Source organism: Bufo bufo, chromosome 4 (genome assembly GCF_905171765.1).
Source record: "Bufo bufo chromosome 4, aBufBuf1.1, whole genome shotgun sequence".
Lineage (NCBI taxonomy): Eukaryota > Metazoa > Chordata > Amphibia > Anura > Bufonidae > Bufo > Bufo bufo.
Window position 1 is genome coordinate 220,011,165 of NC_053392.1, and position 72,089 is coordinate 220,083,253.

Consider the following 72,089-nt stretch of genomic DNA (forward strand, 5'->3'; position numbering starts at 1 on the left):
CTGTAGATTGTATTATTTTCCCTTATAACATGGTTATAAGGGAAAATAATAGCATTCTGAATACAGAATGCATAGTTAAATAGCGCTGGAGTGGTTAAAAAAATTAAAAAATTATTTAACTCACCATAATCCACTTACTTGCGCAGCCCGGCTTCTCTTCTGTCTTCTTTTTTGCTGTGTGCAGGAAAAGGACCTGTGGTGACGTCACTCCGGTCATCACATGGTCCATCACATGATCTTTTACCATGGTGATGGATCATGTGATGACCGGAGTGACGTCACCACAGGTCCTTTTCCTACACACAGCAAAGAAGAAGACAGAAGAGATGCCTGGCTGCGCGAGCAAGTGGATTAAGGTGAGTTAATTTTTTATTTTTTATTTTTTATTTTTTTACCCCTATTGTACTATGCATTCTGTATTCAGAATGCTATTATTTTCCCTTATAACCATGTTATAAGGGAAAATAATAATGATCGGGTCTCCATCCCGATCGTCACCTAGCAACCGTGCGCGAAAATCGCACCGCATCCGCACTTGTTTGCGGATGCTTGCGATTTTAACGCAGCCCCATTCATTTCTCTGGGGCCTGCGTTGCGTGAAAAACGCACAAAGAGGAGCATGCTGCGATTTTCACGCAACGCACAAGTGATGCGTGAAAATCACTGCTCGTGTGCACAGCCCCATAAAAATGAATGGGTCAGGATTCAGTGCGGGTGCAATGCGTTCAACTCACGCATCGCATCCACGCGGAATACTCGCCCTTGTGAAAGGGGCCTAAGGCTCTGTTAATTCCCAAACGGCCTGGAATTTTGGGCAGAGGAGAAAGAATTGGCTTCGACACCACACAACATGAAACACTGTTGGTATTTCACACAGGCAGACCTCGACCTAGGGCCTCCACCATTTAGCCTCTAATGCCATGTCTTCACCATGTGTGGACCTTGGAGGCATAGACATTCAGGAGGCTTACAGGCTGCTCTAGATTACTGAACACAATTAAAACAATAAAGCCTGGAGGAAGATTCTGGCAAAGTCCAGATCTCACCAGATCAGGCAGTGTAGCGCTGTTAGATGTTCCTAGTAAGCCGGATTGTAGCCAAGGCAGTCGGCTATTAGGTGCAGGTCAGAGCGTCCCTCTTTCTTTCTCCAAGGTGGTTCAGTCACAGACACTGCAGTTACATATCGCTGTGGCTGTTATTTGCTTCATGGAGTAAGGGAGTTTACTGCACAGAATTGGAAAACAAATGAGCGCACCCTGGGTGGGATGAGAGTAAATGAGAGCCATGCTGAGGGCCAATAATGAGAGTGGGGACCATGCTGAGGACTTAGAATGAAAACTTCCATTAGTCCTCAGCCTGGTTTTCTGTGATATGCTGATGTAATGCCAAGCATAAACAACATGATTTTGAGGTCCATCATTAACCCATAGGATACCAGCGGCGTAGCTGTACAGTGCTGGGAACTGTGTCTTAAATCCCAGCGCCGTACAGCTACAGCACGCTTATCAACGGCAGGGGCTCGGCAGTCACTGATAGCCAGGCCCCTACTGTATGCGCCAGTATTGGTGAAAAGACTGATGCTAGCGCATTAACCCTCGCAATGTATGGTATCTCTGTCGGGTCCCCGTGTCCATCAGGTCCCCGTCCTGCGGTAATGGGGACCCGATGGCTGGGAAGGTAGCCCGATGCCTTCCATAAGCATTGTGCTGCCTTCCATGTAAGCTGGTGAGATCCACCTCCCTGGATCTCACAGCCAATGCATTACAATACAGATGTATTGTAATGCATTGTACAGGGGATCAGACCCTCAAAAAGTTGAAGTCCCATAGTGGGACAAAAAAGAAGTTAAAAGAAAAAGCTAAAAATATGTTTTACATAAAAATTTTTTTAAAGTTTCAAGTAAAAAAACAAAAGCGTCCTTTTCCCAAAATTAAAGGGAACCTGTCACCTCCCCAAACCATCCCAAATAGCAGTACCTGCGTGTAGCCAGCAGTGTGTTTCTGATGATGCCTTTCTTCCTGAAGGCAGATGCAGCAAAAGTACTGAAAACTTTGTTTTATACGCTGCCCGGCGCGCTTCTCCACACATGCTTGAAGTGAAGGAGGCAGTGGCCTCCTTGCTTCAAGTCATGGTAACCAAGCCCCTTTCCCTGCCCCTTCGCTGTGACTGACAGCTGGCATTTCAGATGGCTTAGCCGAACTCTCTGCATAAGCGCTGTCAGTCACAGCGAAGGGGCAGGGAAGGGGGCGTCATTACCATTACTTGAAGCAAGGAGGCCACTGCCTCCTTCACTTCAAACATGTCTGGTGAAGCGCGCCGGGCAGCGGATAAAATAACGTTTTCAGTACTTTGCTGCATCTGCCTTCAGGAAAAAAGGCATCATCAGAAACACACTGCTGGCTACACGCAGGTCACCTCCATTTTCCTTTAATTCTTTTGAAACACCTCAAGGGTTAACAAAGTTTGTAACATCAGTTTTAAATAATTTGAGGGGTGTAGTTTCTAAAATGAGGGCATTTATGGGTGGTTTCCATTATGTAAGCCCCTCAAAATCACTTTATAACTGAATTGGTGCTTAAAAAAATAGTTTTGAAAATTTTGTTGAAAATCTGAAAAATTGCTTCTTAAATTCTAAGCCCTCTAACTTCCTAAAAATTTTTTATGACATTTATAAAATGATGCCAACATAAAGCAGACATATGGGGAATGTTGATTGATAACTATTTTATGAGGTATTACTATCTGTCTTAAAAGTAGAGAAATAAAAATTTAGAAAATTGTGCATTTTCCACTGTCATGAAGTACAATGTGCCATGAGAAAACAATCTCTGAATGACTTGGATAAGTACAAGCGTTCCAAAGTTTTTACCAAATAAAGTGACACATGTCAGATTTGCAAAAATTGGCCTGGGATTTAAGGTGAAACGTGGCTCAATACTGAAGGGGTTAATTGTGTTTATTTGTGTGCTGTACATGTCACCTGACTCCATTAAAGAGGACCTTTCACCGATTATGACAATGTGATCTAAGTATACAGACATGGAGAGCGGCGCCCGTGGATCTCACTGCACTTACTATTATCCCTGGGCGCCGCTCCGTTCTCCCGCTATGTCCTCCGGTATCTCCATTCACCAAGTTATGGTAGGCGGAGTCTGCCCTTGTTCTGCTGTAGTGCTGGTCAATCGAAAAGAACCTCCCAGGCTGTGAGCTCTGCAATGCGATTGGCCAGCGCTACAGCAGAACAAGGGCAGACTCCGCCTACCATAACTTTGTGACCGAAGATACCAGGGGACATAACGGGAGAACGGAGCGGCGCCCAGGATAATAGTAAGTGCAGTGAGATCCCCGGGCGCGGCTCTACATGTCTGTATACTTAGATCACAATGTCATAATAGGTGAAAGGTCATCTTTAAATATGCTAACCTTCTTTCTGTATACTTTTTACTTTGACAATACTATCCCCCATAAAATACAAATCTGTTCCAATTTGGTTGGTCAGCTCAAGGAGGGTTAGGTGTTCTACATTATATTTGAATGGTCACCAATGATTCTGCAGCAACGTCAGCTGATCATCTGGGTAGCATGCTTGTGATCATCTGGGTAGCATGCTTGTGAGAAGGATTTTAGCTTTTTGGAAATAATTCTCTTGCATTTCAAAATGTAGCTGTGAAAGGGTGATTTTTTTCGGCATGGATTTTGGCACATATTCTGTGCAGAATCTGCATGGAAACCCCTTCCCATTGTTTTAAATGGGAGTCCAAATTGACGTTTATGAGGCTGTTGTTTCTATCTGAGCGGCATTTCAGGCTGCAGTACATGTCCTTTCTTTGTGTGGTTTCCTCACAGACTCTGCCAGAAATATGGCGGGTGTCCATCCACAGATAAGCCCCAAGCAGCAAGCTGCATTCAAATGGCAAAAACAGCGGCCGCAGATTCCACATGGTTTTTAGCTCAGAAATCCAAACTGAATAAACTCTGTTTGAACTCGCCCTAAGGCCCCTGTCACAGGGTCAGTAATTGGTCAGTATTTTTAAGCCAAAACCACAAGGGATCCAAAAGGCACAACTTTTCTCTGTAATGTCCACTCTTGGTTTTGGTTTATAAATACTGATGCAAAACTCTGACCAAATACTGACCATGTGAAAGTGGCCCTAGGGTATTTTTAGATGGGGAACAGTTAAAGTTCATCAGAACTGTGAAACCAGGCAAATTAATAATAAAATTGTATGTTTTATTGCCATGTTGCAGAAAGCACAAAACAACCACACAATCTGAATAGGCCCTTAAAGGGTGTCTGTCATATCATATTCACCAATATAACTAACAGCACTGGATATAAAAAGTCTGCACACCCCTGTTAAAATGTCAGGTTTCTGTGATGTAAAAAAATGAGACAAACATAAATCATTTCAGAACTTTTCCACCTTTAATGTGACCTATAAACTGTACCACTCAATTGAAAAGCAAACTGAAATCTTTTAGGTGGAGGGAAGAAAAAAATATAAAAATAAAATAATATGGTCGCATAAGGCTACTTTCACACTAGCGTTCGGGTGTCCGCTTGTGAGCTCCGTTTGAAGGCTCTCACAAGCGGCCCCGAAACGCATCCGTACTGCCCTAATGCATTCTCAGTGGACGCGGATTCGCTCAGAATGCATCAGTCTGGCAGCGTTCAGCCTCCGCTCCGCTCAGCAAGCGGACACCTGAACGCTGCTTGCAGCAGTCGGGTGTCCGCCTGGCCGTGCGGAGGCAAGCAAATCCGTCCAGACTTACAATGTAAGTCAATGGGGACGGATCCGTTTGAAGATGACACAATATGGCTCAATCTTCAAACGGATCCGTCCCCCATTGACTTTCAATGTAAAGTCTGGACGGATCCGTTCAGGCTACTTTCACACTTAGAATTTTTTTTAAACTATAATGCAGACGGATCCGTTCTGAACGGATCCAAACGTCTGCATTATAGGAGCGGATCCGTCTGAGCAGACATCATACGGACCCGCTCTGAACGCTAGTGTGAAAGTAGCCTAAGTGTGGACACCCTTAAACTAATACTTTGTTGAAGCACCTTTTGATTTTATTACAGAACTCAGTCTTTTTGGGTATGAGTCTATCAGCATGGCACATTTTGCTTTGCCAAGATTTGCCCACTCTTCTTTGCAAAAACACTTCAAATCTGTCAGATTGCGAGGGCATCTCCTGTGCACAGCCCTCTTCAGATCACCCCACAGATTTTCAATTGGATTCAGGTCTGGGCTCTGGCTGGGCCATTCCAAAACTTTAATCTTCTTCTGGTGAAGCCATTCCTTTGTTGATTTGGATGTATGCTTTGGGTCGTTGTCATGCTGAAAGATGAAGTTCCTCCTCATGTTCAGCTTTCTAGCAGAAGCCGGAAGGTTTTGTGCCAATATTGACTGGTATTTGGAACTGTTCATAATTCCCTCTAGCTTAACTAAGGCGCCAGTTCCAGCTGAAGAAAAACAGCCCAAAAGCATAATGCTGCCACCACCATGCTTCACTGTGGGTATGGTGTTCTTTTGGTGATGTGCAGTGTTGTTTTTGCGACAAACATATCTTTTGGAATTATGGGCAAAAAGTTCAACCTTGGTTTCATCAGACCATAACACCTTTTCCCACATGCTTTTGGGAGACTTCAGATGTGTTTTTGCAAAATGTAGCCTGGCTTGGATGTTTTTCTTCATAAGAAAATACTTTTGTCTTGCCACTCTACCCTATAGCCCAGACATATGAAGAATACAGGAGATTGTTGACACATGTACCACACAGCCAGTACTTACCAGATGTTCCTGCAGCTCCTTTAATGTTGCTGTAGGCCTCTTGGTAGCCTCTCAGACCAGTTTTCTTCTCATCTTTTCATCAATTTTGGAGGGACGTCCAGTTCTTGGTAATGTCACTGTTGTGCCATATTTTCTCCACTTGATGACTGTCTTCACTGTGTTCCATGGTATATCTAATGCCTTGGAAATTCTTTTGTACCCTTCTCCTGACTGATACCTTTTAACAATGAGATCCCTCTGATGCTTTGGAAGATCTCTGTGGACCATGGCTTTTGCTGTGGGATGCGACTAAGAAAGTTTCAGGAAAGACCAACTAGAGCGGCTGAACTTTATTTGGGGTTAATCAGAGGCACTTTAAATTATGGCAGGTGTATGCTGATTCCTATTTAGCTGTCTGACACTAGCGGTCTGCTAGTGTCTGCTGTACCTAACCGTGTTCTTGTATTACCTTTGTCTGCTGTAGTTAACCTTAAAAACGTACTTTTATTGATATGCAAATGAGCCTCTAGGTTCTATGTGGGCGTCTTTTCAGCACCTAGAGGCTCTGTCTACTCACCATGTCTGCCGCCCATCTTGTCCCTCCAGCCCCCCCCCCTCTCGTCTAGATTGACAGCCTACTTCGCTCCATCTCGGCCAAATTCTCGCGCCTGCGCCGTGCGCTTCTGTATTCGCCGAAGGGAGAGGTCCGACAGTCACTGCGCCTGCGCCAAATACAGAAGCGCACGGCGCAGGTGCGAGAATTTGGCCGAGATGGAGCGAAGTAGGCTGTCAATCTAGACGAGAGGGGCGGGCTGGAGGGAAGAGATGGGCGGCAGACATGGTGAGTAGACGGAGCATCTAGGTGCTGAAAAGACGCCCACATAGCACCTAGAGGCTCATTTGCATATCAATAAAAGTATGTTTTTAAGGTTACCTGCAGCAGACAAAGGTAATACAAGAACACGGTTAGGTACAGCAGACACTAGCAGATCGCTAGTGTCAGACAGCTAAATAGGTCAAAATCTGGTGGTAGAAACCCTTAACCCTTGCTTAATTCTGAACACAGCTACATCCCCAGTTATAAGAGGGTGTGCACACTTATGCAACCACATTATTGTAGTTTTTTTTGTGTTTTTCCCTCCACCTAAAAGATTTCAGTTTGTTTTTCAATTGAGTTGTACAGTTTATAGGTCACATTAAAGGTGGAAAAGGTTCTGAAATAATTTATTCTTTGTCTCATTTTTTTTACATCACAGAAACCTGACATTTTAACGGGTGTGTGGACTTTTTATATCCACTGTCAGGGCCGGGCTGACACAGAGGCTGGGGAGGCTCCAGCCTCAGGGCGCAGGCCAGCTCCCCAGCCTCTGGGCGGCAGGCAGGCCACTGACCACGTCGCTGCTGCTGCCGCGCCTGCAGGGCTGCCGGCCGCGCTGGAGGGCGGAGGGAGTAGTGAGCACTTGGCACTGACTTACGTGCTCCCTCCCCGCTCCGCCTCCTGGCTCGGCCGCTCCGCTGCTCTGGTCTCTGCTCAGTCGCTTGCCTGACTGGCTGCGTACAGCGCGCATTTTCACCTGACGCGCTGTACACAGGGGGGGGGGGGGGGCGGGGGGTGTTGGGTGCCTTGGGGTGGATGATGATTAATAACAAACATACATATCTAAATGGCGGGGGGGGGGGGGGAAGGGCTTGACTTGAGTCATCTACTGATCAGTGATCATCAGAGCATTAGAGCTGCAGGAATAAATAACATCTAAATGTCTGGTGGGGTAGATGGAGGGGGTCGGGGGCTGATGGGTGGAGGGGGGTTAGATGATCTAACCCAGCCCCCCTTCCCCCATCAGCCCTTGTCCTACCACCCCATCTACCCGTACCCCCCCATCTACCCCACCAGACATTTAGATGTTATTTATTCCTGCAATTCTAATGCTCTGATCTGTAGATGACTCAAGTCAAGCCCTCACCCCCCCCCCCCCAGCCATTTAGATATGTATGTTATCAATCATCATCCCCCACCCCCCACCGCTGCCTTCCCCTGTCCACTGTACCTGTGTGTATTTAGGTCTTTATTCCATTAGCACTTTTATTCTGCTGAAAACCAGCTCCCAGTGCCCAGCTGGAAGGCCTTTGCTGTTCCAAGTGCCCAAAGAAAAGTCCACCCAGCTGGCATTTGAGAGCTGTTCTTCAGCAGAATAAAAGTGCTTTTCTTGGACATGGAATAAAGATACAAAGCGCACACAGGTATGTCTGGAATGGGTTTGAAATCTTCTGTAATGTAATGCTGTATGTGGTGAAAATGATGTGGCAGACTCCCTTTAATGTCCTAGGGTACAACTGGATTTAATGGTCTAGTTGGCAATGAATGCATATAAACTATGTAGTTAGTCCTTGGTTTTGTAGCTTAATATTAATTAAGCCTTGCACTATAGAATGAATTAATTCTGCATATAAGTATATATGAGCTCTATTACAGTATTCTTAGGTTCAGATGTCATTCTCATATGCGGCCTAGTATCCATCAATCACGTCCTCTCAGGAAGGACACAGACATCTGAAAAGAATTAGGCCCAAATGTTCACACAATGTAAATCTCCACATTTAATGAGCAGAACTCAGTGTCCACACACACTTATCCTATCCATCCTAACCCCTGAAATAGCATGTCGCATTCTTGCAAATGATTAATCACGCCAATTAAAGGAGGTCTATGTGCAGAGCTGATAGATATATCCCTTTAATCATGAATTTGACATTTATCTTGAGGGCACGGCCAGACAGTGTGATGCGGATGCCATGTGGCTTAGAACCATACGGCCAGGCAAGCATTTGCGGTATCTTTTTAGCTCATTACAAATGGATTGGCTATTCAGTCGTTTTTGTCTACATATGATCTGCATTTTTTGCAGGTCGGATGTGGACCCTTTCATTTAATGGGGTCGCACACTGTGTGCTGTCCGCATCCTTATGTCCGTTCTGCAAAAAAGATAATCGAACATGTCCATTCTTGTCCGTTTTGTGGACAAGTATAGGCATTTGTAACATACTACGGGACTTGCGGAAAGGAAAATGCAGGATGCACACAGCCGTATGCGTGTTTTGTGGATCCCAAAAATGGATACAGTCGTGTGCCTTATTTTGCAGATGATGTGTTTGCATATGATACTACAAGCAACACATACTTGATTCTCCTGGAGATTATTCAGATTGTCATATTGAGAATTTGGAAGGAATTCAAAATTGTATTTTTCCAGATTAAAGTGAGATAATAGGTTCAACTTTTATGGACTGTTATTAACCTTACTGATTTATTATCTGTGATCAGACAACACTGAAAATACTATTATTACTGCTACCTTGTACTTAATAGTTATGTTAAAAATATTCATTACTTATTTTTATTTTTTTCAAAGTAAGATTCTATTAATATCCATTAAGCAAATTTGGAAAATAAATCACTTTTTCTATTAGGAAATACCTGGTACAATTATGAGGAAATCACTAATGGTATGTAGCAAATTGAAATGGCTGACATTTACCAGGCACCGTTAGCTTAAATGGTGAGTTAAAAATGCCATGTCTATGCATTAAATTATGATGAGTTTCTGGTGGTTTTATGTTGCCCGATTTCACAAAATGACCATGGAACATCCGGCAACAAATAGTTAACGTCCATTACAAGTGTTACCAGAGTGAACTTAGTAACCTCAGATGTATTTAAGATGTCAGGGATCAAGACACCTTGTCTATTAACTGCTATTAAAATGCTGTTAGTCAGTATGGTGTTTGATGGTGTGAATCTGCTACTTGATGTTTTCCAGGAGAGGACAGCTCCTTTTTTGTGGGTAAGAGATATTAATCACATATGATAATGTTTGGGATGAGGGCCAGTTAAAAAGGTCACTGGTTCATGAGCAGGACTACGGAGACAATCCTCTGTTGTGCCTCAGCTCTGGGGTGTGCTAGGAAATCTCCATCTATCTCTCTTCCATGAACAGATCAAAAAAGGGTGAAAATTCTTACAAATTATCTGTTTTTTTCCGCTTTGTGTCCTCCATGATCTATCTGTTGCGGAACTAATAAACTGAAATGACAGCCAGGAAAGAAGAAACAGGTGATAGTAGTAAGTGTCTTATGTTAATGGATATACAACATAGTAAAGGGTGAGCCAGAAATTCAAAGCCAATAAAATATAGAGGAATGCAAAAGACTACTCAGTGGTCAAGGAACCCATACTCTCTTGATAGTTGGTGGTTCCAGAGGTGGGTCTTTGCTGTATTCTGTATTTTAGAAAAAAAAACTAAACACTGGGGCACATTTTTAAATAAGAACTTTACAAAGAAAGAGTGAGACATGCCCGTTAGATGCGTTCTCAGAGGCGCAAGCAAAGCAGTGTAAGGATTTTACTTTTTATGAGCCGCTATAGAGCTAACCCACCTCTCCTAGGATCACACACTCGCACAGTGCACTTCTGTCGCCTCTTTTCACTGCTTGGTGGGATACTATTGCCAATCAAAAGTTCTGACATGTCACTATGACATGTCAAAAGTTTTCTGAAATTGGAGATACACTTTAATTTGCTCTAAATTTATCAAGAGGGTGCATATCACATAGGACATTTAGTACAACTGATTAGTGATGAGCGGCAGGGGCTATATTCGAATTCACAATATTTCACGAATATTTTGTAGAATATTCGTCATATATTCGCAAATTTTAAATTATTTTATTGAATGCGAAAAATCAGCAATGTAAAAATTGAGTAATGCAAATTCGTAACGTGAAATACAGGCGTGGGTCACTTTGGCTGCATTTTTCAAGCTGCTAGAAGTTTCATGAGTTTCTCCTGAGACTGGAGAAAGTGGTTGGCACGGCAGAACATTACAATAGCTTTATATAAAGTGCTCCAATATATTTGCGATTGCGCTAATCGGCAGTGATTAGAATTTTTTTTTTTTACAAATTACTAATGGGTCAACTAAGTATTATTGTGAACTTGACATTGCTTCCTTCTCATTGGCCCACAAGCAAGAAGCAGAGAGAAATCATTTGTTCAGATGGAAAAAAGTTCTGAGAACAGCCCGATGAAGGCCCCCGGCGGCTGATCTCGGAACTGCCTGCTCCCGGTGACCGCATTTGATTTCAGACCGTCTCGCGGCACATGTAAGGGCTTACCTGTGCATTGCCGGACTTGTGAGTCAAGATGGCAGCCCGCATGTGTTCACTGGCGAACACTGCAAACTGGCCATTACTGATCATAAACTAATCATAAACTAGAGCTACAGTTCTAAAAAATGCAAAAATCACTTTAATAGCAGACCTTTTTTTAAGTTCTAGAACAGCACAAGCATAAAAAAGCTGAAAAGCAACTGGTCGTTAAGGGCAAAAATATACGCAATATCTATTTTTCTAATGTTTGATAAATATGTCCATGCGCTTCAACATCTAGCGATATAAGATAACACCAAAAAGTGAATAAATACAAAGCAAAAAAAAAATATTCAAAGATCACATTTTTTTTAAATTAAATTGTGACTCTTTGTATGTCCTCTCAATCCAGCCACAAAGACAAGACTTCAAGTTTTAAGTGCATTACATGTCGGCCACTTATATGACCTCTCCTGGCATAACCACTTTGTAAGACAAAGCAATGTAACAGGAGAAATGCTCTGTCACCTCGTCTGACATCATGCAATGCAGATCCCACATGTAGCAATCACAGATCAGCAGGGGATACATCTCAAATTCTGCACTGTAGATCATGGTGGGGTCTTGTTTGAAGTTGGGGGAGACTTCCTGGGGGGAGTGTCCTTTTGGCAAGGATCACCCTCTCAGAAACATTGCTTGCAGAATAATACAAACGCAGAATAGCACTGGGAAGGAGTTGAATTCACCTCTGACCATGGCCAAGAATTTACTCAACAGTAACTTTGTACTGTTCCTGCTTTCTGGCATTATGGTTGCAGCTGCAGGCAAGAAAGTGGAGAAGAATGGAGGAGACACTGATAAGAAAATAATACTGGCCAGATGCACCTCACGATGCCTGACACTGCATGCCACACAGATGTCTGCCACCTTCACCAGCCTACAGGTAACTGGATCAAGTGCTTTATGATTGTTTCACACACAGAATTTTGTTTTTTACATGCCACTGCAAGTTTGATGGAGTTCCTTCAGCCAAATACAGAAGTGGATCCATCAGGAAGAAGTCTATGTCCTTCCTTTATATTTCCTATTACTTTTGAATAATTGCAGTGGCATTCTCCTCTCCCAGTTTAGAAATGTTGTGGTTGTAAAACCACTATATATCCTAGTTTGTCTCACCGAGATATGCCCCATTCCATTCATAATTCTGTTAGTTGCTCCTCAGGTCCTTCTCAGCAAAGATCTTTAAAGGGGTTTTGCAGTGGCATAATATTGATGCCTATCCTCAGCATAGATTATCAATATCAGATCAGCAGGAGTCCGATTCCCAGATGATCAACTGTATGAAACGTTTGCGGTGCTTGTGCTTGTCCTATCTGATATTGATGACATATCCTGAGGATAAGTAATAAATATTATGCCATTGCACAACCCCTTTAATTTTGCCAGTTCTGACAGTTACATAAAATGTGACACTTTTTAATTTACTTCTAAGCAGGAACCAAGCAGCAACTGACAGAATTGTAAATGGTATACAAAAAATCTTATGTGCCCCATGGTATCATGGGAGGGACAAGCAAAAACAAGATGCAATATACCCTACTGCTGTGGTAGGCCTGCACCCTGCCTATGCTTCAGTTTCTGTGCTGTCAACTGACCTCAATCCAATTGACATCTGGAAAATTTGGAGGTCAAGTCAACACCTTGAACTCTTGTTAAAGGGATTGTCTCATCTTAGACATTGGTCGCATGTAGCTAGGGTATGCCACCAATGTCAGATAGGTGTGGGTCCCACCTCTGGAACCTGCACTTATATCTAGAAAAGAGCTCTCAAAGTGATTAAGAGCTTGCCGCGCATGCGCAGCCGCCTTCCATTCATTTCTATGGGCGAGCTGAAAATAGCTAAGTGCTGGCTCAGCTATTTCCAGCAGTTATAGAAGTGAATGGAGCACTGGCTGTGCTTGCGCGTTATGCTCTCCATTCATTTCTGTGGTACTTCTGAAGATAGCCAAGCACGCCGCTCAGTTATTATTGGCGCCCCCATAGAAATTAAAGGAGGGCGGCTGCACATGTGCACTTTAGGAGCTCAGTTCTAGAGATAAGTGTGGGTCTCATGTCTGACATTGATGGCATATCCTAGTGATATGTGACCAATGTCTCAGGTGAGACAACTCCTTTAAGTTCCTTAGACCATTCCTGAACAATGTTTGCAGAGTGCCAAGCCGCGATATCTTGCTGAAAGAGGCCACTGCCATTAGAGAATATAGTTGCCAAAAGGGGTGTACTTGGTCTGCAACAATCTTCAGGTAGTATTCAGGTAGTTGGTATGAGTCAAAGTAAAATCCATACTAAGGCCTCATGCACACGACCGTTGTGTGCATCCGTGTCCGTTGTTTCGTTTTCCGTGATTTTCTGCGGACCCATTGACTTTCAATGGGTCAGTTGAAAACTCTGAAAATGCACCGTTGATCATCCGCGTCCGTAATCCGTGTTTCCTGTCCGTCAGAAAAATAGGACCTGTCCTATTTTTTTTGACGGACAACGGTTCACGGACCCATTCAAGTCAATGGGTCCGTGAAAAACACGGATGCAGACAAGATTGTCATCCGCGTCCGTGATCCGTGTCCGTAGGCTACTTTCACACAGACGGATCCGCAGATCCATCTGCATAAAAGCTTTTTCAGATCTAAGTGACAGGTCTGTGCTATAAGCAATGCGCCGCACAGACCTTTCACTTACCAGTAGGGAGGAGCGCCCGGCCGGTCACAGACAGCGCAGGTAAGTATAATGCTTCTAAAATTGCTAAGTAACCATGGCAGCCAGGACTGCAGTAGCGTCCTGGTTGCCATGGTTACCGATCGGAGTCCCAGCGATTAAACTGGGACTCCGATCGGAACTCTCCGCTGCCACCAATGATGGGGGGGATTTTAATTAGGAGGGGGGTGAGAGGGGAGGCCGCACTGGCCACCAATGAATGTAATACAGGGGAGGGAGGGAGGGGGAGCCGCACTGGCCACCAATGAATGTAATACAGGGGAGGGAGGAAGGGGGGGCCGCACTGGCCACCAATGAATGTAATACAGGGGAGGGAGGGAGGGTGGGCCGCACTGGCCACCAATGAATGTAATACAGGGGAGGGAGGGGGGCTGCACTGGCCACCAATGAATGTAATACAGGGGAGGGAGGGAGGGAGGGGGGCCGCACTGGCCACCAATGAATTTAAAACTGGGGACGGAGGGGGGTCTGCCCCTCCTGCCTGGCAGCACCTGATCTCTTACAGGGGGCTATGATACGCACAATTAACCCCTCAGGTGCGGCACCTGAGGGGTTAATTGTGCTGATCACAGCCCCCTGTAAGAGATCGGGTGCTGCCAGGCAGCAGGGGGCAGTCATGTATACAGTTCTTAGTATATTCTAACTTGAAGCGTCCCCATCACTATGGGAACGCCTCTGTGTTAGAATATACTGTCGGATCTGAGTTTTGACGATCTAACTCAAATCCGATGGTATATTCTAACATAGAGGCGTTCCCATGGTGATGGGGACACTTCAAGTTAAAATATACCATCTGATTGGAGAAAACTCCGATCCGATGGTATATTAATAGGGACTCCTGACTTTACATTGAAAGTCAATGGGGGACGGATCCGTTTGCAATTGCACCATATTGTGTCAACGTCAAACTGATCCGTCCCCATTGACTTGCATTGTAAGTCAGGACGGATCTGTTTGGCTCCGCACGGCCAGGCGGACACCAAAACGACTTTTTCCTTCATGTCCGTGGATCCTCCAAAAATCAAGGAAGACCCACGGAAGAAAAAACGGACACGGATCACGGAACTACGGAACCCATTTTTGCGGACGGCAAAAAAAAAACGGTTGTGTGCATGAAGCCTAAAGGAAATGTGTCACCATGAAAATGCAGAGTAATCTTCAGGCAGCATGTTATAGAGCAGGGGCACGTTACTGAGCAGTTTTATGGGAAGAGATTCAATATAACTTGCATTATATTCCAGAGTCATGTGGGCGGTCCTACTCAGTGATTGATAGCCAGCTCTGCATGACTAAGCATACATTGAAGGCTGTCAATCAGTGCGTAGTACTGCCCACATGACTCCTAAGCATGGAGACAGCACAGGTCTAAATGTATAAATTACAAGTTTTACTGAATCTTTTCCAATAAAACTATATATCAATCTGCTCAGCTCCTCCTGCTTTATAATATGTTTTCTGCATACTAAATTGCACTTCCATGATGATGAATTCTCTTTAACTGTCTGGATCCAAGCTTTTCTAGCAGAACATTGTCCGAGTATCATATTGCCTTTGTCAGCTTGTCTTCTACCAATGCATCCTGTACCAGCTCTTCCTCAAGTATGTGACCCAGACGTCCAAATGGAGTAAAAGAAAGTGTTATTCATCAGGCCAGGTTCCTCCCTACAAGACCTGACATTTTGGAGATTCTCTAACCCAATCATCTCTCTCTCCGTCACATCTTGGCCTTATCTGTCACTCAGATGCTTGAAGCTTCAAAAACCGACTGCTCGCTGACCAATAATTCCCATCCCTTGACAGGTGGCATTGTGAAATCCATGCTAGCCACTTTCTCTGCTGATGGCTTTAATGTTATGGCTGATTACTGCAAATGTTTAGAAATAATGTGGCATTCATGTCACCTGCCTCTCACGAACTGATACACTTGCTAGGAAAGGGCAAAGAGCTATGAATAAAAGATATCTGGTCCTGCAAACTCAATGTGAACACTATAATGGTTATAGTCTTATTGTATGAAATGAAGCTCATATATGGTTATGTATCCTCTCTGCTCTTTTTTTTCTAGAATGATGACATCTTGACATGGTGTGGGAATAAGCGGCGGTGCTCACAAGTATGTAACTCCAACTATCTATACAATATTACACATTTTTAGATTAGTGGTCTGCAGTTTTATGCACAATGAAATGCTGGTGCACTCAGCTCTATGACGTTCTGTTTGCCAGGGCCAGCAATTATACACTGCCAGACAGGGGTCTAACAGAGGCCTCTAGATCTGTCCAGTAATCCTGCCGAAACATGCCAAAACAGACTACCTGACCACTATTTATGGATAGGCAGTAATGCAATGTCATAAAGCAGTAAGACATTAGATTACAGTTTAAAGGTCTTTTCTGAGTGTTTTATACTGATAACTGTCTTCAGAATAGGTAATCAGTATCTGATTGGTGTGGGTCCCAGTACCCCTGCCCATCAGCTGTTTTATGTGGCTATGGCGCTCCAGTGAGTGCCACGGCCTCCTCTCAGCTTACCCCGATCCAGTAAGGTCACATTCATTGGTCACATGACCCAGGCGCAGTTCAGTCCCATTGTCTGAGATAATCGGGGCATATCGCTAGGATATGCTCATATTGTCTGATAGGTGCAGTTCCCACCGATGGGACCTGCACCTATCTCCTAAACGGAGACCCGCAAAGTGGTGGCTGGAGGACTTCAGTCCAGCCATCACCAGACGCTCTCCCCATAGAAGTGAATGGGAATGCACCGCCCATGACCAGCCACAGCTCCCATTCACTTCTATGCGCTCGATGGAAGTAGCTGAGCCAGAGCTCGGCTATTTTCGGTGGCCCCATAGAAATGAATGGAGGACGGCTGCGCATGCACAGTGTGCCCTCCACCACATTCGGGGGTTCCGTTCTCCATGTAGGTGCTAGTCCCACCGCTGGCCCCATTGTCTGAGATGAGACAACCCCTTTAAAGGGGTAGTGTCACTTCAGAAAATAGCATTTATTATAGAGAAAGTAAATACAAGTCACTTACTAATGTATTGTGATTGTCCATATTGCTTCCTTTGCTGGCTGGATTCATTTTTCCATCACATGGCTCGTTTCCAATCCATCATCAGTGGTTGTGCTTGCACAATATAAGAAAAAGCACTAGCCTATGTGCGTTCTCATGGTCCCAGCCACCAGAGAGGCTGGCGCTTTTTCCTATAGTGTGCAAGCACGACCACCGCTGCTGGATTTCAGGGTGGTCATAACCATGGAAACAAGCAGTGTATAATGTGATGGAAAAATGAATCTAGCCGGCAAAGGAGGCAATATGGATAATAACAATACATTAGTAAGTGGCTTGTATTAACTTTCTCTACATGACAAATGCCAGTTGCTGAAGTGACACAACCCCTTTAAGTAAATGGGGCTGAACTGCAATACCAAGTACAGCTGCTATACAATGGATCATAGAATCTTTAAACAAGTGATTGGCAGGGGTACCAGGAGTCAGATCCCCACTAATCAGATATTGATGACCTATGATTAGGTAAACTAAATGTATAATTGCAACAGTGCAGGGTTCTGCAGCTTTTTCCAGTTTAAGTGAATATGTACTAAAAGTACAGCATTTAGTACTATGAACAATCTAGTACCAATGAAAAAAATTAACTCTGCGACCCCTTCAAACAGCTGATTGGCAGATATGCTAAAAGTTAGACCCCGACCAGTCTAATATTGATGGCCTATATTAAGTCTATATTATATTCTATGGTATATTATATAAACTATAGAAACTTTTTAAAGTGCAAAAAGGCAATAAATTAAAAATTTTAAAGCAATGTATCAAATTAAAAATCGTAAAAAGTAATATAGATACAGATAGGTATATAAAGATACTGTGAATGTGGGAGGCAAGAAAGAAACATTTTTGTGTTCCTGAAAAGAGGTGGTCTACATTGGAAATCCCTACTTGGGGACCCTCTTCCCCCGTGATCATCTCTAATGTATGGGTAAACCTTGTAGGAAGTATTTCATTTCCCTGCAGCACCACCACAAGAGAGATTAAGCATTAAGTCTCATGCACACAAATGTATTTTTTTCTGTGTCTGTTCCAGTTTTTTTTTGCAGCCCGTATGCAGAACCATTCTTTTCAATTGGGCCACAAAAACAATAGAAATGACTGTGCATTCTGTGTCTTTATGGCTATGCAGCATAAAAATAGAACATGTTCTATTATTGTCCGTATAACAGACAAGTGTAGGACTATTCTATGGGACAGCTGTTCCGTTCTGCAAAATGCGTAATGCACAACGGTCGTGTGCATGAACCCATACACAGAGTCCATTGAAATCATTGGGTTCTCTGTGTAATGCATGGTATGGCAGGTCTTTCAGAGTGAAAGACGCTCATTATAACCACTTCCTCTCTGGCCAAGAGATGAGGAACACAGAACTTGCAACCACCTCTATTAACTCACGAAGTTCTTTTTTTTAATAATGTTTGATTGGATGCCTGTCAACACTGGCCCTCAGACACTACATATACATCATGTATATTCTGGTACAAGCACTATTGGAGAGCCCTCAGAAAGCTTTATATTGTCACTACGTCCTCTGGCAAGATGTGCTGAATGTAAAGAAAGACACATGATGGACTGATTAATGGCTGTAATTGCTGCTCCTAGTGCAGACGTTACAAGTGTCTGACCAGATGTGTACTTATGAACATTAAAGTAGTTGTCCAAGAGCTTAATACTGATGAGCTATCCTCAGGGCAGGTCATCAATATCTGATTGTGGCAGTCTGACTCCTGGCACCCTCACCGATCAGCTGTTTGAATAGACTGAGGTGCTCTGGTTAGTGCTACCTAGGCCAGTGACGTCATGTTCATTGGTCACATGGTCTAGGTGCAGCTCAGTCCCATCGAAGTGAATGGGGCTGAGCTGCAATAACAAGCATAGCTGCTAGTCAATGTATGGTGCTGTGCTTGGCAAACTGCAAGGAGACCACTGTGCTCACCATAGCAGTGTGGCTTCTGCAACCAGTGGACCGGCAGGGGTGCTGGGAGTCAAACCCCCACCAATCAGATCCTGATGACCTATCCTGAGGACAGGTCATCGGTTTTAAACACTTGGAAACATCCTTTAATGTGAAAAAATCAGCTTTCAATCCCCAGATCATTTTTCGTTATGGGGGTAATGTATTCTGGATGAAAAAAGCATCTGCTCTAATGAGTATTAATGGACATTATATACAAAAGTCCACTGGAGGTTGACATGCTCAGAATTTTACCCAAGGTCTTCTTTTTAGCTTCAGTGACTACAGCTTTTCTTAGACCCCCAGTGACATGAAAAAGGGTTATCACAACAAAGTGAATCAAGGAGACTTGTCGTGGTGCATGAATTGAACAATGGGAGAATCCTATTTAAAAAAAATACTCTTCTATTTTAGGCTCTACTTCAGCTGAATCATTTTTGTGTTTAGCTATTTTTTATAATCTGAAATGCTAATTTATTAAAAAGGAAAATCTTGCATTGACATAAGTATTCAGAACCCTTACTCAGTACTTAGTTGAGGCATCTTTGTCAGTGATTACAGCCTCCAGTCTTCTTGGGTATGATGCTACAAGATTTACACACCTGGATTTGGCAATTTTATGCCATTCCTTGCAGATCCCTTAAGCTCTGTCAGGTTGGATGAGGCCCGTCGGTGTAAAGTTATTTTTAGGACTCTCCAGAGATGTTCGATTGGGTTCAAGTCAGGGATCTGGCTGGGCCATTCACGAACACTCACAAAGTTGTCCGTAAGCTACTCCTGTGTTGTCTTCGCTGTGTGCTTATCATTGTCTTGTTTGAAGGTAAACTTTCAACCTAGTCTGAGGTCTAGAGCACTCTGGATCAAGTTTTCATTAAGCTGGATGATAGCTATGACTGGGTGATGAACGTACAGGGTTATGGTCTGTTTTGAAATGATCGTCTAAACTGGGGAGGGGAGTGGGTTTGCCTTTATGTAAAGTAGTGTTTAAAGCCCACACTCTGGGAAGATATAAGTGAGGGACATGAACATGTGGAGTCACTGTGTGTACAAATACATGGAGGTAAAAACAATAATAAATTACTAATAGGAGTTTATTATAAGCCACCTAATATACCAGAGTCCACAGAAAATCTACTACTAAACGAGATAGACAAGGCGGCAAATCATAATGAGGTGGTTATTATGGGGGACTTCAACTACCCAGATATAGACTGGGAAACTGAAAGCTGTACATCTCATAAAGGAAACAGGTTCTTGGCAACAACCAAAGACAATTACCTTTCCCAACTGGTTCAGGACCCGACTAGAGGGACAGCCATATTGAACTTAGTACTAACCAATAGACCTGACAGAACAACAGATTCCAATTGTCATTTAAAAGAATGTTTCTTCAGGGAGGAACAAAAATACCAAACTTCAAAAAAGCCAAATTTAGCCAACTAAGAGAGGCTATTTATATCTTGACTTCTCCAAAGCATTTGACACTGTACCACATAAAAAGTTAGTATATAAAATGAGAATGCTTGGACGGGGAGAAAATGTCTGTATGTGGGTAAGTACCTGGCTCAGTGATAGAAAACAGAGGGTGGTTATTAACGGTACACACTCAAATTGGGTCATTGTTACTAGTGGGGTACCACAGGGGTCAGTATTGGGCCCTATTCTCTTCAATATATTTATTAATAAACTTGTAGAAGACTTGCACAGTAAAATAAAAATCTTTGCAGAGGACACTAAACTGTGTAAAGTAATTAACACGGAAGAGGACAGTATACTACTACAGAAGGATCTGGATATATTGGAGGCTTGGGCAGAGAAGTGGCAGATGAGGTTTAACACTGACAAATGTAAGGTTATGCACATGGGAAGGAATAATGCAAGTCACCAGTACATACTAAATGGTAAAACACTCGGTAACACTGACATGGAAAAGGACCTAGGAATTTTAGTGGACAGCAAAGCTGTAGAAACTGGTGTCAGGCAGCTGCTGCCAAGGCCAATGAGATAATGTGTTGCATCAAATGGGGCATAGATGCCCGTGACGAGAACATAGTCCTGCCACTTTACAAATCACTAGTCAGGCCACACATGGAGTACTGTGTACAATTCTGTGCTCCTGTGAACAAGGCAGACATAGCAGAGCTAGAGAGGGTTCAGAGGAGGGCAACTAAAGTAATAACTGGAAGTGGTAAACTACAGTACCCAGAAAGATTAAGGGGAGACCTAATAACTATGTATAAATATATCAGGGGTCACTACAGGGATCTCTCCCATCATCTATTCATCCATAGGACTGTGACTGTGACGAGGGGACATCCTCTGCATCTGGAGGAAAGAAGGTTTGTACACAAACATAGAAGAGCAGTGAGACTATGGAACTCTCTGCCTGAGGAGGTGGTGATGGTGAGTACAATAAAATAATTCAAGAGGGGCCTGGATGTATTTCTGGAGCGTAATAATATTACAGGCTATAGCTACTAGAGAGGGGTCGTTGATCCAGGGAGTTTTTTTATTGCCTGATTGGAGTCGGGAAGGAATTTTTTCCCCTAAAGTGAGGAAAATTGACTTCTACCTCATAGGGGTATTTTTGCCTTCCTCTGGATCAACTTGCAGGATAACAGGTTGAAGTAGATGGACAGATGTCTTTTTTCAGCCTTATAAACTATGTTACTATGTCACTATGTAATATCTCTGTACTTTGCTCCATTAAGCTTTCCCTAATATCAACTTTAAACTTTTTGTTAACAGATCCCTTCATAGTGGCAGACCCATGGTGGGGTTCGTACTTACCTGGTCCCCGCTGCTGGGTTCCATCTCCATCACTCCATGACTGGCTCTGGGGGTCCCAGGTCTCTGTGAATCAACATGTTGTTGACACATGGCACAGGTTAAACAGGCTAAACACACAGTACAGGCCATCCGTATAGGAGAAATTATATAAGACGGAAAAAAACTGTAGTACAGACTGAAGCTTTAAAATAGAGGCACACAAGATACATAACAGATTCAAAGTTAGAGGTTATCCATGGTGGATAATCACTAACATATATTCTAAGGCCTATACCTATAGGACAGGTCAACAATAGAAAAAGCCTGGAGAACCCCTTTAACCACCTCCGGACCGCCTAACGCAGGATCGCGTTCCAGAGGTGGCAGCCCTGCGCAGAGTCACGCATATATGCGTCATCTCGCGATGGCCGAGATTTCCTGTGAACGCGCGCACACAGGCGCGCGCGCTCACAGGAACGGAAGGTAAGAGAGTTGATCTCCAGCCTGCCAGCGGCGATCGTTCGCTGGCAGGCTGGAGATGTGTTTTTTTTAACCCCTAACAGGTATATTAGACGCTGTTTTGATAACAGCGTCTAATATACCTGCTACCTGGTCCTCTGGTGGTCCCCTTTGTTTGGATCGACCACCAGAGGACACAGGTAGCTCAGTAAAGTAGCACCAAGCACCACTACACTACACTACACCCCCCCCCCGTCACTTATTAACCCCTTATTAGCCCCTGATCACCCCTGATCACCCCATATAGACTCCCTGATCACCCCCTGTCATTGATTACCCCCCTGTCATTGATCAACCCCCTGTAAAGCTCCATTCAGATGTCCGCATGATTTTTACGGATCCACTGATAGATGGATCGCATCCGCAAAACGCATCCGGACGTCTGAATGAAGCCTTACAGGGGCGTGATCAATGACTGTGGTGATCACCCCATATAGACTCCCTGATCACCCCCTTGTCATTGATTACCCCCCTGTAAAGCTCCATTCAGACGTCCGCATGATTTTTACGGATCCACTGATAGATGGATCGGATCCGCAAAACGCATCCGGACGTCTGAATGAAGCCTTACAGGGGCATGATCAATGACTGTGGTGATCACCCCATATAGACTCCCTGATCACCCCCCTGTAAAGCTCCATTCAGATGTCCGCATGATTTTTACGGATGCACTGATAGATGGATCCGATCCGCAAAACGCATCCGGACGTCTGAATGAAGCCTTACAGGGGCATGATCAATGACTGTGGTGATCACCCCATATAGACTCCCTGATCACCCCCCTGTAAAGCTCCATTCAGATGTCCGCATGATTTTTACGGATGCACTGATAGATGGATCCGATCCGCAAAACGCATCCGGACGTCTGAATGAAGCCTTACAGGGGCATGATCAATGACTGTGGTAATCACCCCCCTGTCATTGATTACCCCCCTGTAAAGCTCCATTCAGATGTCCGCATGATTTTTACGGATGCACTGATAGATGGATCGGATCCGCAAAACGCATCCGGACATCTGAATGAAGCCTTACAGGGGCATGATCAATGACTGTGGTGATCACCCCATATTGACTCCCTGATCACCCCCCTGTAAAGCTCCATTCAGATGTCCGCATGATTTTTACGGATGCACTGATAGATGGATCCGATCCGCAAAACGCATCCGGACGTCTGAATGAAGCCTTACAGGGGCGTGATCAATGACTGTGGTGATCACCCCATATAGACTCCCTGATCACCCCCCTGTCATTGATCACCCCCCCTGTCATTGATCACCCCCCCTGTCATTGATCACCACCCCTGTCATTGATCACCCCCCCTGTCATTGATCACCCCTCTGTAAGGCTCCATTCAGACATTTTTTTGGCCCAAGTTAGTGGAATTTTTTTTTTTTTTTCTTACAAAGTCTCATATTCCACTAAGGAGTTTGAAATCAAATTCTGTAAAAAATGACCTGTGAAATCCGAAAGGTGCTCTTTGGAATATGGGCCCCTTTGCCCACCTAGGCTGCAAAAAAGTGTCACACATCTGGTATTGCTGTACTCAGGAGAAGGTGGGGAATGTGTTTTGGGGTGTCATTTTACATATACCCATGCTGGGTGAGAGAAATATCTTGGTCAAATGCCAACTTTGTATAAAAAAATGGGAAAAGTTGTCTTTTGCCAAGATATTTCTCTCACCCAGCAAGGGTATATGTAAAATGACACCCCAAAACACATTCCCCAACTTCTCCTGAATACGGTGATACCACATGTGTGACACTTTTTTGCAGCCTAGGTGGGCAAAGGGGCCCATATTCCAAAGAGCACCTTTAGGATTTCACAGGTCATTTACCTACTTACCACACATTAGGGCCCCTGGAAAATGCCAGGGCAGTATAACTACCCCACAAGTGACCCCATTTTGGAAAGAAGACACCCCAAGGTATTCCGTGAGGGGCATGGCGAGTTCCTAGAATTTTTTATTTTTTGTCACAAGTTAGTGGAAAATGATGATTTTTTTTTTTTTTTTTTCCATACAAAGTCTCATATTCCACTAACTTGTGACAAAAAATAAAAACTTCCATGAACTCACTATGCCCATTTTTTTATACAAAGTTGGCATTTGACCAAGATATTTATCTCACCCAGCATGGGTATATGTAAAATGACACCCCAAAACACATTCCCCACCTTCTCCTGAGTACGGGGATACCAGATGTGTGACACTTTTTTGCAGCCTAGGTGGGCAAAGGGGCCCATATTCCAAAGAGCACCTTTCGGATTTCACAGGTCATTTTTTACAGAATTTGATTTCAAACTCCTTACCACACATTTGGGCCCCTAGAATGCCAGGGCAGTATAACTACCCCACAAGTGACCCCATTTTGGAAAGAAGAGACCCCAAGGTATTTCGTGATGGGCATAGTGAGTTCATGGAAGTTTTTATTTTTTGTCACAAGTTAGTGGAATATGAGACTTTGTAAGAAAAAAAAAAATGATCATTTTCCGCTAACTTGTGACAAAAAATAAAAAGTTCTATGAACTCACTATGCCCATCAGCGAATACCTTAGGGTGTGTACTTTCCGAAATGGGGTCATTTGTGGGGTGTTTGTACTGTCTGGCCATTGTAGAACCTCAGCAAACATGACAGGTGCTCAGAAAGTCAGAGCTGCTTCAAAAAGCGGAAATTCACATTTTTGTACCATAGTTTGTAAACGCTATAACTTTTACCCAAACCATTTTTTTTTTACCCAAACATTTTTTTTTTATCAAAGACATGTAGAACTATAAATTTAGAGCAAAATTTCTATATGGATGTCGTTTTTTTTTGCAAAATTTTACAACTGAAAGTGAAAAATGTCATTTTTTTGCAAAAAAATCGTTAAATTTCGATTAATAACAAAAAATGTCAGCAGCAATGAAATACCACCAAATGAAAGCTCTATTAGTGAGAAGAAAAGGAGGTAAAATTCATTTGGGTGGTAAGTTGCATGACCGAGCAATAAACGGTGAAAGTAGTGTAGGTCAGAAGTGTAAAAAGTGGCCTGGTCTTTCAGGGTGTTTAAGCACTGGGGGCTGAAGTGGTTAATCTTGTTTGCTTTCTGCACCGGTTTTCAAGTCACGTGTTGTAATTTAATTGCTAAAGCCTGCACTGTACGTCATTCCATGCCATGAGTAAGACCACACAGTGCGGTTGAAACGTGTTGGAACTGGAGTGTTAATAGGAGTGGTATTGAACTTGAATTTCAATATATGGAAATAAGTTATGAAGATTTTATTGCACGCCGGATACAACACTTTTTTTTCTTCAGTATTGAGCGTTTGAACACATGATGAGATTCAGAGTGTCAAGTACAAAAAGGGTGAGCTGGCTATTTCGTACATTATTTTCTAGTGATGGTTGACCTTCTGATGGTTTCTCTCACCTGCACAGGGGATCTTTGGAGTTTAGCAGAGTGTCCATTATGTTCTTGGTCACCTTTCTTACCAAGGCCCTTTTTCCCTGATTAGTTTGGTGGGGCAGCCATCTCTAGGAAGAGTCCTGGTTGTTCCAAACTTCTTCCATTTAAGAATTATGGAGGCCACTGTGGGGAATTTCCAGTGAAGCTAAAAAATGTTGCACCTTTCTCCAGATCTGTGCCTCCACACAATCCTTTCTCTGATCTCTACAGGCAGCTCTTTCCTCCTCTTGGCTTCGTTTTTGATCTGATATGCATTGTCAGCTGTGAGACCTAATATAGATAGGGCCGTCTTTAACGCAGGGCAAAAGGAGCAGCTGTCCCGGGCCCAGTTGCTCCTGGGAGGCCCAAGGCAGCTGCCTCTTGAGCCACGCTGGCCACTGCCCACAAATAATTTTTTTCGTCCCTTGAGACACTTTTTCTCCCCCATAAGTGGGGGGAAAATGCCCCTGCGTCTTATGGGGTGAATACTAATCATCACTTCCATTATGGAAGCACTGATTAGTACCGGAGGACCTGGAAGCGGTGAAAGCTCTGTACTTACCGCTTCCTGGTCCTCGGCTGTGCAGTGGTTGCGCAAAGCATGACCTCACGCTGTGCGCAGCCTTCACAGCCGACAGCTGAGGACCAGGAATAAGAGAGAGAGGAGCAGCGGCGGCCAGGAGCAGGAGAGGTAAGTTGTTTATTTATTTTATATATGAGGCTGGGGGGCTGATACATGAGGCTGGGGGGGCTGATACATGAGGCTGGGGGGGCTGATACATGAGGCTGGGGGGGCTGATACATGAGGCTGGGGGGGCTGATACATGAGGCTGGGAAGCTAATATAGGAGGCTGGGGGGCTATGAGGCTGGGGATGATACATGAGGCTGGGGGCTGATATATGAGGCTGGGGGGCTTATACATGAGGCTGGGGGGCTGATACATGAGACTAGGTGGCTGATACATGAGACTGGGGGCTTATACATGGCATTGGGGGGCTGATACATGAGGCTGGTGGGCTGATATATGGCATTGGGGGCTAATATATGGCACTGGGGGGCTGATATGAGATCTGATTGAGGGTCTTATTAACATTGGGGGTCTGATTGGGGCTGTCAGCTGAGGTCTGATTAACATTGGGGGTCTAATTGCTGGTCTGACCTGAGGTGTAATGGAAAAAAAAAATTCTTATTGTCCTCCTCTAAAACTTAGGTGCGTCTTATGGGCCGGTGCGTCTTATAGGGTGAAAAATATGGCACTTGCTTGCTCCTCCTCCCAACCTCCCCTGCCCTTTGCGTATGCCGCACCGTGACGTCATGTGGAGGCACTGCAACTCTAGGGTGAGCCGAGCCCCGTCTCCTTCCTAAACTGCAGAGCGGTGCCCACTTCCAGCCCTGAGCACAGCTGCCCAGAGCACTGATTCTGAGCCTCCTGGAGTCTTCAGAACTGTAAGTATTTACAGTAATTCACTGTAAGCTATATTATATATATATTACTTTTTTTTTTTCTCTGTGTGTGTGGTGGTGGAGGGTGTGATTGCATGCTAGGGTCTGGGAAGGCGGGATCCAGGGGGCTCAAGTAAATTCTTGACCAGGGTCCAATCAATATTAAAGACGGCCCTGAATATAGACAGGGATATATCTTTCCAAAACATGTCCAATGAACTGAATTTACCACAGGTGGACTCCAATCAAGGTGTAGAAACATCTCAAAGATGAATATGAGAAATGGGAGGCCCCCGAGCTAAATTTCAAGTGTCAAAGCAAAGAGTCTGTCTACTTATGTCTATGCAAAGTTTTAGTTTTTGCTTTTTAATAAATTTGCAAACATTTCTAAAATTCTATTTAAAATTTTTCATTATGGGGTATTGAGTGCAGATTGATGGGGAAAACTTTGATCATACTCATTTACATTACATCTTTATTAAAATCATCTTATTCAATTGAAGATCTCATTCAGAGTCATTCAGCTACGGCTGGATATTAAGGAAGCGTAGGAAATAATCTGTCTCAGTTATAATAGTAACAGGGTAAAATATTGTTTTTCATCTTCTGACTACTGCAAATTTCTTTTTTTTTTCAGTGTATGCAACCATGTATGAGTGAGTGGGATGTTATGTCAAAACAATGCCTTAGGAAATGTGAGGTAAAAATACATTTTTTTGTGCAAAATGAACATTTATTGTGACAACTTATAACAGCTGTAGCTACATGAAGGTAGTTGTTGACAGTGGTGATGGATTAATGTTCCATGTTTTCTTAAAGGGGTTGTCTCACTTCAGCAAATGGCATTTATCACGTAGAGAAAGTTAATACAAGGCACTTACTAATGTATTATTATTATCTATATTGCCTCCTTTGCTGGCTTCATTTTACCATCACATTATACACTGCTCGTTTCCAGGGGTTATAGACATTCACAATACATTAGTGTCTTGTATTAGCTTTGTCTACATGATAAATGCCATTTGCTGAAGTGAGACAAACCCTTTGATTATTTAATCTTAGGGTACTTTCACACTAGCGCTAGAAGAAGTTCTGTTGCTGGAACCGGAAATCCGTATGCAAACGGATATCATTTGTTTCCGGATCCGTCTGACAAATGCATTGCAATAACAGATCCGTCTCCCCGCTGTCATTCGGAAAAACTGACCCGGTATTTATCTTTTTCACAGATTAGAGGTCTGCGCTTGCGCACACTGGGAAACAAGATCCGTTTTTCTGGAAAACTTAGTACCGGATCCGGCATTAATACATTTCAATGGAAATTAATGCCGGATTTGGCAATCTGGCAAGTGTTCCGGAATTTTGACCGGAGAAAATACCACAGCATGCTGCAGTATTTTCCCTGGCCAAATACCGTAAAAGGGACTGAACTGAAGACATCCTGATGCATACTGAACGGATTGCTTTCCATTCAGAATGCATTGGGACATAACTGAAGCGTTTTTTTTCCGGTATTGAGCCCCTATGACGGAACTCAATACCGGAAAACTTTAACGCTAGTGTGAAAGTAGCCTTAATTAAAAAAAAGTGTTACAGCTCTCTGAAACACCAGCTCTTTCAGAAGACTACTCCCATTCTATCAAGATTTTTCTGAGACAGATTTTCAATCCTCCCTTTCTTCGTTTGTATTGTCTTCTTTAAAATTACTACCTCCTAGAAGATAATTTTTCATCAAAAAGAGATATCACTGTATATGCATATACAGTATGCTGTATGATAATGAATATAATTTTCCATAGCTCTCATTGACCTGTGGCAGAAATTGGCACTGGTCTTGGCCTCTTTCTTGCTATTTTTGGGGTTCCAGTAGCTGGATCCAAGAGCAATTAGAATTTTAAAGAGTAACTTTATATTTATTTTTTCTCCTAAATGAATAGTACAGGTGAATATAAGAAAGTGTGTAATATATCCTACCAGAGAAAATGTCCTTGTCCTTTATAGTTGTGGCTGATCACAGCATAGGTTGAGCACCTCCAATTTATCTTTATGTCAATATACTCTGTCACAAAGGGTATTATTTGATGTTGCTCTCTGCCACTTTTTTTATATAGCTCTCCTTGTCCTTTTATCAGACTCCACTCAAGGCTACCCTCTTCTCTCCACTAACTCACAATTCATTGCTCGGATCTATCTTCAGTGAAGATGCCTGCCTGCCTAATGAAGGATCAGATTACTTAGTTTATAATGAGGGGAGGAGGAAGAGAAGGGAGGGGTTTCTCTGCTGGATTCACACCTAAATTGATTAGTTCTGCTGTAAAATGTCCTCCATTACTGCTGCTACTTCTGAGGGTGTACTACAGAGAGCTAGGAGGAGGATCCCAAGTCTCATTGTGTGGTGTATGGACAGACATATTCCCCCTGATTTCTACCCACTAGCTCTAAAAAACTGAGAATTATAGACAGATTAGACAGGAAAAACCGGATGCAGCAAAAACGCTTCTGTTACTGATAATACAACCATCTTCATCCATTATGAACGGATCCGGTTGTATTATCTTTAACACATCTTTAACATTGCCAAGAGGGATCCGTCATTAACTCCATTGAAAGTCAATGGAGGACGGATCCGTTTTCTATTGTGGCAAATTGTGTCAGAGAAAACGGATCCGTCCGCATTGACTTGCATTGGGGGTCATGACGGATCCGTCTTGATCAGTTTCCCAGGACGGAAAGCAAAATACAACATGTTGCAGTTTGCTCTCCGGTCGGTCTGGAAACGCAACTAAATGGAACAGAATGCATTTTGGAGCATTCCGTTCTGTTCAGTTACATTTTGTCCCTATTGACAATAAATGGGGACAAAAGGGAAGCGTTTTTTTCCGGTATTGATCCCCTATGACGGATCTCATTACCGGAAAACTTAAACGCTAGTGTGAAAATACTCTAAGTCATATAACAGGGAGAAATAGTGTTTTTCGCTCATGTACGTTCACATTGCAACTCGTTCTGAAAAATTGCCTGAAATGACGAAGTGACAATTTAATATTTTATAAAAGTCATTTATTGGAACAAACATTTTAACCCATTAGCAGCACTGTTTTTCTCACTGTTTTTAACATACAAAAGGAACTTCTAAAAAGGTTGAGCTATCCTTGACCACCATAACAGAAAATCTATATTTTACACATTTACAGTATATGGAGTGCCAATTTAAACACCAGTGAGCCTTATAGAAGCAGCTTCTTCTGTAGTGAACACCCATAAAGTAAAAACTGGGAAATAATCCAAATTAACTGTGATTTGAAACTAATTCTCATAGTTAGGGAGGGTCCAGAATCGTATAGATTATAGATCCAGTAAATTAAAAGTTTCCTGAAAAACTGAATTTGAAATGTGAATACACTAAAGGGGTTTCCGGGATTTTGATATTGACAACCTATCCGAGGCCTCTTCCTAGGCCAATGGTGTCACATACATCGGTCATGTGGCCTTGGTGCAGCTTGGTCCCATTCAAATGAATGGGGCTGAGCTGTGATAAGAGGCCGTGGCACTAACCGGAGAGCCACTCCCTCCACAGCTGATCAGGATGGGTCCCAGGTATCCGACCCCTGCCAATCCAGAGGATAGGTCATAAATATCTGATTTGAGGTGGTCTGACTCCAGGCACGCCCGCCATTGAGCACCATGGTATCTTCCTAGGCCAGTGATGACATGTTCATTGGTCACATCGCTAGGCACAGCTCAGTCCTTTTCAAGTGATCGGGCCTCAGCTGCACATATCAGTGTATAGTATGCTGTGAGGAGGTTGCAGTAAACAGCAGAGTGCCGCAGCCTCTTCAAACAGCTGATCATTGGTGGAACACCACCGATCAGATATCAATCCCTAGAATGAGGGGAGAGAAGTGTGTACGTATCAGGCTCTCTCTCCTCACTGCACGAGACGGGCTCCATAGAAGTTTATGGGGCCACCTAGATTCTGTCACTGAGGCCAGGAGAGAGAGAAAGCGTGCGCTTCTCTGCATTTTAGCAATTGGTGGGGGGTCTCAGCACTCAGACCTCCACCAATCTCAACTTTTGAATGTCTCTATGACATATCAAAAGTTTTTGAAAAGTTAATCATGCCATTAAGAAGGATACATGGAACATGAATAGATCCTAAAATATGACACACTGTTCAGAACAAATCCAAGCAGAGATGTATCTAGTTATCATTTTATAAAATAATTCCTGACCAGTACTGTGTTCTTCTACAGAGCAGACATGAGTGCATAGCCAGCTGTGAGTTTCTGAAATCTCTGCAAGCCATGAAGCAGGGTCACTGTCCACCACCACATAGAGCATCTGGGTTTGCAGCTGCCTGTGTACTGAGCTGCAGTGGAGACACAGACTGTCCTGGTTCCAAGAAGTGTTGTGCCAATGGATGTGGGGTCACCTGCCAGGTTCCAGTCAATACGTATAAAGGTACATTATTGTTTAACTCAACTTTACTAGCAGTTTTACATAAAATAGGATTACAATACATGCAGGCCTTTAATTACAGGGTTTGCTGCCACACATTCTCCCGTAAAGAGTATATTTGTAATTGGCCAGCAAATATAATGTGTGTGCCCTCATTGTACTGCTGTCCACACTGTGCTATCATTTAAAGGGGATTTCCAGCATTAAAGAAGTTGAAGGCAGCTGGCTTAGACTGGCTTAAATTTAATCTGTCACCAGGAAATTCGCCATTAAACCAGACACAATTCCTTGTAGGGCTAGCTACGCTGAATGTAATGTAATTAATCCATGTGCAAATGAGCAGGTAAGTACACAGAGGGCAGGTCCAAGCCACTGTGTGCACCCTTGCACCTCCTGTTTCCTTCTCTTTTTTTCATTGACAGGGTCAGGTGAGATGACTATGCAGGAACCTGACCCTGTCAATCAAGGAGAGGAAGCGGCTGGCAGGGGAAGGGTGCATACAGTGGTTTTGGCCCACCCTTAGTGCACTTAACTTCTATTAAAGATTTCACTAAATGAAAGATATTACATTCAGCCTAACTAGTCCAACAATATATTGTGCCTGTTTTAACAGTGTAATTCCTGGTGACAGATTCTCTTTTAAAAATATAAAGGTATCAACACCCCCCCCCCCCCCCCAGGTATATAAGCTTTTATATACTCATAGCATTAGACATACACATCTTTATTTTCACTGGCTGTGATTTCTAATTAGTTGGTTTACTTAAAGGGTAACTGTCATATATTTTTTTTAATTTGCTATTTTATTAGAGCTAGGCCATGTATACCTGAGTTAGTCTGTCAATGATTGTCAAAAGATCTGTAATTACCTGATAATAACAGCTTACATTAATGTCCTCTGTCCCTTTCCACTGCTCCCTTAAAAGACTGTTTCTAGGGCTTGTCTGTCTTCCTTTTAGTATAAACAGAAGACACAGGGGAGGTCTTTCACACTGCATGCCTGCATTAGGCTTCAGAGTGAGGAGGCGTGTCTATCAGTAATCCAATCTGATTGGCTGGCAGGGAGCTGCTGGCTACAGCAAGTGTGTATGGGAAGTGAGGGAAAGCAGTTTTGGCCTCAGAGAACTGGCAGAGGAGCCATCTTGAGAAGGTCCTTATATTGTAAATGTTTAAACAGCCGTAACTAAGGGAAAAACTCAAGAAAAACAGTGGTATGTGAAGAAACTAAAGATTGCTTTATGCATAATGCTGCTGCAGCAGTAACATATGCTAAAATAGATTTTTTGATAAAAACATGACAGTTACCTTTTAAAGGGTTTTTCTGGTTTGCATGACCATCCTTCAAAATAATGCACTTTTTTATGTGTATATGATTATTTTTGCAGTTTACTTAATTTTGTACCTTTTTATTTTAAAAAATGGCTCAGAAGTCTCTAAACTGTATTCAGAGGTCAGTTCAGTACTGAAGCTGTAGATGCTCCCAGCTCACACTTACCTGCAGAGCCATCCTGCTGCTGGCCTCTCTGCCTCTGTCCTATGTGGCGATATATCATATAAGTGATCTTACATATCATAGAAATACCTCAAATACTGTCAATGATGAGCACTATGTGTGCTCTGTATTTCTGGCAAGCTCACTAACTAGTAAGCCACCAGGGAGATCCAGGAGAGCCTGCAGTCAATGCTCATGGACCGTAAGTATAGAAGGCAGGGAGAAGGTTCTACAGTATATAGAAACAGTTATATATACTGTATGTAAGTATACCATAGAACTACTTCTCAGATTAGAGTGGCAGTTCTGGAATGGGCAGGAATGTAATAGGTGAGTATGCTTTCTTTTATTATTTTATCACAATATGATGCCTTAAGGGAATTTTTTTTAATTGGACAACCCCTTTAAACAAGTTTTCACATTTCTATCAATCTCCTTTTATTTAATCTAATGTTTGTCCATCTTTCACTTTGTAATGTATTATAATTTCCTAAATGCATGCTATCTCCCGATCCACAATGTGGTCACATGACAACATCCAGTCTTCTGCTCTTTGCTGTGTGCTGTAGTGTGAACGCCCATCTAATTAGAATGGGTCAGCATGTTGGTACTGATGGGTCAAAAGCACAGGTGCTGGCTTTTTCTTGCTTGACTATAGTGTCTGCTAGTGAAGTGCAAGCGTTAGAAGTTTTCCGCTTGGCTACTGAGAATGCGGAGGATCGTAAGGCTCTGCCTGCAAGGACACCCAAATCCTTCTCTATGAGTGACTCTCCCAGTATTACATCCCCTAGGACATGCTGGCAGTTGTGGCTTTGCAACAGCTAGAGGGCTGCAGGTTGGGCATCCCTTCCCTTTTTGTCATTTATTGCCCTTTTTACAGAAGCTGTAAGCCATGGGGGGGGGGGGGGGTGTCTCTGTATTATTATGTGATAGTGTCTGCAAACATTTTGGAATGTTATTGTGCATGTTCTCCAATTTACAGGTGTCCCCTGGAAACCTCATTCTGAATTCATAATTAACGAGTACTTAAACAGGACTATGAAGATTACTTGGAAATCTAGATTCAACATATCTGTAGAGCCCGTATTATATGTCCTGCAAAAACGATGGAATTATGGCATCCAGCCTAGTGAAGATCAGTCCACAAACTGGCAGACGATAACTGTGGTCAGTACAGAATACATAAAACATAACATCTTACTATGTACAGAACAAAGTTTAGTTTTTTTTACTTGCCACAAAACCTGGGATTTTAACAGACACCCTAGAGAGCTGCTAATCTTGTATCTGGTGAGCTATAATGGAGACAACAGGACAGTCACATGTGGATTTCTTTGTCTAACAAAATGGTGGCTTTCCAGGATTAAACCCAATCTTTTAGGCTCATTGATCCTGCAGAGCTGCTTTTGACAACTTTTTGATGCCATTTCAGTGTGGCAAGCAGAGAACAGCTCTCTAAAATAAGGAGCCCACAGACGAGAACCTAAATCTTGTTTTCTACTACATTGTACGCAGTATAAAATGGTGCCATTAGAAAGAACAACTTGTCCCGTTAAAAACAAGCCCTCATACAGCTATGTGAATGGAAAAAAAAAAAAGTTATGGCAGCGAGGCATGGAGAAAAAACAAAAATGCAGTGAGCAAATGTTCAGAGAGCATATCCTTGATGCACATTGAAGACTTGCTGCCCAGGCAAGCCTCTCCCTTCCGCACGCCGTGCCTTTCATTTAGCTTCAGTGATATCTGATTTTTTATCATTAAAGGCTTGTCCCATAAAAAAATATTCCACGTTTTTCAAAACAGCACCTAGATATGAATATTTTTTACAATTGCATGCAATTAAAAATGTAGTATAGCCACTAAGATATTCAATAAAATGTATCTGTATAGCTCTGCTCTTTCTTCTGGTCCTTATTTCACCGTCCACCTCAGTAACATCTCTGAGGTGGACACATATGCTCAGATCATCCTTCAAATGTCACTAGCCGTATCTACTGTTAGAAGCTGTGACTTTGATGTGGCTTTTGTGTAATTCAAGTCCAAGATCAAATGCTGAATGACAGTCAAATTGTATACAGTACCTAAAGCTTGCTGCACTGCAGCAAAAAACTAAAATGATAATTTCATATACAAACAATATAATTTCCTCATTAATCCCTAATATGTCATTCCTTATCTTCTGTGTTTATCAGACAGTAGCTTCCCATTTTCTTACGAGAGACATAAGGCCAGGCAGATGGTACCAATTCCGGGTGGCTGCAGTCAATATGCAAGGAACACAAGGTTTTACCATACCAAGTAAGCACGTCTGTTCCTCTAGAGGTAAGAACTACATACGTACAGTATGTGCATTGTAAAGTTACCTAATGCTTCCCTAGTTTGCTTGCTTAATACATGATAAACTGAAACTAACCCCAGAGTCTGAATTGGTAAATCTATAACTTGCTCTACAAGTAAAGAACAAACTAACCTTTAGATTTTGTAACATTATGTTTTCATAGTACTGGAAACAATTATGTCTATACCTTCTCCTTTGAGTTAAAAAAACGTTCCTTGCCATTTATATACAGTAATTTAAGATATATTGGGCTGTATGAGATTCCACTATTATTTTGAATGACAATACCTGATTCGATAAATGCTTTAGGTAAAGAATACTGGATTGTGAATTCATATATATTTGCGGAATTTATACACACCACAGACATGTTGCCTTTAACTATGTGCACACTGGCTATTTTAATCTGCAAGTGCTGCATATTATGTCAAATTCATTAAGGATCATGAACTTCATTAAAATAGTCTACTTTTCTAATTTATTCTTAAAATAATAGTGCTGACACTTTGTGTACATTGTTACTTCTGGCATGACACAGCCTTCAGCTACAGAGAAATCAAGTTCACAGGTCATTCGACCTTCTTGCACAACATACAACATTGTGTTTTACCATTGTATGTGATTAAAGGGACTCTAAACCCTGAAGAAAACATAAATCACACAAATACATTTAATCTATAGTGCACACACAGTTAGATCTACAAAATGCTCCCCAAACTGCTGCCATAAGCATTTTAGGAGAGATCTTGCAGAAAAAAGAACTTTCTCCCTTTCCCAGTCCTCTCCATCTTTGGCTAAAGAACAGTTAGATGCGCCTGCATGACCTCACACACTCAACAGGAAGTTCAGAAGAGGGACAGGGATTAGGCACATTGACAAGCTGGGACTGCTTAAGGAGTCCCTGCTCTTACTCCACATATAGTTTAGGAGTCCCTGCTCTGCTCTATAGCTGTCTCCATATATGGAGCCAGCCTTATAACAATGAGGGTCAGGATACCCCCAATGCTTGAGAATACCCCTGTACAGGTGAAACTTGAAAAATTAGAATATCGTGCAAAAGTCCATTTATTTCAGTAATGCAAATTAAAAGGAATTGCATTAATGCAGCTTAAAATTAGAATATTGTGAAAAGGTTCAATATTCTAGGCTCAAAGTGTCACACTCTAGTCAGCTAATTAATCCATACCCCGTGAGCAAAGGGTTCCTCAAAATTGTGACTTTGGGTTTTCATAAGCTGTAAGCCATAATCATCCAAATTATAACAAATAAAGGCTTGAAATATCTCGCTTTGCATGTAATGAGTCTATCTCCTATGTTAGTTTCACCTTTTAAGTTGCATTACTGAAATAAATGAACTTTGCTCTATATTCTAATTTTTCGAGTTTCTCCTGTATAATTCATGCATTTAAAGTATTATTTTATTTTGAAAACAACATCCAAAAACTGATCCAGATCTGTATGATAGGGCTTGAGAATACTACAATCTATATCATAAACTGGATGTTTCGGTCCAACAGGAGCTTCCTCAACGGTAATCTATAACGAAGTATAACATATGATAATATTAATACATAGTGACTGGATACAATGGATGTGCTAAGAAGGCCATATAAATAAATACAAACATACTTGTAAGTTCTAAACGTAGACTAACATACATGAAGCTCAATTATATAATAAAGCCAATAAGGCTAGCATAGTATCCTTAAGTGATTGAGCCCTGTCCATAAACTAAGTGTGCGCATATATCTAATAGAATTATATGTTATCAAAGGGAGGATAAAGTTTGATAACATATAATTCAATTGGATACAAGCAGACTCAATCAATTCTTGTTGCCTCTCCCTACTGGAATTCAAGAATTAAATTACAAAGTAATCACCAGATGGTACAGAACCCTGGTATTGTTACATAGGGTCAACCACTATATTTCTCCTCTTTGCCGGAGATGCCATAAAAACACTGGCTCTATTTCTTATCTCTGGATTACATGGAAAGCCATCCACAAGGCCTTAAATATCATCTTTTCAACTGATATTAATTTGACTCCTAACCTTATCTTACTCAATCTGTATAATACAAAAACTGCTATCAAGCACCTGTTAAGAGCTGCCAAGATACTAGTTCCCAGGCTTTGGTTAGATACTTCACCCCCAACTTTAAAAGATGGGTTCTACGAAGTATGCTACATTAATTATTTGATAGGAAATATGACAATAAAATATGATATGAAATATGATCTCATGCCAGCATCCATGAGATCATAGTTATGGATACATGTCATTAAGGGGTTCAACAGGGCCTATCAGAAATCCTCTCCTGACATGCATTACCCATAAAATAAATATTCTGGTGCATCTTGTATGTTGTGCTATTCCTCTGTTATCCCTACTATAAAGTATGTTTTACCATTCCCTGCTGCTATATGAATATTGTTTTACATATTACATTTTAATGTATCATCGTTCTTGATTTTCTATAGATCCATTGCCACCAACTGCTCCCACTAGTCTTAGAAAACATAACCTAACGGTTGCCCTTGATGGCACTGTCAGAGTGAACATTACCTGGGCTGTGCCACCAGAACATGACCTAAAAATTCATCATTACAGAATATGCTGGAGCATTAAGAAACCTGAACAGGTGCTTTCAAAGAGGAAGGCAGAGAGTTGGGTTTTAACAGATGGGGTATGTAATGCTCGTTTTCAGTTCCTTACTCCATACATTCCATTTCTTCTCTTCTAATATCAAACACCTTTGTGTTATCTTTTAATTTAGGCAAAAACTGTATTTACACTACAAGGCTTGCTACCTGACATTGAGTATCTTATGAAAATTCAAGCTGTATCCTATTGGGGACAGAAAAGATTGAAGAGCCCAAAGGCACAGTTCATATTCAGTACTGGAGAGCAAGGTGATAGCGACCCCCAAGACTGGTTTTACACTGAAGGCTCATGCACACAAACATATTTTCTTTCCGTGTCTGTTTTATTTGCGGATCATATGCTGAACTATTCATTTCAATGGGGGGAAAAAAACTGAAGTTACTCCATGTGCATTCTATTTCCATATGTCCGCATGTCCGTTCCAGAAAAAAATAGAGCATGTCTATTATTGTCCACATAACAGACAAGGATAGGAGTGTTCTATTAGGGGCCAGCTGTTCCGTTTCACAAAATACAGAATGCACACGGACGTCATCTGTATTTTTTGTGGATCCGTGAAAAATACATACGGTCATGTGCATGAGCCCTTAGGATTATGTATATGTTCAATATAAGGATTAGCTCTGATGAACATATTTTGAGCTAGCATTTTGTTTTATTATTTTACAGATTTAAGACCAGGGAGCATGAATCCTACTTTGAATCCATGTGACAACCAAGACAAATCTTACAAAAGTTGTAAACATGATTTACAAGCATTTACTTTTTACCACAATAGTCAGATTAAAATACAATTATTCTGGAAGCAAATGTCAGGTAAGATCTATTGCACCACTTTGTAGCATAGAACAGCTAAAATGAGAAAGTACCAGGGCAGTACATAGGGAACTGGGATGTTAAATCCAGTGAGACCCCTGGCCTAGGTAATATCATTAGTCCCATGACACCACCCCTATGCCCATTTGGAAATATCCTCTGTTTTTAATAACTCACCTAGCAGCACCCTTCAGCTAGGGAATCCTAGGAGTTACTGACTAGAAGACAGAGTATACTGTATATATCATTACCCTTTGTTAAAGGGGTTGTGTGACTTCAGGCATTTATCATGTAGAGAAAGTTCATACAAGGCACTTACTAATGTATTGTGATTGTCCATGTTGCCTCCTTTGCTGGCTGGATTCATTTTTCCATCATATTTTACATTGCTAGTTTCCATGGTTACGACCACCCTGTAATCAATCAACGGTGGCCGTGCTTGCACACTATAGAAAAAAGTGTCAGCCTCTCTGGTGGCCAGAACGGTGTGAGAGCACAGAGGCTGGTACTTTTTCCTATGGTCTGCAAACATGACCAACGCTGAAGGATTGCAGGATGGTCTTAACCATGGAAATGAGCAGTGTATAATGTGATGGAAAAATGAATCCAGCCAGCAAAGGAGGCAATATGGATAATTACAATACATTAGTAAGTGCCTTGTATTAACTTTCTCTACATAATGAATGCAAGTTGCTGAAGTGAGACAACCCCTTTAAGTGATTGATACTTACAGTAGGGGATCTGTAAGTGTGTGCGTGGTGTATGACTTGCTGCTTAGCTAGAAGTCAAATAGCAAAGCCCCTCGAAGTGGCTGATTATTACAACCTGCGGGGTATGTGAATGTATACTGTACATTGTGAGACTTGCATATTCATACAGACGCAGGGAGCATGAATCCTACTTTGAATCCATGTGACAACCAAGACAAATCTTACAAAAGTTGTAAACATGATTTACAAGCATTTACTTTTTACCACAATAGTCAGATTAAAATACAATTATTCTGGAAGCAAATGTCAGGTAAGATCTATTGCACCACTTTGTAGCATAGAACAGCTAAAATGAGAAAGTACCAGGGCAGTACATAGGGAACTGGGATGTTAAATCCAGTGAGACCCCTGGCCTAGGTAATATCATTAGTCCCATGACACCACCCCTATGCCCATTTGGAAATATCCTCTGTTTTTAATAACTCACCTAGCAGCACCCTTCAGCTAGGGAATCCTAGGAGTTACTGACTAGAAGACAGAGTATACTGTATATATCATTACCCTTTGTTAAAGGGGTTGTGTGACTTCAGGCATTTATCATGTAGAGAAAGTTCATACAAGGCACTTACTAATGTATTGTGATTGTCCATGTTGCCTCCTTTGCTGGCTGGATTCATTTTTCCATCATATTTTACATTGCTAGTTTCCATGGTTACGACCACCCTGTAATCAATCAACGGTGGCCGTGCTTGCACACTATAGAAAAAAGTGTCAGCCTCTCTGGTGGCCAGAACGGTGTGAGAGCACAGAGGCTGGTACTTTTTCCTATGGTCTGCAAACATGACCAACGCTGAAGGATTGCAGGATGGTCTTAACCATGGAAATGAGCAGTGTATAATGTGATGGAAAAATGAATCCAGCCAGCAAAGGAGGCAATATGGATAATTACAATACATTAGTAAGTGCCTTGTATTAACTTTCTCTACATAATGAATGCAAGTTGCTGAAGTGAGACAACCCCTTTAAGTGATTGATACTTACAGTAGGGGATCTGTAAGTGTGTGCGTGGTGTATGACTTGCTGCTTAGCTAGAAGTCAAATAGCAAAGCCCCTCGAAGTGGCTGATTATTACAACCTGCGGGGTATGTGAATGTATACTGTACATTGTGAGACTTGCATATTCATACAGACGCAGTACAGCACAGCCCTTTGAAGTGGCTGAACAAGAGTACCAGGACATTAAGAGTGGAGGCATGAATTACAGGAAAGTGATTTAAAGGCAAATGCTACTAATTTGGGGACTAATAAGGGGATTAGAGTGTGATATATGCCTTTAACCTGCATTCAAGCAGGACGACACAAATGTAGCAGCCAACTATATAGCATTAGGATAAATAGCATGCTCCTCCTCTCCCCGTCCTATATCTCTCCCTGCCCTCCCCCTCCTTCTATGAGACACTAGGGCAGCACCAGGGGCGTACATAGAAATCACTGGGCCCCATAGCAAAAATCTGAATTGGGCCCCTTAACCCCGCCCACTATCCACCATGGCCCCTCCCACTTCCTGATCTGGCTCCTCCCGTGCCACACCCCCATTAAATAAATTTATACATGACCTACTGAAACTGTTAGGGATAAACATTTTTATTTTATTATTAACCAACTTTGTTGCAGTAACGTATAAAATGTACATGTATTTGTACCCCTTTAACTCCTTAAAACTTAACTCCTTAAACTCCTTAACTCTTTAAACCCCTTTAACTCCTTGCTGCTGATGCTGAGTGTGCACATATGCGCATGTGTTTGTGTGTGAGTGTGCGTGTGTGGGGGGGGTGGTTTGGCTGGTTGGTGAAATATCATTTGGTGGCTATGTGCACACTCAGCATTAGCAGCAAGGAGTTAGAGGGGTTAATATCCAACCCCAAAATGCCCGGGGGAGGGGGGTTGTTAGGAAGGAGTAGGTGTAGGTGTAGGAGGAAAGCACACTGTCCAACCCCTAATGCCCCCCAAAATTCTCAGGACAGTGTGCTTTTCTCCTACTTCTACCCCATAGGCATTGTGGGGCTCATAGAGGATAACAGGACTCACTGGAGTGGGATTGAAGCATGTCCCACCCTGTCCTGGCTGTCACCCTCCCCACCCCTCCTCTCTCTTGCTGCCTGTGCCTGGCCTGTCAGGCTGTCAGTGTCTGACAATCTCTGAGTAAAATGGTTTCTGAGTCTGACATTATCATCATACCTAGTCTCTGCTGTGCTGACCGAGTCTGCTCTCTGCGTTCAGGCCAGGGAGTGGGACAGTCCGACAGGGTGCTTCAAGTTCTGACTAAAGTCTCCTCTGCAGCTCTGCTCCTCAGGCACACTGGCGACGGCCGACGGCGAACCGATTCTCCCGCCTCCCTTGCGCACGCCGCACACTGGCCTCAACAGAGTTGCCTTGTGCTGATTGGCCAGCGAGCGCTACTTGCAGTTGAAGGCTGGTTTGATCCTGATTCCGCAGCAGTCAGGTCAGGATCAGGTCAGGAGATCAGGTCAGACTCCGGGCGGGGGGCGGCTGGCGGCGGAGATTGCGGAAGAAGAGTTGGCTGAGCCTGAGAAGAAAAGCAGTCGCATAGCCGCATGTCATGAGTGGGCGGGGCCTACTAGTGTGGGCGGGGCCTTCTCTGCGCTCCGGGCCCCCCAGTGCCGCGGGCCCCATAGCAATGGCGTGGTCTGCCTCTATGGGCGGTACGCCACTGGGCAGCACATAGGCAACTGGGATATTAAATCTAGTGAGACCCCTGGCCTAGGTAATTCTAATAGCCCACATCACTACTTCTATCCCCAGGTGGGATTAACCTCTATATTTAATAACTCGCACAGGGGCACCCTTCAGCTACAGAACCCTAGGGGGTACAGTATATAAGACAGTGTGAAGTAACACTGGCATTGCTTGCACGCTCCTTCCTACCATAGAGTTATTATGTAATTCCCTATTGCAAGTATCCAGAAGCTCTGTTTTATGAAGTATTTGACTATGAAAGGCTAAGTTTTATAATAATAATAGGGTGACTTAATAGATTTCATCTCCCAGACAGGGAATTTTATCATGAGAAAATAACTTTAATAATAATAATAATATAGAATTATGATACATGAACATACAGCTGAAATCTTACACAGTAATTACATGGTGGTTTCTAAATCTATCATCTTTTGTCTACAGACAGTTACGTGAAACCCTATACTTACTTAGTAAAGTGGAGACCAGTCATGTGTGACAATAATGACACCTTCTTGGGGGGAAAAGCAGTTGTGAAGGTGAGAAATGTCTATATTTTGTAATTGATATATCAACTAGAAAAAGAAACATCCTCCAGAACAAGAGCTGCTCTTTGCAAGTTCTGGATAAGGGCTCTTTCACACCTGCGTTATTGTCTTCCAGCATAGAGTTCCGTCGTCGGGGCTCTATGCCGGAAGAATCCTGATCAGGATTATCCTAATGCATTCTGAATGGAGTGAAATCCGTTCAGGATGCATCAGGATGTCTTCAGTTCCGGAACGGAACGTTTTTTGGCCGGAGAAAATACCGCAGCATGCTGCGCTTTTTGCTCCGGCCAAAAATCCGGAACACTTGCCGCAAGGCCGGATCCGGAATTAATGCCCATTGGAAGGCATTGATCCGGCCTTAAGCTAAACGTCGCTTCGGCGCATTGCCAGAGCCGACATTTAGCTTTTTCTGAATGGTTACCATGGCTGCTGGGACGCTAACGTCCTGGCAGCCATGGTAAAGTGCAGTGGGGAGCGGGGAAGCAGTATACTTACCGTCCGTGCGGCTCCCCGGGCGCTCCAGAATGACGTCAGGGCGCCCCAAGCGCATGGATCACGTGATCGCATGGATCACGTCATCCATGCGCATGGGGCGCTCTGACGTCATTCTGGAGCGCCCCGGGAGCCGCACGGACTGTAAGTATACCGCTCCCCCGCTCCCCGCTCCTACTATGGCAGCCAGGACTTTAATAGCGTCCTGGGTGCCATAGTAACACTGAAAGCATTTGGAAGACGGTTCCGTCTTCAAATGCTTTCAGTACACTTGCGTTTTTCCGGATCCGGCGGGCACCTCCGGCAACGGAAGTGCATGCCGGATCCCAACAACGCAAGTGTGAAAGAGGCCTAAGGCTACTTTCACACTTGCGTTATTCTTTTCCGGCATAGAGTTCCGTCACAGGGGCTCTATACCGGAAAAGAACTGATCAGGTATGTCCCCATGCATTCTGAATAGAGAGTAATCCGTTCAGTTTTCATCAGGATGTCTTCAGTTCAGTCGTTTTGACTGATCAGGCAAAAGAGAAAACCGCAGCATGCTACGGTTTTCTCTCCGGCGAAAAAAACGGAAGACTTGCCTGAACGCCGGATCTGGCATTTTTTCCCATAGGAATGAATTAGCGCCGGATCCGGCATTCAGAATACCGGAATGCCGGATCCGTCGTTCCGGGATGCGCATGCGCAGATCGGTAAAAATGTGAAAAAATTTACAAGACGGATCCGTCGGTCCGCATGACAAGCGGAGAGACGGATCCGTCCTTGCAATGCATTTGTGAGACGGATCCGCACCCGGATCCGTCTCACAAATGCTTTCAGTCAGCGGCAGATCGGCGGATCCGGCGGGCAGTTCCGACGATGGAACTGCCCGCTGAATCACACTGCCGCAAGTGTGAAAGTAGCCTAATTGAGGGCAACCTCCAGGCTCACTGGATGCTAACAACTAGGTTTGAGCGATTCGAGCTTCGGATTATAGATCCGATGTTGGTTCGTTCAAAAATGTAGTTTGAAATGCTGTTTCTGTACTGCCTTCAAATGTATTGGCTTTGTGGAGCCAAATTTTAAAATAGGAATCCTAAGTGGGTTTTTGTACCGAGGTACCAGCCAGTACCAAAGCCAACTTCAAATTCCTATTTTAAAATGTTTTTAAATACACACATATGAAACGGTAGTAATTCACCGAAGTCTTGCGCGACTTCGGGTAAGATGGCGTTTGGCTCCATGGAGCCAATACATTTTACTACAATGTATTGTATACAATACAATACATTTTAATGCTGTACAGAAACAGCATTTCAAATGAAGCTCGATTCGCTCAAGCATACTAACAACTAAAGGCATACAAATCAGCAAAAAGGGCAAAAATTTATGATGATGACATTTCAAAATCCTGTTTGCTGATGATTATGAAGCAGTCAACTTGCATTTTTTCCCTCTATTGGTGTTAAATAAGGACTTCTGAATTTTTACTCTAGGGTCCGAGTTACATAATTACTGACCTCCAGTTTGCATGCACATATAAAGTAACAGCACGGCCATTCACCCTTCAGGGACCATTGGTTGAAGAGGTGATATTTGCAAAAACACCCAAGTGCAACAACATGAAAGTTAAAAGGCTGAAAGATGCACGATGTCCAAAACTGGGTGAGCGACCTACAAGCTAAGTGCAGTTTGAATGTTTGGTTAGAATATATCGACTCTGTCAGAAAAATATGGACTCATCTTTTACTAAAAGCATTTCAACCTTAATGAAATCATTTAAACATTGATGTAATAGTATTCATTTATTAGGCTGGGGCTACACCTAGATATCTTGTAGCACAATTGATCACCCTAACTATAACTCAAATGACAGCTGTAGGCACAAAGATCGCATTTGGACTACAGCTATCCCTCAATGGCTAAAATCAATTAAAAGTGGTACAAAATCCTATATCTAATATTCAAGTATCACTCTTAGGCCTCATGCACACGACCGTATTTTTTTGCGGTCCGCAAAACGGGGTTCCGTTTTCCCGTGATCCGTGACCGTTTTTTTCGTCCGTGGGTCTTCCTTGATTTTTGGAGGATCCACGGACATGAAAAAAAAGTCGTTTTGGTGTCCGCCTGGCCGTGCGGAGCCAAACGGATCCGTCCTGAATTACAATGCAAGTCAATGGGGACGGATCCGTTTGACGTTGACACAATATGGTGCCATTTCAAACGGATCCGTCCCCATTGACTTTCAATGTAAAGTCTGGAGTCCCTTTTATACCATCAGATCGGAGTTTTCTCCAATCCGATGGTATATTTTAACTTGAAGCGTCCCCATCACCATGGGAACGCCTCTATGTTAGAATATACTGTCGGATATGAGTGAGATCGTGAAACCTCATTTCCGACAGTATATTCTAACACAGAGGCGTTCCCATGGTGATGGGGACGCTTCTAGTTAGAATATACTACAAACTGTGTACATGACTGCCCCCTGCTGCCTAGCAGCATCCGATCTCTTACAGGGGGCCGTGATCAGCACAATTAACCCCTTAGGTGCCGCACCTGAAGGGGTTAATTGTACTATCATATCCCCCTGTAAGAGATCAGGGCTGCCAGGCAGCAGGGGGCAGACCCCCCCCCCCCTCCCCAGTTTGAATATCATTGGTGGCCAGTGCGCCCCCCCCCCCTTCCTCCCTCTATTGTAATAAATCGTTGGTGGCACAGTGTGCGCCCCCCATTGGCCCCCCCTCCCTCTATAGCATTAACAACATTGGTGGCTAGTGTGCGGCCTCCCATCTTCCCCCCCCCCCCCCCCGATTATTGGTGGCAGCGGGTTACTAGCAATAGTACAATAGTAAAAGATTCATACTTTACCTGGGAGCTGCGAGGTTCGTGTCCGGCCGGGAGCTCCTCCTACTAGTAAGTGACAGTTCATTTAGCAATGCGCCGCACAGACCTGTCACTTACCAGTAGGTGGAGCTCCCGGCCGGACACGAACATCGCAGCAGCAGCCTGGAGCAGGTAAGTATGAATCTTCTACTATTGTACTATTGCTAAGTAACCATGGCAACCAGGACTGTAGTAGCGTCCCGGTTGCCATGGTTACCGATCGGAGCCCCAGCGATTAAACTGGGACTCCGATCGGAACTCCGCTGCCACCAATGATGGGGGGGGGGGGGGGGGAGAGATGGGAGGCCGCACACTGGCCACCAATGTTGTTAATGCTATAGAGGGAGGGGGGGCCGATGGGGGGCGCACACTGTGCCACCAACGAATTATTACAATAGCGGGAGGGAGGGGGGGGGGGCGCACACTGTGCCACCAACGATTTATTACAATAGAGGGAGGGGGGGGGGCCGCACTGGCCACCCAAGATATTCAAACTGGGGAGGGGGGGGGGGGGGTCTGCCCCCTGCTGCCTGGCAGCCCTGATCTCTTACAGGGGGCCGTGATCAGCACAATTAACCCCTTCAGGTGCCGCACCTGAAGGGGTTAATTGTGCTGATCACTGCCCCCTGTAAGAGATCGGGTGCTGCCAGGCAGCAGGGGGCAGTCTTGTACACAGTTTGTAGTGTATTCTAACTAGAAGCGTCCCCATCACCATGGGAACGCTTCTGTGTTAGAATATACTGTCGGTTCTGAGTTTTCACGAAGTGAAAACTCAGCTTTGAAAAAGCTTTTATGCAGACGGATCTTCGGATCCGTCTGTATAAAAACTAACCTACGGCCACGGATCACGGACACGGATGCCAATCTTGTGTGCATCCGTGTTCTTTCACGGACCCATTGACTTGAATGGGTCCGTGAACCGTTGGCCGTGAAAAAAATAGGACAGGTCATATTTTTTTCACGGCCAGAAAACACGGCTCACGGATGCGGCTGCCAAACGGTGCATTTTCCGTTTTTTCCACGGACCCATTGAAAGTCAATGGGTCCGCGAAAAAAAACGGAAAACGGCACAACGGCTACGGATGCACACAACGGTCGTGTGCATGAGGCCTTAACCTTACGTCACGTTAAAATTGGAAAAACCCTCCCAAAAATGTCACTTTTTTTCTTGTAGATTTTTAATATGTCTGCAGTAAATCTTGTTGGCGCACAACTCAGGGGACACTATTGAATGTTTAACCCCTTAGTGACATCATTAATTTTAGCCTTAAAGGGATTCTGTCACCAAGTTTTAGGCTATAGAGCTGCGGACATGCACGGCTAGATCGCCGCTAGCATGTCCGCAATATACCGGTCCTATAGGGCTGTGTGCTTTTATTTTCTTTAAAAAAAGATTTTAGAGATATGTAAATTAGTCTTGTAAGGTGACCAAGGGGCTGTACGAACCTTCCTGGTGCCCAGCCACGCCCGCCTGTGAAGGAGCCCAGCACCGCCTATGTCCTCCGAATCTCCTCCTTTCATCAACGCGAGCTCGTGCATGCGCAGTTCCTTCCCTGAGGCTGATGCCAGCACAGGGAAGGAACACTATACCGGCACGTGAGATTACGCCTATCTAACGGTGACGAAAGGAGGAGATTCGGAGGACATAGGCGGTGCTGGGGTCTTTCACGGGCGGGCGTGGCTGGGCACCAGGAAGGTTCGTACAGCCCCTTGGTCACCTTACAAGACTAATTTACATATCTATAAAATCCTTTTTTAAAGAAAATAAAAGCACACAACCCTATAGGACAGGTATATTGCGGACATGCTAGCGGCGATCTAGCCATGCATGTCCGCAGCTCTATAACCTAAAACTTGGTGACAGAATCCCTTTAAGGACCAATCATATTTCCCCCCTTTGTGTTCTAGCAGTCATAACTTTTAAATTTTTTCTTAAATTTTTTTTTATTTAGCGGGATTAGTTGTAGGTTTTTTAGGAAACTTTTTTGGGTTATATAGTGTATTAAATAACTTTTATTATTTTATTTTTAGGGGGAAAGATAAAAAAACAGCAATTTTTATATTATTTTGTGGATTTTTTTTTACGGTGTTCACTGTGCGGTAAAAATAACGTAACTTTATTATGTCGGTCAGTACATTGATGATAATACCACATCTATATATTTTTTACATTTTTTTTTGTCTCCTCCTGCAGCCTGTAAGCTCTGCAGCTGCTCCCTCATTCTCCTCTAGACTGAAGATGAGAGGGGGGGGCTGCTTTAAATGCTCATATCTCTGGTTTGGTAGCAGCTAGAGATATGGGCTTTGTATTTTGTATTGTTTGAAAGCTGGCATTCCAAGTTTTCTGACAATATCAGAATGACAGCAATACATTCTGTACAGGAGAAGATATCACTGATAGAAATCGGGATGCTGTGAATGCAGCTGAAAGTGAAAGTAAAAGCAGATTTTACCCGCCGATTATTCCCGACTCAATTTCTAGAAGTGATTTCTCACTAATGCTGTCAATTTGGTCCTGGAATGTTATCTTTCAAACAAGACCAGCTGCATGTTTCTAGCTGCTACCATTCAGGAGATAGCAGCATCTAAAGCAGTCCTCCCCCCTCCATTTTCTGCCCGAGCCCAGCTCCGGCAGAACAGTTAGCTACTTTTCCCACTGCCCAAGCTAGACTCGGGGAAAACAGTTAGGTGGTTAGTTAAAGGAAACATATTTCTTTGAAAATGTAGTCCATTCTGCAGGCAGCATGTTATAGGGCAGAAGGAGCTGATCAGATTAATATATGGTTTTCTGTGAAAAGATTCAGTATATTATGAATTATATCTCTGCCATCTCTGATCTTAGGAGTCCAGTGGGTGGTCCTAATCACTGAACAACTATCTCTGTATGTGCAGTCATACTTGAAAGGTTAAGGTGGTTATGTTGTTGCAAATAAAAGTCTCCCTTGGAAAGCACTGCACCCAAATTTCTAGGTACTGGCACCCTCGAATCTCCTCCAACGGCAGCAATAAGGATGAATGTAGTTGCTGTGTAGGCCATGGCACTTTCTCCTTGTGGTGCTTTTCTGCACAATCTGTATAGTCGCTATCAGGTTACAGCATCACCTTCCTCTCAACCTGCACCATGTGACACTACCTATTCAAGTGATACTTGCAGTATGCTGGTGGTACTTTATTCCTGACTTGGCTTCTCCACAGATCCTCTGCTGCTAAGAGAACTAGGCAGTGCAAATTAGCTACCCCTTCTCCACTGTGGTGCTTACCAGTCTGACCATCTCTAGACCCCCTGAGCTAGTGAGCCAATTTTTGAGTGACACCCACCTCCACTTGTTAACCACTTCCCATCTGGGCCATTTGCCCCCTTCCTGACCAGGCCAAATTTTGCAAAACTGACATATCTCACTTTATGTGGTAATAACTTTGGAACGCCTTTATTTATCCAAGTCATTCAGAGATTGTTTTCTCGTGACACATTGTACTTCATGATAGTCATAAATTTGAGTCAAAATATTTCACCTTTATTTATGAAAAAATCCCAAATTTACCCAAAAATTTGAAAAATTCGCAATTTTCTAAATTTCAATTTCTCTGCTTTTAAAACAGAAAGTGATACCTCATAAAATATTTATTATTTAACATTCCCCATATGTCTACTTTATGTTGGCATCATTTTGGAAATGTAATTTTATTTTTTTAGGACGTTAGAAGGCTTAGAAGTTTAGAAGCAATTCTTCAAATTTTTAAGAAAATTGCCAAAACCCACTTTTTAAGGACCAGTTCAGGTATGAAGTCACTTTGTGGGGCCTACATAGTGGATACCCCCATAAATGACCCCATTGTAGAAACTACACACCTCAAGGTATTCAAAACCGATTTTACAAACTTTGTTAACCCTTTAGGCGTTCCACAAGAATTAATGGAAAATGGAGATCAAATTTTTAAATTTCACTTTTTTGGCAGATTTTCCATTTTAATCAATTTTTTTCTTTAACACATCGATGGTTAACAGCCAAACAAAACTCAATATTTATTACCCAGATTCTGCGGTTTAGAGAAACACCCCACATGTGGTCATAAACTGCTGTATGGGCACACGGCAGGGCGCAGAAGAAAAGGAACTCCACATGGTTTTTAGATGCCATGTCCCATTTGAAGCCCCCTGATGCACCCTTACAGTAGAAACTCCCAAGAAGTGACCCCATTTTGGAAACTAGGGGATAAGGTGCCAGTTTTATTAGTACTATTTTTGGGTACATATGATTTTTTGATCATTCATTATAACACTTTATGGGGCAAGGTGACCAAAAAATTGGTTGTTTTAGCACAGTTTCTATTTATTTATTTTTACAGCGTTCACCTGAGGGGTTCAGTCAAGTGACATTTTTATAGAGCAGATTGTTACGGACGTGGCGATACCTAATATGTATACTTTTTCTCATTTATTAAAAGTTTTACACAATAATAGCATTTTTGAAACAAAAAAATTATGTTTTAATGTCTCCATGTTCTAAGAGCTATAGTTTTTTTTATTTTTTGAGAGATTTTCTTATGTAGGGGCTCATTTTTTGCGGGATGAGGTGACGGGTTTTATTGGTACTATTTTGTGGGACATACGCGTTTTTGATCACTTGGTGTTGCACCTTTTGTGATGCAAGGTGACAAAAATTGCTTGTTTTGACAGTTTATTTATTTATTTTTTTACGGTGTTCACCCGAGGGGTTAGGTCATGTGATATTTTTATAGAGCTGGTTTTTACGGACGCGGCAATACCAAATATGTCTATTTTATTTTATTTTTTCTATTTTTAATTTTTTTTTTTTATTCCTTACTTGGGAACTTTTTTTTTTTTTACATGTGAAACTTTATTTTATTTTATTTTTTCAACCCTTTATTTTTTTTATTTTTTTTTACACTTTTCGTCCCCCATAAGGTCATACAAGACCTCTGGGGGACATTTGCTTCACTTTTTCTTTTTTTTTTCACTGTTGATTTCTCCTGTAACTGGGGCTGACATAGTATCCCCAGTTACAGGACAAATGCACCCCTAGAGAGGCTGTACAGCAGCAATCCAGCGCTGTACAGCTTCAGTGCAGGGCTGATCGAGGTCTCTGAGAGACCTCACACAGATCCTGCACTCTCCGGTCACGGCGGTCACATGACCGCCGGGCCGGAACAGGAAGCACACAGCGCTTCCTGCTCTGCAGACACAGCGCTCGGTGAGCGCTGTGTCTGCAGCGATCGTGAAGGCAGGGACACCTGGGCACTGTCCCTGCCTTGTCTTAGGGTTGCCCTGCTGTCACTGACAGCGGGCAACCCGATCAGCAGCTGCACGATTAGCGTGCAGCTGCTATTTCTGACAGGACGTTTTAAAACGTGCTGTCAGAAATAGACGTCCACCCATAGGACGTTTATAGTCTATGGGCGGACGTGAAGCGGTTAACTCATTATCATGCATTTGTCATCTTGCTCCCCATCTTCCAGCCTACCCTGTGAAGGCTGCCTGAATGCTCTGACCACAAGGTCCCATTAGGCACATCTATTTACCTCCCACACAGGTGTGCTTTGCGCTGCAGGTACACATCACATGTGACCTCTACACCAACCACAGACTCACCCCAGCATTGCTGAGTATCTAGCCGTAAACCAATGCAATACTTTATAGTGCAGTATCTCATAATACAATGCTATTCTGAACATAAACAGTGCAGTTTATATAATATCGGTATAACTGCATCAGTATGCAGTGACTTCGATATCGTGCCCAAGATAAATGTCCCCCAAAGTGTCACCACCACATCCCAGGCAACCTTTTTTATCACCAGTATAGTATACCGCCAGGGGCGTAGCTATAGGGGGTGCAGAGGTAGCAGTCGCTACCGGGCCCAGGAGCCTGATGGGGCCCAAAGACCCTTGTGCCACATAAGACACTGGCATTATAGAAAGTGCATACTGGTCAATTTACACCTCTGGCTGGAGGGAAGGGGTTAGGTTAAGAATTTGGCATGAGGGGGTGTCCTTTCAATGTTTGCCTCAGGCAGCAGGAAGGCTATATGCTCCCCTGCCCCTTGCCAACAAGCACTGAGGGACGGGGCCCAAGCTGAACTCTTGCACCAGGGCCCATGAGCTTATAGCTACGCCCCTGTATACCGCCATGCACAAGGCCACAATATACAGTGGGGGAAATAATTATTTGACCCCTCACTGATTTTGTAAGTTTGTCCAATGACAAAGAAATGAAAAGTCTCAGAACAGTATCATTTCAATGGTAGGTTTATTGTAACAGTGGCAGATAGCACATCAAAAGGAAAATCGAAAAAATAACTTTAAATAAAAGATAGCAACTGATTTGCATTTCATTGAGTGAAATAAGTATTTGAACCCCTACCAACCATTAAGAGTTCTGGCTCCCACAGAGTGGTTAGACACTTCTACTCAATTAGTCACCCTCATTAAGGACACCTGTCTTAACTAGTCACCTGTATAAAAGACACCTGTCCACAGAATCAATCAATCAAGCAGACTCCAAACTCTCCAACATGGGAAAGACCAAAGAGCTGTCCAAGGATGTCAGAGACAAAATTGTAGACCTGCACAAGGCTGGAATGGGCTACAAAACCATTAGCAAGAAGCTGGGAGAGAAGGTGACAACTGTTGGTGCGATTGTTCGAAAATGGAAGGAGCACAAAATGACCATCAATCGACCTCGCTCTGGGGCTCCACGCAAGATCTCACCTCGTGGGGTGTCAATGGTTCTGAGAAAGGTGAAAAAGCATCCTAGAACTACACGGGAGGAGTTAGTTAATGACCTCAAATTAGCAGGGACCACAGTCACCAAGAAAACCATTGGAAACACATTACACCGCAATGGATTAAAATCCTGCAGGGCACGCAAGGTCCCCCTGCTCAGGAAGGCACATGTGCAGGCCCGTCTGAAGTTTGCCAATGAACACCTGAATGATTCAGAGAGTGACTGGGAGAAGGTGCTGTGGTCTGATGAGACCAAAATAGAGCTCTTTGGCATTAACTCAACTCGCTGTGTTTGGAGGAAGAAAAATGCTGCCTATGACCCCCAAAACACCGTCCCCACCGTCAAGCATGGGGGTGGAAACATTTTGCTTTGGGGGTGTTTTTCTGCTAAGGGCACAGGACAACTTATTCGCATAAACGGGAAAATGGACGGAGCCATGTATCGTGAAATCCTGAGCGACAACCTCCTTCCCTCTGCCAGGAAACTGAAAATGGGTCGTGGATGGGTGTTCCAGCACGACAATGACCCAAAACATACAGCAAAGGCAACAAAGGAGTGGCTCAAGAAGAAGCACATTAAGGTCATGGAGTGGCCTAGTCAGTCTCCGGACCTTAATCCAATCGAAAACCTATGGAGGGAGCTCAAGCTCAGAGTTGCACAGAGACAGCCTCGAAACCTTAGGGATTTAGAGATGATCTGCAAAGAGGAGTGGACCAACATTCCTCCTAAAATGTGCGCAAACTTGGTCATCAATTACAAGAAACGTTTGACTCCGGGGCTTGCAAACAAGGGTTTTTCCACCAAGTATTAAGTCTTTTTTTGTTAGAGGGTTCAAATACTTATTTCACTCAATGAAATGCAAATCAGTTGCTATCTTTTATTTAAAGTTATTTTTTCGATTTTCCTTTTGATGTGCTATCTGCCACTGTTACAATAAACCTACCATTTAAATGATACTGTTCTGAGACTTTTCATTTCTTTGTCATTGGACAAACTTACAAAATCAGTGAGGGGTCAAATAATTATTTCCCCCACTGTACCTAGGGCTCTTTATCCACAGCAGTGCAATTACATTTTATCCTTTACTTGCTGGCATTTTAAGGCGCAAATGTCACATCACAACACACTCACATGACATATGAAACATGATGCTGGTTACATTGCACAATTAAATGAGGTGAGATACAGTCAGGTCCATAAATATTGGGACATCGACACAATTCTAACATTTTTGGCTCTATACACCACCACAATGGATTTGAAATGAAACGAACAAGATGTGCTTTAACTGCAGACTGTCAGCTTTAATTTGAGGGTATTTACATCCAAATCAGGTGAACAGTGTAGTAATTACAACAGTTTGCATATGTGCCTCCCACTTGTTAAGGGACCAAAAGTAATGGGACAATTGGCTTCTCAGCTGTTCCATGGCCAGGTGTGCGTTATTCCCTCATTATCCCAAGTACAATGAGCAGATAAAAGGTACAGAGTTCATTTCAAGTGTGCTATTTGCATTTGGAATCTGTTGCTGTCAACTCTCAAGATGAGATCCAAAGAGCTGTCACTATCAGTGAAGCAAGCCATCATTAGGCTGAAAAAAACAAAACAAACCCATCAGAGAGATAGCAAAACATTAGGCGTGGCCAAAACAACTGTTTGGAACATTCTTAAAAAGAAGGAACGCACCGGTGAGCTCAGCAACACCAAAAGACCCGGAAGACCATGGAAAACAACTGTGGTGGATGACTGAAGAATTCTTTCCCTGTTGAAGAAAACACCCGTCACAACAGTTGGCTAGATCAAGAACACTCTCCAGGAGGTAGGTGTATGTGTGTCAAAATCAACAATCAAGAGAAGACTTCACCAGAGTGAATAAAGAGGATTCACCACAAGATGTAAACCATTGGTGAGCCTCAAAAACAGGAAGGCCACATCTAAAGGAAGGCCACATCTAAAAAAGCCTTCACAGTTCTGGAACAACATCCAATGGACAGATGAGACCAAGATCAACTTGTACCAGAGTGATGGGAAGAGAGGAGTATGGAGAAGGAAAGGAACTGCTCATGATCCTAAGCATACCACCTCATCAGTGAAGCATGGTGGTGGTAGTGTCATGGCGTGGGCATGTATGGCTGCCAATGGAACTGGTTCTCTTGTATTTATTGATGATGTGACTGCTGACAAAAGCAGCAGGATGAATTCTGAAGTGTTTCGGGCAATATTATCTGCTCATATTCAGCCAAATGCTTCAGAACTCATTGAACGGCGCTTCACAGTGCAGATGGACAATGACCCAAAGCATACTGCAAAAGCAACCAAAGAGTTTTTTAAGGGAAAGAAGTAGAATGTTATGCAATGGCCAAGTCAATCACCTGACCTGAATCCGATTGAGCATGCATTTCACTTGCTGAAGACAAAACTGAAGAGAAAATGCCCCAAGAACAAGCAGGAACTGAAGACAGTTGCAGTAGAGGCCTGGCAGAGCATCACCAGGGATGAAAGCAAGCGTCTGGTGATGTCTATGTGTTCCAGACTTCAGGCTGTAATTGACTTCAAAGGATTTGCAACCAAGTATTAAAAAGTGAAAGTTTGATTTATGATTATTATTATGTCCCATTACTTTTGGTCCCTTTACAAGTGAGAGGCACATATGCAAACTGTTGTAATTCCTACACCGTTCACCTGATTTGGATGTAAATACCCTCAAATTAAAGCTGACAGTCTGCAGTTAAAGCACATCTTGTTTGTTTCCTTTCAAATCCATTGTGGTGGTGTATAGAGCCAAAAATGTTAAAATTGTGTCGATGTCCCAATATTTATGGACCTGACTGTATAATGATTTTGCATATATAAATAATATAACATCAGATAAGTGTAGTTCTGGCAACCTTGATAAGCAGCGTAAGGGTAAGACCACAAGTCAAAACCAGGAGTGAATTGAAATGAGAGAAGTTCTATCTGTCCTTTATAATTTCTCTCCTTTTATGGTCCACTCTTGATTTTGGTTTCCAAAGCTGCATCAAGAAACCTGACCGTGTGGCCGTACCCTAACACTTCAACCTGGGTGGTGCTACCACCACAACAGGTTCAGCTGTAATCCATAGCAACATTAACTGCAAAGGACACAGTATGTGATTTGTCAGGGCTTATTTATACTGTCTTGTCTGATTTTTCATCTGCACAAAACAGATTTATGAAAAACGGGTAGCACGGAAGCCGTCCACACTTGAATTTGCTATTCTGATTCACAAAAGCAGACCAGAATAGGACATGCACTGAGTTTCTCGAATCAAGCACACGGATCAGTTTAAGAAACAGAAGCCCCGCTGACTTAAAACAAACAGAACATGGGGGAGAAAAATGGTTGTAAGAGTAGAGAGGCAAAGCTGTTTTCAACCCACTTATAAGACTGGGCCCTGACAATTTATCAAATAGGAATGACCGGTTTTGAAAGCAACCACAGTGAATTTGAGTTATCGGTTGCCCTTCTGCAATTTCTAACTTGAGCAAATATGCAACGTAAAGAATAGTTAGGAACTAGCAGAGAATGTGATTACCTCCAGAGCAGTGGTAAAGTGTGGACATCAGGTCACAAGAATATCCTCACCATTTGCCCATAAATGTCTTGGAATGGGGATACAATTGTACTGTAAAGATTACAAGAACAGTGTGCACTGATTAAATGCTTGTGTGCTTACATACAAAGCCGCTGTATGGAGAGCATTTGTAAGCCGTCATAAAACATGCTGCTTATCTGCAACTCCAGGGCGCCACCGTCTGTCCAGAAGTCTGATGCATAGATCTGTAAAATTAAGAGCAGTCTTCCAGAATGTGAATGGGAAAATTAAAGGAGAATTTCACTGGAAAGTTTTGCAAACTGATGACTTCTTCTCCATCAAAAGCTTTCTATTTAGCTGGGCAGAGATGTCACAAACTGCTGCATCGTACAACACACTCACACTTCCAGCTGTAAGTATAGTGTGGTCCAGAAACAATAAAATAACGTGTTGCATTTTGTGTTTTGGTGATATTTCTTGCATCAGTATTTGTAAGCTAAAACCAGGAGTGGAACATAAACAGTGAAAACAGAATATACAGAAAGATGAGCACCTCTTTGTGTTTTGGGCCCTCCCCTGATTTTTGGCTGACAAATACCAATGCAGAATACTGACCATTATACACGAGATCTTTGTGTATTTACAGTGGTTTATTACAATGTGACTTTTATTTCACTAACATTTTAGGTAACTGGATAAAATATATGCACAGCAGTTAAAGGGGTTTTCCAGGAGTAGAATATTGATGACCCTACTGTAAGTCAATATCTGATTGGTGGGCACTGCCATCAGTCAGCAGTCTGAAGAGCCTATGGCGCTCCAAAGAGCATTGGTACCTTCTCACTGGTTACCAAGCACAGCGCTGTACGTTGTATTGCAGTTATAATTGGTATTGTAGCTCAGGCCCGTTGTCTTGAATAGGACTGAGCTGTGCCTAGGCCACAGGACCGATGAATGTGATGTCACTGGCCTAGGATGGGGCTGCAGCACTCACTGGAGCAATATAGCCTCTTAAAACAGCTGATTCGGCAGGAAGAATAGCTATTCTTCCCATCAAAATGATAGAGTACACAACAGAACCCAATGGATCCCATTATAAGGATTTAATGGGCACTTTTAGTATCTGTATCTGGCTATGCATTGTGAAAAACTATGGTGGTCATTTATGAATATTTTTACGCCAGCTTTTACTGGCCTGTGCGACAATATTTTGTCACAGGGGCATTTTTTTTACACTATCCTCGCCACTTGGGAGTGGCGAGGGAGTAATGGGGCAGTGGAGGGGGCTGATTTTGGCCCTGACACATCTATCTTTTACGCCTGGAAAGCAGTCAGGAGCAGGAGTCCTGTTTACTCCAGGCACGCGGAATGCTGGCTCTGTGTCTAATTTATGACGAGGCCTTCGCTCCTCTGCTGATGTCACCTCTTGGCTCTCGGCCTTGGCCTCCTTGTCAGTAGACAGTAGATTTCATTTCTGGTGCATGTACCTTCATACATTTCTTTGATTTTCTTTCAGAGGGGATTTTACTAAGCCTAGCATGTGAAATGCTGGTCTTGGTAAATGACCCCCCTTACTGGAGCAAGTTTGCAAGATTTTTTATTTATTTATTTTAAAGTTGGCCTGATAAATATGGAGTGGAACTAATTAACATAGCTAACCACACCCACTTTCCTACACCGTTTTCAAAATATTGGAGCGAGTATGTAAAAATGCAAAAAGGCACAACATGTTTGCATAAGCGAGCCCAAAAAAATCACAAAGCCCTATTTTGCTACTTTTTGAAGCTAGAATTTTGGGGCACAGGGTGTAATAAGTTCCCAACTTTTAAACGGGTTTTCGTCAAAATTGACTTTTATTGCCTATCTACAGCATATGTAGTTGCTTGGGGCCCCACTGCTGGGACCTTGCTCTTTCAATAGAACAGGTGTCTTAAGCCCTCATTTCTCCTCACTATATGACAGTGGTGAGGAGGAGTTTGAATGGAGCGGAAGGCTGAGTACAGCACCACTCCATTTATTTTCTATTATTATTGTATAACCTTGTGTTTTCTTTCTACATGATACAATCATCTTCCTATGTGTGTTGAAGACGCATAACTTTGTGATTATTGATGACCTGAAGCCCTCAACGTTCTACCACGTTAAAGTCCAAATAGTCACCCTCAATGGTTTATCTACAGAGGAAATCTTCCTCACTCCTGCATAGGGATTGGACTGTAAGGTAAGCTACAGAGTGGGTCTTCTACAATAATCCTTTCCATTGAATTTTCCCTTAAAATCAGAAAAGAAGATGCAAGGCTACATAATTAAATAACTAACTAAATAATTACCCTAAAAAACTATATATAGTAAATCTGCTCAGCTCCTCCTGCTCTATAACATGCTGCCTCAGAATGTTCTGCACTTTGTGGTGGCAGGTTTAAATCTTTCATCTTTTCGTTAAGAGTTGTTTCTACAAAGCCTGGGTGACCAATATGGCTGCCATTATGGCTTCTACAGGACTTCAATGACTGGGATACATTTCCTGCAGCTCTGTTGGTGCATAAGTAGGAAGATTTTGCATTATGGATTCTTGGGAAGATGGTGAAGTCCTGTCTATGGTCCAACCTATTTCCTATCTGAATAAAAGCCAGTTGCCATGCCAAAAGAAAGCAATGTGCTCAATGCATTATCACAAGAACAAGTAGACATGCCATTTTTCCTTTTGCAATAAGAATGATGCATAAAAAATATATATTTAGTTAGTTCTCCTTTAAAAGTAACTCCCTATAATGGTTACAATTGTATGTGTGAAAGGTAATTATACATTCGGTTGCTTTTATATCCATGTTATTTTTCTCTCATTTCAGGTTTTTGGCCCTTTCAGAAAATTTATTAAAAAAAAGATTGACTACCTTACATGCTAGAAATGAGCAATAACACTATACACACGAGGCAAACAGAAAATGTGGCTATACGGTAGTCACACAAAGAAAACAAGGAGAAAGACTCTCATCTCTAAAGTGATGTATTATAGTGTGTCTAAATGAAACAGCTCCCTCCAGAACTGTGCTAATCTAGTTGTTTGTAAGTAGGTATATCATACTATATACAAATAATCTGGGTTTTTTGTACAGATAATTTTTTTGTAAATTATCTTATTTTTTTTGTATATAGCCCTTTATACATTTTGCATTTTAATTTATACTATTTTCATTAAAATATATTTATAGAACAAAATCCATTGTCATTGTGTACGTAAATTTCCTTTATGTCTACACGTGAATACTCATGCTATGAAATGTACAGGCAAGAGTTATGACATGGACAAGGATACCATATACCTCAAAGTCATTAGTCAGTGAATATGCAAAATATTACCCATAATTTATATATCAAGGAAAATGAAGGAAATTTTCCCAGATAATAAAAAATCTCGGAGGAGCCCTAAAATCGTTTGAAATTAAAAAAATACGTTTTCCTGGATGTCCTAGGGCAGCACAATAACAAATGGGATGTTAGTCCCCTAGATACAGCCGAAGAGACAGATTTATTAGCAATAACACTTAATTAGTCAATTACTCAATTATACCTCCTTTAAAGGTCAGACTCAGTGAACCACACATTGTATTTAGTTTTTCTCTCTAGGTAGTGAAGAGACAAGGACTCTGGGTGGTTGCATCCGATTTGTTTTTCAAACGTTTCCCAGGTTGTATACATGGGGGGTTCCCTGTCCCTCGACCTGAAGGTGTACCAAGTGGTTGTTTTGCACCCTGGTCACATAATATAGCTGTGCCTGTGGTTATATTCCAGTTTACTGGTAAAATACCGGCCTGTAAACAGCTTGTACAAGCGCTCCAAGGAGGAGGCAGGACGGATCACGCGATCCGATGCACGCGCATTATGGCCAGAAGAGCTGGAGCCGTGAGCAGAGAGACGCCGCACGCCACTGGGGTTTCCCAGGCTATAAACCTCCTGCATGCTGTACCAATAGCATACTCTGCCAGCCTGCCATCCCCTCTGCTTACTGAGGTAAGTAAGGTGCATTACTGTGATGTGCTGCCTATGCTCTTTCCTGCCTGCGCATATTATTACATACCTGGTTCTCACCTTTGTGTTTTCTTGCACAGATGTCTTCTCCTAATGAAGCCAGCAGGAAAAGAAAGAGCAAAAACAGACACAGACTATGTTTAAAGTGCCAGCAACCCCTGCCTGATGATAACTCATCTGATTTATGCACTGATTGTAAAAGCCAATCATCATCTTTACGGTCTCAAGCTACAGATTTTCTCACCTGGTTTCAAGCCCAATTAGCTGACATTTTTGAACAAGCTAAATGTACACATAAATCTAAAGAATCTAGAAAAAAATCTGCAGTTTCTCTCACACATGTGGTTTCTGTGTCTGATCCTTTATCTGTCTCTAAAGGGGAAATAGTTTCAGAGGATTCAGATTGTGACGACTCTGAGGAATATTATTTATTGCATAAAGAGAAAGTTAATGCTCTATTAAAAGCTGTTAAAGAGAGTGTAGAATCAGACAAAAATGTTGATAATAAGACAAAAAGAGAAAAACTCTTTTAATTTCCACACTGCAGTAACAAGGTTTTCCCTTGTCACCCTGTGCTGAAGGAATGGCTCCAGCAGGATTGGGTTAGGCCTGAAAAGAAATCTGACACAGGTGCCAGATTTAAAAATGTGCATATATTGGATGAGAAATTCACAGAGGATTCGGCTAAAACCCCTAAAGTAGACCTTGCGGTTCCAAGGCTTTCAAAAAAAGCGTTTTTTCCTTCTGAAGAAGCATCTTTATTAAAAGATCCTATGGATAGAAAGGCAGAGTCCATGTTGAAAAAAACTTACGCTTCCTCAGCCGCCAGTTGTAAAGCAGCATTAGCTTCTATCCCAGTGGCCAGAGCACTTCCTATCTAGATCAGTCAGCTTAATCTTGATTTGGAGGAAGGGGTTTCTAGAGAAAAGATTTTAGCAAATATTCCATTAATCAAATCAGCCTCTGAGTTCCTGTGTGATACGTCGTTAGATGTGTCAAAATTCGCCTCAAGATCTATGGCCTTGTCTAACAAGGCCAGAAGGGCCTTATGGATAAAACAGTGGCATTAGGATGTCCTGTCCAAAAATCACTTCTGCAACCTACCTTTTCAGTCCAGTTCATTGTTTGGACCTCAGCTGGAAAAAAATATTGGAATCTCTAAGCGAAGGGAAAGGTGTTAAATTTCCAGAGTACAAGAGGAAGTTTAACCATTTTAGATCCTTTTGTAATCAAAGGAGAACATCACCGAGATTCAGAAGAAATAGAGAGGCTGATCATCAGAGAAGATTCAGAGGAAGAGATCAAGGAACCTCCTTCAAAAAGAAGGATGCTGACCATAAACCTGCTGTCCTATGACGCCAGAAGAAAAAAACAGTACGAGTAGGCGCAAGACTACAAAAAAAATTTCCGCAGTGGTCAAAAACCTCATCAGACGGCTGGGTAACTTCAATCATACAGAGAGGATATTCTCTAGAATCCAGAAAGTTTTCTCCAGATCGTTTTTTCCTCAACAGGACACAAGATCCTGTTATTCCTATACTAATTCAATAATTTGTAACAAAGGGGGCTGTCACAGCCACTATCTCTGGCTGTGACCTTCCGTCCTTGCTCGTTCGGCGCTCCTCGCTGAAGTTCCGTTCCTGTGTGTCATTTGTGGTTCTTTATGGGTTAACTCCCCTGTGTGCCTATTAGGAGTTAATCCTCTGTCTGCTCCATGGGTGTGGTCTCTCTGCTGCACCCATGGAACCTGTATATAAGGCTGAGGTTTCCTCAGTTCTGGGTCAGCTCTCCTGGTGTTGTTGTCTTGTCCTGTCCTGGTTTGTACTCTCTCTCCCATGCTGCTGACCCATGGGATCCGTGTCTGTCTGTGGGTTTCCCTACTTGTTCATTGACGTCCTCTTTCCCGTCCTCTTTCCTGTCTTTCTGTTATCTGTTCTGCCAGTTATGTTTTAGTTACTTTGTGTTTATTCATATGTCTGTTTTCAGCAAGCCTTTGCAGCAGAGTGGCATGCGCAAGGCCATGCAGTTTACTACTGGTGGAGCAAGTCCTTCTCTGCTCATTGCCACTCTTGCTCCCTTGCGTGAACTCCTGATTGTGTTATTAGTTGCCCTGTTTTGTATTTGCCTGTCTGTTATGTTTGCCTATGTGCCGTCGGTACCTTCTGGTACCTGTTGTCCATTCGTTCCTGCTGTCACTGTCTAGTTCACGCTCCAGAGTGGACCCTGGCAACTTCCTGCGGCAAAGCCTAACCCTACCTTCTGGGGCCCTAGTGAATACCAGGAGTTGCTTAGTCATGCCCCTCTGGAGTATTACTAGACAGTGGCGCAGTGGGGGTTTTCTCCCACTGTGCTGACGGTACATAGAGCTTATGTTTTGTCTGTGCTGCCTTCCCTGTTTTTTGTTTGTGCAATAAACTCTTGTGTCTGTACCTGATTTCCGTTCGTTTATTGCTTGACGACGCGGTGGTCTCTCATGGGACCTCCAACTCGTGACAGGGGCTCTGGAAGATGTTCCCAGTTGGCAAAAAGGAAAAGGAGTCTTCTCAAAAGTATTTGCTGTTCCGAAGCAAGGAAACAAATGGAGATTAGTCATAGATCTGACCTTTTTCAACAAATAGCTTGTGAAACGGAAGTTCAAGATGGAGACGATCCGGACAGTACTAGACCTCCTACAAAAAGAAGACTACCTAGCAACGATAGACCTGACGGTCGCCTACCTACATGTACCTATACTCCCCAAGCATCGGAAGTATCTGAGAGTAGCATTATGTTCACCCAAAGGGACAAGACACCTCCAGTTTACATGTCTCCCCTTTGGGATATCATCGTGTGTTTACAAATATTACAGTAGTCCTGTCAGCAGCCGTCAGACTGAGGGGAATCTCAGTAGTTCCATATCTAGACGACTGGCTCATAAGAGCATCCTCCAGAGATCAGCTGAGGAAATACCTGCAAGCAACCACTTTTCTGATACAACAGCACGGGTTCCTGATAAATCACAAAAAGTCCCACTTGGAGCCGACTCAAACAATAACTTTTTGGGGTTTTGTGATAGATTCTTGCAAGATGAACATCAGATTGTCCACACCAAGGATACAAAAGATTATCCAGGAAATTTCTCTTCTCATTACTCATCCAAAGATGTCTGTCAAGAATGTCATGAAAATTTTTGGTCTCTTGACCTCATCAATAGACGCTGTTCCTTGGGCCAAAGCTCATATCAGGTCCCTACACAAAACAATATCTTGTCAGTATGGAACAAGTCACAAAACACTCTGGACAAAGCTCTACTCATCTCTTCAGCCACTTGACAAGATCTAAAGTGGTGGCTCATGCCATCTCGCCTAACCAGTGGGAAGAGTCTGATTCCTCAAGTGCGGAAGATCCTCACCATGGATGCCTCCTCTTGGGGTTGGGGTGCCCATGTAGAGGACATGTGGATTCAAAAGAGATGGAATCCAGGGAACATGCCAATGTCATCCAATATGAAGGAAATGAGAGCTGTCAGACTGGCTCTCTTACATTTCCAAGATCACCTAAGCAGTTGTCACATTCAAGTCCAGTCAGAATATCTGACAACCGTCTATTATATCAACAAACAAGGCGGTACCAGGAGTCCCCAGTTAACGGCAGAGTGCAGGCAATTGATGAATTGGGCAGAGACTCATACGGCAGGCATATCAGCCATACATATCAAAGGGACTCTCAACATAATGGCAGATTTCCTCAGTAGAGGGAAACTCCCCCGGGCGAGTGGAGTCTGAACACCAAGGTTTTCAAACAAGTGGTGAAGCAGATTGGTCAGCCGACCCTGGATGCTATGTCAACACAACACAATGCCAAGGTAAAAAGGTTCTGCGCCCTCTACCAATCTCACCAGTCGGTGGGAATAGATGGAAACAAGAGCTGGTCTATGTTTTTTCCCCATTCATGATGATAATGAAAGTGCTGAAAAAGACGATCCAGGACCAGGCAGAAGTTATAGCAGTTCTTCCATTTTGGCCTCGCAGAGCTTGGTTCTCTCTAGCCATGACCCTCTCAGGGGGCAGATTGTGGAAACTACCATTACTGCCAAACCTTCTAACTCAGCAGGGGATGACACATCCCAATCCGCAAACATTACATCTTACGGCCTGGAGGCTGAGCGGCAAAAACTTCTCAACTTAGGCCTCTCCACAGAGGTGATCTATACAATCTTATCAGCTAAAAAGCCTAATACAGTAAAAGTTTACAACAGAGTTTGGAAAATTTATAATAACTGGTACTTGGTCAATTCAGCAGACACAGAAACTATCAACAGTGTCCTTCAGTTCCTACAGGATGGTGTAAAAAAAGGTCTCAAACTAAACACCTTGAAGGTACATTTTACCGCTATTAATGCACAGCTGCAAGCAAGATTCTCTAATCACAGTCTAATTAGATCTTTCTTCAGAGCCTTGAACATCCTAAATCCTACAGTCCAACCTCCTCTTCCATCCTGGGACTTATCTGTAGTGGTTACAGCATTGACCAAACCTCCATTTAAACCTTTGCAAGAGGCCCAAATATACTGTCTCTCTCTCTAAAAACTTTCTTTTTAGTAGCTTTCACCTCAGCCAGAAGAATTAGTGAGCTACATGCATTATTTTACAAAGAGCCTTATCTGAGAGATCAAAGGGACTTTCTGGTACTTCGTACAATGCCAGGTTTTATTCTGAAGGTGGCATCCAGTGCCAACCTTAACCAGGAAATCGCTCTACCTGTTCTATATCCTAATCCTCAGGACATGGAGCAAGAGACTATGCACATTCTGGATGTTAGAAGAGCAGTTCTTACGTATGTGGAAAAAACGAAGCCCTTCAGATCCACAGAGAGTCTGTTTGTTCAGCATCAAGGCCCAAACAAGGGGCGCAAAGCTAGCAAAGCGACCTTAGCACGATGGATACTATCCACCATCCAAAAATGTTATGTTCTCAGTGATCTTATGTGCCCTCTACAAATAAAGGCACACTCTACTCGCTCTACCGCCACATCCTGGGCGGAATTGGGCCAAGTATCTATCCAGCAAATCTGTTCAGCAGCTACCTGGTCTTCAAGTTCAACATTCATGAAGCACTACAGACTGGATATGCTACAAGCAGAAGGGGCTTTTTTTTGGCAAAAGAGTGTTAGAGCTGGCGTCTTCTCTCCCTCCCTGATCTCATTGCTGTACAAATCCCATTTGTTATTGTGCTGCCGTAGGACGTCCAGGAAAACAAAAATTTACTCACCAAAATTTTCTTTTCCTGTAGTCCGTAGGCAGCACCGCTTTCCCACCCTTAATAAACCTTTATTGCTGCATACAAATACAATGTGTGGTTCACTAAGTCTGACCTTTATAGGAGGTATAATTGAGTAATTGACTAAGTGTTATTGCTATTAAATCTGTCTCTTCGGTTGTATCTAGGGGACTAACATCCCATTTGTTATTGTGCTGCCTACGGACTACAGGAAATGAAAATTTCGGTGATATTTTTGTTATACTCAGCCTGTTCTCCAGTGCTGTTTTATGTGGTGCTGGACCGGTTCAACAAACAGTAGCAGTCAAGTGACGTATCTCGGAATATCACTGTTTACGTCACCGACATTGTGACATGCCAGGAAGGTAGGGGTGGATTGGGACCTTAAAGTGACCACAGCACAATATACTGCCCCAACAGAAGAAAATACCAGAGTGCATCACAAAATAATACCCCAGCAGCCCCTCTGTGGGGGCCAACATCAGCTGCCACATTCTGTCCCCCTACTCCAGTTCCCTCCGGATGGCAATACAGTTGAACAAAGAGTCAGCAGAGCATCGGTGGCCTCCGGGCAGGTACATGAGTGCTTGATGCTGCCAGTCTTAAATCAGGGAGGGCTCAGGTGGCCCCTTGGGCATCATCCCACAGGGTAATTTCACTGTGTAGTCTATGGCCCCTGCATCCAGGCACATAATCACTGGTGTTTGTAAACAAACAGTGGTCAGAGAACCGATCCAGCACTGCAGAGAACGGCCCTGGAGAACATGCTGAATATGGAGGGGAGGGGGGAGTTTAGTCATTTTAGGGTTTGTCTAATTTACGAATATCTTGGAAAAACACTTTAAGAGCCCCAAATACATTCTGTTTAATCAAATCCACAAAAACCCACTTAGGGGCGAAATTAATTTTCAGTTACAAAAAAAGAAAAAGAAAAAACACTGATGTGCAACTTTTGAGGATTTGACCCCCTCATTTAAAAAATAGTCACAATAGAGCTCTCCATGATAGTTACATGTACAGTATAGTGGTACTCCACCCTCACATACTTTCACAGTAATCACAGCAGCCTCCACCTAATTCCTTCACTAGTAATCACAGTAACCCCCTACCTACTTACCCAGTAGTCATGGCACCTACTTCCTAAGTAGTCATACCATCCCTTCTACTTCTCCAGTTAACATAGCAGGACTTCCTTCAGCCTCTCATCTCGGCACTCATAGTCAATCTCACCATTCCTAAACCTTCCACTTAGCAGTCACAGCAGAATTCCTAACAGACCATTTCAACTTCTAGTAGTCACAGCAAGGCCTATCACACTCTCTCATGACCTGCCCTCTGATGTAGGGAGCTACATGAAAGTAGCCTATTGCCATCTGCTGTATAAAAGTTCATGCATAGGTTTCTAGGGCTACTACAATGTTCTGTAAAAAACAGCTGGCAAGTTGTCTGGCATCATTGAAGTGGACATTCCACAGTTTTTTTCACTCCCATCGATAGAAATGGCTATTGTCTGCAAAATGGACAAGAATAGGATATGTTCTATAATTTGTGGAATAGCTGCATGGATGCGGGCAGCACACTGATGACGTCCGTTTGCTATACATTTTTTTGTGATCCCATAGAAATGAATGAGAAGAGCATTCGACCCGCTAATATTGCGGACTGGACACGAATCCCAAATACGATCATATGCATTAACCTAACAAACCAATGCTAGTTCTGCAGTTTAGTAAATAGTTTACACATATCAAGGATATTGTAAGGAATATGCAGCACAGTATACTGAAATTAGAATGCCAGGTGGTGTCTAAATGTCCTCCAAGTCTAGGGAGCATGTTGTCCCCAGGTTTGTATGTTGTTGCACCAGCAAATAGATCTACTTGGTTACAGTATACAGTATATATTTTTTTCACAGGTGAACCATCCACTTCTAAAGTTCCCTTAATTTCCTCTTTGCATGTAATTAAAAATGTGTTATAGCTACCAAGTTATTCAATGAAATAAAGAAATATAATGCCACCTGCTGGTTGCTTTTTTCTAATTTCTCTATTCTGCTCACTGAGACAGAAGCATGTGCTCAGTTCCATTCTTCAACTGCCACTAGCTGCAGCAGAAAGGACACGTCCCTTAGAAAGGGCACGGCCCCTAAGCTGAAAGTTTGAAATAAATCTAGCAGAGCACTTGGGGCAATGAATGGGGAGACCTCTGGATCCATGTGAGGTACAGAGCTGGTTCTAACTTTGTTAGGAAGAGATTGTCATGTACTAAATATGGCAGATTTTTATTGTTTACATTATTCATGGGATGACCTCTTAAACCCTTTAACATGTCGGGTGCCTGCTGTTTCATTCAGTAATGCCGATCGTGGACATATAACCTCTCAGATGCCATGGTCAAACCTGACCACGGCATCTAAGAGCCAGTATTACAAGAAGCGAGTGCTTCTGCAAGCAGCGTTTTTCTATCCACGATGTGGAGCGGAGCAAGAAGGATCCGTCCTGGCACACAATGTAAGTCAATGGGGATGGATACGTTTTCTCTGACACAATCTGACACAATAGAAAACGTATCGGTCCCCCATTGACTTTCAATGGTGTTCATGACGGATCCGTCATGGCTAGATAAGACATAATGCAACCAGATCAGTTCATGACGGATGTATGCGGTTGTATTATTGTAACGGAAGCGTTTTTGCAGATCCATAACGGATCCGCAAAAAACTTGTCCCACAAAAACAAGCCCTCATTATGGTATGTGAACAGAAAAATAAAAATGTTATGGCTCTGAGAAGGCAGGGAGCACAAAAGGAAAATGCAAAAGCAAAAAAACTTCTGGGGTAGAAAGGGTTAAGTGAGAAAAAGTTTTCCACAGCCAAAAAATATTTAATAACCTGCTTACTACACTACGCATAAAATCAAAAACTATATTACATAATATGAATTGTATAACTGTATTGCACATGAAAAACAACCTCTTGAAATAGCACAAAGTATTATAATTTCTAATTACTTCTTTGTGACCACCCCAAAACCATGCTAGAAAAAGAAAACCATGTGTACAGATGCAGATCCACACAGCAAAGAGTCTAATAAGTTGAGATATGAAACTTAAAAAACTGGTCATTTTAACATCAAATCTGCCTCAATTTTGAGAAATGAATGGGTCCATAATTCCGCAAAAAGCGGAACAGAATTGCGGACGTGTGAATGGACCCTTAGGCCTAGTTCATATGTACAGTGGATATAAAAAGTCTGCACACCCCTGTTAAAATGTCAGGTTTCTGTGATGTAAAAAAATTCGACAAAGATAAATCATTTCAGAACTTTTCCACCTTTAATGTGACCTATAAACTGTACCACTCAATTGAAAAACAAAATTAAATCTTTTAGGTAGAGGGAAGAAAAAATATAAAAATAAAATAATATGGTTGCATAAGTGTGGACACCCTGAAACTAATACTTTGCTGAAGCACCTTTTTGATTTTATTACAGCACTCAGTCTTTTTGGGTATGAGTCTATCAGCATGGCACATTTTGACAATCCAAATCTTTCAGATTGCGAGGGCATCTCCTGTGCACAGCCCTCTTCAGATCACCCCACAGACTTTTTATATCCACTGTACAGTGTTTTGATCAGGGATTTCCATCTGGGACTGTAAGCCAAACCCTGGTGTGGTCAGAAACCCAGAACAGGGGCAATTCTTTCAATAATACTCTATCTAATAATACTCCTGGTTTTGGCTCCAATTACTGATGGAAATCAATGACCAAAAACTGATGTGTGAGTGGTGTATGTGGTTCCCCACTCAAGGATGGGGGAAAGAAACAGGATGACATGGCTATAATTTGTCTAGCAGTCTTCACAGACATGGGGCAGCAAGCTTGGTGGCTACAGGGTTTGCACAAGGGACAGTTGGCTTAAAGGGACATCAGTCAGAAAGGCAGGGGCGTTGCTAGGGTCTCAAGAGATCAAAAGGCCCAAGCCCCAATCAATATGGCCCAGTTCTCTAAGTCAACCCCCCTCCCCCCACAAATCGCATTTTGCTGTACTTGCCATACAGCAGCACATACCGGTCACATCCAGGGCCTCCCAGGTGACATCTCCTCCGATGTAGTTCTTCTCTGTCATCATCTTCTCCATTTGGTCTGTACAACTTCTTTTAGCCAAGTTTGACACACAGACATCTTAGCTTCCTCACGTTTCTATCATCATCCACCAACCTGGAGTCCCCACAGTGTTATCCTGCTGCTCGCTGTGCTCCCCAATACCCCAAATACTATACTATACTGAAGAAAAATTACCGCCCCCATAGTAATAGTGCTCCTCATAGTCCCACCAATAGTAATTCCCTTTTAGAATGCCCTCATTAGTAATACTGCCCCCTACAGTGCCCCCAACAGTGATAATGCTCCCCAAGAATGCCTAATTAGTAATACTACCTCCTACAATGCCCCCAACCGTGATAACGCTCCCCAAGAGTGCCCCCATTAGTAGAAGTGCCCTCCAGTATTAATAATACCCTCACAAAGCCCCCAGTAGAAATAAGACCCCATATTGTTCCCCCAGGTGTAATAAAGCTCTCTACAGACCCCTCAGTAGTAATAATGCCCCCCATAGTGCTCTTAGTAGAAATAAGGCAGATCTACCCCTCCTATAGAACTCCCAGTAGCAATAAGAGCGACAATATTTGCAGTGCCCCCTCCCCAGCCGCCTCTAAAATACAGTCCCATATAAATAATATCCCTCTCTATCTACAGCCCCCTCCAAAATACAGTCCCATATAAATAATATCCCTCTCTATCTACAGCTCCCTCCAAAATAAAGTCCCATGTAAATAACATGACCCCCTCCCCAGCCACCTCCAACACACAGTTCCATGTAAATAACATCCCTCCCTTCAGCCCCAACATACAGTCCCAGTTAAATAACCACAACTCCCAGCATTGCTCTGCCTCTCCCTTTACTTACCTTTCCTCATTTAGCAGACATCACCACAGCTTCTTCCCCCAGGACTTCTGGGCTTCACTGCCATCCTCTACTGCACTGGTCACATGATGGTGACATCATCGCAGATTCTTCTCAACCACTGCCTGTTTTACTGGTCACATGACTGTGATGTCACCACAGGTCCTTCAGCATTTCCAGTGCATTAGATGCAACTGTATTGCCGTCCTGAGGATAGCAATACAGTTGTATCTAGCTGGCAGGCAGGACATGTGGGGCATGGGACAAAACATCAGGGGCCCAGGCCCCGAATGTTTTAACCAAGCAACGCCCCTGCAGAAAGGAGTATTTTTTTACCTCATAGACAACTATTTTTGAAGATATATATATTTTTTTTCATTTATGCAGTACTATACCACTGAAAATTAGTTGCAAGTCCCCTTTTTGACCAGCCATGCCATAATATAAAGTCACATTCATGTAGAAAAGTTTTCGACAGTTGGACGGGGCAGAGTGCGGCATACATGTTGGCAAAAAAACTACGCCAGTCTGGAGCTGGCATAGTTTTTCCACTAGGCGCCTTAGATTAGCCAAATTTACGACCATGTGCACGCCTTGTCGAAAATTAGTCTGATCCTTCAGCTGTGCAAGGGGGAAACAAAGACTGGCACGAAAACGCTGGTCTTTGTAAATGTGTTCATTTATCTGTTAGTATAATAGTAGATTTGTAGAATTAGGACACAGTATGACAGCTGTACTGTTATAGGCCTAGATAAAGATGCCCACAGAAGAGTATTTCACTTATCAGTGTAATGTGTGATACCCTACTTGAATCACTCATACCCTTCCCCACTCTGGCTGGAGTGAATGGTCAGACTGAGTCAAAGGAGGATGTTTGTCGTACTAAAAGTCCAAACAAAGGACAAAAAATAGAAAACCATACACCTATTTATTTGTAAAAAAATAAATAATCACATATACAATATCATTTTAATATGTCGTGACATAAATTGATGATAGTGTCCATTTAAATGGGTTATTTAGGATTGGAATAATTTAAAATGGATAGAATATCAGAAGGACTGGTTGCCACCACTTGCAGAGCTTTCTCGGAGGGTGAGTGGACTGTTCCTCACTACACACTACACTGCTCTACAATAGGTGTTTATAATGTGGTCCTGCCTATGATATGCTATCACGGCTGAGCAGCCTAACAGGAAAACTCACCAATATGTAGTATATAAAAGTGCCAGAGCACAGAGTGTAGTGAGTCCGGTATGTCAGTCTCTACACCGCAAAAAGTTCGCCAATTCATTCTTTATGACCTGGCTTTCCAAAAGTCCACAAGATGCTCATGTGTGCGAGGGCTAGGAAGTACAAGTCAGCTACTGCTGCTCAACTCTCTACTGCTACAGGTGTTACTAGTTCTATTTGCTAGCTAGCTACCACACATTGTGTGGATGGTCCTCTCTGTAAGGTCTCATGCACATGAGCATGTGTGCCCCACAAATAACGGTCCGCAGTGCATGGGCACTG

General features: G+C 42.9%; 2 protein-coding genes and 1 long non-coding RNA gene across 4 annotated transcripts in view; all 3 read left to right on the top strand.

The window, feature by feature from the left end:
• The first annotated feature begins 11,428 nt into the window (after window positions 1-11,428).
• Window positions 11,429-38,674, top strand: LOC120999119 (anosmin-1-like). The gene is made up of 10 exons (XM_040429990.1): window positions 11,429-11,865; window positions 15,760-15,807; window positions 27,516-27,578; window positions 31,132-31,339; window positions 33,811-33,995; window positions 35,021-35,126; window positions 36,632-36,697; window positions 37,649-37,854; window positions 37,945-38,080; window positions 38,502-38,674. The coding sequence occupies exons 1-10, from the start codon at window positions 11,536-11,538 to the stop codon at window positions 38,672-38,674; spliced, it is 1,521 nt and encodes a 506-aa protein (XP_040285924.1). The 5' UTR covers window positions 11,429-11,535.
• Window positions 38,675-39,536: 862 nt separating this feature from the next.
• Window positions 39,537-59,197, top strand: LOC120997935 (anosmin-1-like). 2 transcript variants are annotated; one of them, XM_040428306.1, is made up of 6 exons: window positions 39,537-39,668; window positions 42,560-42,654; window positions 44,631-44,799; window positions 56,532-56,734; window positions 58,412-58,543; window positions 59,172-59,197. In XM_040428306.1, exons 1-5 carry the CDS (start codon window positions 39,539-39,541, stop codon window positions 58,526-58,528), a joined length of 714 nt encoding a protein of 237 aa, XP_040284240.1. In that variant the 5' UTR covers window positions 39,537-39,538; the 3' UTR covers window positions 58,529-58,543; window positions 59,172-59,197. The 2 variants fall into 2 exon arrangements, with proteins under 2 accessions (XP_040284240.1, XP_040284241.1); XM_040428307.1 differs by lacking the exons at window positions 58,412-58,543; window positions 59,172-59,197 and adding an exon at window positions 57,010-57,494.
• An 8,917-nt stretch (window positions 59,198-68,114) lies between these two features.
• The window catches only part of LOC121000048, a 24,366-nt gene continuing 20,391 nt past the window's right edge, over window positions 68,115-72,089 (top strand). The window contains exon 1 of the long non-coding RNA XR_005778737.1: window positions 68,115-68,296. This is a non-coding gene — a long non-coding RNA (uncharacterized LOC121000048). The remainder of the gene's footprint in view (window positions 68,297-72,089) is intronic.

Excerpts from the sequence above, each read along its gene's own strand:
- LOC120997935 (XM_040428306.1), top strand. The coding sequence starts at position 39,539 with ATGAATCCTACTTTGAATCCATGTGACAACCAAGACAAATCTTACAAA. Across the intron at positions 39,669-42,559 it reads ATTCTGGAAGCAAATGTCAG|ACAGTTACGTGAAACCCTAT; the intron begins GTAAGATCTATT and ends TTTTGTCTACAG. Across the intron at positions 42,655-44,630 it reads GGGGAAAAGCAGTTGTGAAG|GGTCCGAGTTACATAATTAC; the intron begins GTGAGAAATGTC and ends TTTTTACTCTAG.
- LOC120999119 (XM_040429990.1), top strand. The coding sequence starts at position 11,536 with ATGGTGGGGTCTTGTTTGAAGTTGGGGGAGACTTCCTGGGGGGAGTGT. Across the intron at positions 31,340-33,810 it reads TCCAGTCAATACGTATAAAG|GTGTCCCCTGGAAACCTCAT; the intron begins GTACATTATTGT and ends TCCAATTTACAG. Across the intron at positions 33,996-35,020 it reads ACTGGCAGACGATAACTGTG|ACAGTAGCTTCCCATTTTCT; the intron begins GTCAGTACAGAA and ends TGTGTTTATCAG.